Raw genomic sequence first — 72,089 nt, 5'->3', positions numbered from 1 at the left:
TTTTCTCTTGAAGATCCATTTATTCTCGACAGCCTTGCGGCTATCAGGTAAGTCTACCAAAGTCCATACTTTGTTATCATACATGGATCCCATTTCGGATTTCATGGCTTCTTGCCATTTGTTGGAATCAGGGCTCATCATCGCTTCTTCATACGTCGCAGGGTCTTCATCATTTTTGTCCACAATCATGACATTTAGACAAGGATCATACCAATCAGGAGTGGCACGTTCCCTTGTCGATCTACGAGGTTCAGTAGCTATCTCGTTTAAAGTTTCATGATCATTATCATTAGCTTCCTCTGTTGCCGGTGTAGGCGGCACAGGAACATCTTCCGGTATTGTGCTACTCTGATTAACGAGCAAAGATTCTTCAATCTCATCGAGTTCTACTTTTCTTCCAGTCACTTCTTTAGTGATAAATTCTTTCTCAAGAAAGGTTCCGTTCTTAGCAACAAAGATCTTGCCTTCGGATCTGTGATAGAAAGTGTACCCTATAGTTTCCTTAGGGTATCCTATGAAGACGCATTTCTCCGCTTTGGGTTCTAGCTTGTCCGGTTGTAACTTTTTTACATAGGCTTCGCAACCCCAAACTTTAAGAAACGACAGCTTAGGTTTCTTATTAAACCATAATTCATACGGTGTCGTTTCAACGGATTTTGATGGTGCTCTATTTAAAGTGAATGCGGCTGTCTCTAATGCATAACTCCAAAATGATAACGGCAAATCAGTAAGAGACATCATAGAACGAACCATATCTAAGAGAGTTCGATTACGACGTTCGGACACACCGTTTCGTTGTGGTGTTCCCGGCGGTGTCAATTGTGAAAGTATGCCGCATTTCTTTAAATGCATGCCAAACTCATAACTCAGATATTCACCTCCGCGATCAGATCGTAGAAATTTAATCTTCTTGTTACGTTGATTTTCTACTTCACTTTGGAATTCCTTAAACTTCTCAAAAGTTTCGGATTTATGTTTCATTAAATAGATATACCCATATCTACTCAAATCATCTGTGAAGGTTAGAACATAACGATAACCACCGCGCGAGGCTACACTCATTGGTCCGCACACATCGGTATGTATGATTTCCAATAAGTCCGTAGCTTGCTCCATAATACCAGAGAATGGAGTCTTAGTCATTTTTCCCATTAGACATGCTTCACATCTATCAAGTGACTCAAAGTCAAGTGATTCAAGTAATCCATCGGTATGGAGTTTTCTTCATGCGTTTCACTCCAATATGACCAAGACGACAGTGCCACATATAAGTAGAATTATCATTCAATTTAATTCGCTTAGCATCAATGTTATGAATATGTGTATCACTACTATCGATATCTAACAAAAATAAACCATTCTTTTCGAGTGCTCGACCATAAAAGATATTATTCATAAAAATAGAACAACTATTATTCTCGAGACTTGAATGAATAACCGTCTTGCATTAAACAAGATCCGGATATAATGTTCATGCTCAACGCGGGTACAAAATAACAATTATTGAGGTTTAAAACTAATCCCGAAGGTAGATGTAGAGGAAGTGTGCCGACAGCGATCACATCGACTTTGGATCCATTTCCAACGCGCATCGTCACTTCATCCTTGAATAGTCTTCGTTTATTCTTTAGTTCCTGTTTCGAGTTACAAATATGAGCAACCGAACTAGTATCAAATACCCAGGTACTAGTACGAGAACCAGTAAGATAAACATCTATAACATGTATATCAGATATACCTTCTTTCTTATTCTTGACAAGGCCGCTCTTCAGATCCGCCAAATACTTGGAGCAATTACGCTTCCAGTGTCCCTTCTCCTTGCAGTAATAGCACTCAACATCAGGCTTAGGGCCAGCCTTAGGTTTCACAGGAGGCGTGGCAGCTTTCTTGCCACCCTTCTTGTTTTTGCCTTTAGACTTGCCCTGTTTCTTGAAACTGGTGGTCTTGTTGACCATCAACACTTGGTGCTCTTTCTTGATCTCAATCTCAGCAGATTTTAGCATGGCGAAGAGTTCAGGTAACTCTTTTTTCATGTTCTGCATATTGTAGTTCATCACAAAGTTCTTGTAACTAGGTGGCGATGATTGAAGGACACGATTAATCCCCGATCCGTTAGGAATCACTATTCCCAAGTCATCGAGTTTCTTCGCATGCCCGGTCATGGCGAGCATGTGCTCACTTACGGAGCTGCCTTCTTCCATCATGCAACTGAAGAAGTGTTTCGATGCTTCATAGCATTCCACGGCCGCATGAGTTTCAAAGATAGTTTTCAACTCGTTGACCAACTCATGAGGATCGTGGTGCTCAAAACGTTTTTGAAGATCGGCTTCCAGACTGCATAGGATGGCACACTGAACTTGAGAGTACCGAGTTTTCCGAGTCACGTAAACATTCTTTACTTCATCGGTTTCGGTTCGCAGGGAGGGTCACCTAGCGGTGCATCAAGCACATATTGCAGGTTTCCGCCATTGAGGAAGATCCTCACATGATGGAACCAATCGGTGAAGTTGCTACCGTTACTCTTAAGCTTTTCTTTCTCTAGGAACTGGTTAAAATTGATTGGGGACGCCATATCTACAACATATATTTGCAATAGTTTAGACTAAGTTTATGACAAATTGAGTTCAAATTTTAATTTAACAAAATTAAAAACTAGGTGAACTCCCACTCAAAACAATATCCCTCGAATTGTTTTAGTGATCACACGAACCAAATCCACCACACCAAGTCCGATCATCACGAGAAAAGATGTAACTTCAATGGCGAACACTCAAAGTGTTCATCATATCAATCATATGATTCATGCTCTACCTTTCGGTATCACGTGTTCCGAGACCATGTCTGTACATGCTAGGCTCGTCAAGGCCACCTTCGTATCCGCATGTGCAAAGCCGGCTTGCACCCGTTGTATGCACTTGTTGAGTCTATCACACCCGATCATCACGAGATGCTTCGAAACGACAAGTCTTGGCAACGGTGCTACTAAGGATGAACACTTTATTATCTTGATATTTTAGTGAGAGGGATCATCTTATAATGCTACCGTCGCGATCTAAGCAAAATAAGATGCATAAAAGGATTAACATCACATGCAGTTCATATGTGATATGATATGCATGGCCCTTTTGTCTTTGCGCCTTTGATCTTCATCTCCAAAGCACGGACATGATCTTCATCATCAACGGGCATGATCTCCATCATCGTCGGCGTGGCGTCAAGGTCAATGGCGTCGTCTTCATGATTGTTCTCCCATGTAGCAACTATTACAACTTCTTTGAAATACTACTTAACATGAAATTTAAAGACAACCATAAGGCTCCTGCCGGTTGCCACAATACAATAATGATCATCTCATACATAGTCATCATCACATTATGGCCATATCACATCACCAAACCACTGCAAAAACAAGTTAGACGTTCTCTAATTTGGTTTGCATATTTTACGTGGTTTAGGGTTTTTGAGTGAGATCTAATCTACCTACGAACATGAACCACAACGGTGATACTAGTGTTGTCAATAGAAGAGTAAATTGAATCTTCACTATAGTAGGAGAGACAGACACCCGCAAAGCCACTTATGCAATACAAGTTGCATGTCGAGCGTGGAGCAAATCTCATGAACGCGGTCATGTAAAGTTAGCCCGAGCCGCTTCATCCCACTATGCCACAAAGATGCAAAGTACTCAAACTAAAGACAACATAAGCATCAACGCCCACAAAACCATTGTGTTCTACTCGTGCAACCATCTATGCATAGACACGGCTCGATACCACTCGTAGGGATTCGTTGCATAGAAAACAAAAAAATTCCTACCGCGAGAACGCAATCCAAGCCAAGATGCAATCTAGAAGACGGGAGCAACGAGGAGATGATCGAGACTCACCCTTGAAGATTTCCAAAGCCTACAAGATGAGGCTCTTGTTGCTGCGGTAGACGATCACTTGCCGCTTGCAAAAGCGCGTAGAAGATCTTGATCACGGTGCCACGATCGGGCAGCACCTCCGTACTCGGTCACACGTTAGGTGTTGATGAAGACGACGTCCTTCTCCCCGTTCCAGCGGGCAGCGGAAGTAGTAGCTCCTCCTTGAATCCGGCAGCACGACGGCGTGGTGGCGGTGGCGATGGAGATCTCTGGCGGAGCTTTGCTAAGCGTTGCGGGAGAGGTGGAGGAGGTGGGGCGGCTAGGGTTTGGGAGAGGGGGTGGCCGGCCACTTAGGGGGTGCGGCCAAGCTATGGCTTGAGGTGGCCGGCCCCCTCCCCTTGGCCCTCATTATATAGGTGGAACACCCAAGAGTTGGTCTACAAGTCTTCGAATAAGACCCCAACCCAAAACCTTCCATGTGTAGGGAAACCTACCCAAGGTGGGATTTCCACCTCAAGTGGGACTCCCACCTTTCCATGAGGGGGGTGGCCGGCCACCTTGGTGGAGTCCACCTGGGACTCCACCCCTCTAGGGTTGGCCGGCCATGGGTGGTGGAGTCCCTCCGGGACTCCGCCTTCCAAAGTGATTTCTTTCGAACTTTTCTAGAACCTTCCATAAATGCACCGGATCATTTTCAAACTTATAAAATGACTTCCTATATATGAATCTTATTCTCCGGACCATTCCGGAACTCCTCGTGATGTCCGGGATCCCATCCGAGACTTCGAACAAAACTTCGAACTCCATTCCATATTCAAGTTCTACTATTACAACATCAAACCTTAAGTGTGTCACCCTACGGTTCGCGAACTATGTAGACATGGTTGAGAACTCTCTCCGACCAATAACCAATAGCGGGATCTGGAGATCCATAATGGCTCCCACATATTCAACGATGACTTAGTGATCGAATGAACCATTCACATATGATACCAATTCCCTTTGTCACGCGATATTTTACTTGTCCGAGGTTTGATCATCGGTATCACTCTATACCTTGTTCAAGCTCGTCTCTTCACAAGTACTCTATACTCGTACCGTGGTATGTGGTCTCTTATGAACTTATTCATATGCTTGCAAGACATTAGACGACATTCCACCGAGAGGGCCCAGAGTATATCTATCCGTCATCGGAATGGACAAATCCCACTATTGATCCATATGCCTCAACTCATACTTTCCGGATACTTAATCCCACCTTTATAACCACCCATTTACGCGGTGGCGTTTGATGTAATCAAAGTACCTTTCCGAGTATAAGTGATTTACATGATCTCATGGTCATAAGGACTAGGTAACTATGTATCGAAAGCTTATAGCAAATAACTTAATGACGTGATCTTATGCTACGCTTAATTGGGTATGTCCATTACATCATTCATATAATGATATAACCTTGTTATTAATAACATCCAATGTTCATGATTATGAAACTAATCATCTATTACTCAACAAGCTAGTTAAGAGGCTTACTAGGGACTTATTGTTTGTTTACATAACACACATGTATCAATGTTTCGGTTAATACAATTATAGCATGGTATATAAACATTTTATCATAAACAAAAATATATATAATAACCACTTTTATTATTGTCTCTTGGGCATATCTCCAACACTATCTTGAAGCGGTCATGATCAAATTGGGCTTCCATAGGCTCTGGGTGCAAATGTTGATGCGTCTAGTAACAACGGTGTCCTTTGAAGTTTTGTTCAATGGAAGAAGGTTACAGCAGTTTGCACCATCGCGGGGTGTGAGACAGGGTGACCCAATCTCGCTGTATTTGTTTTTGTTGGCAGCAGAGGGCCTTTCGTGCCTGTTAAAACATCATAGTTTATCATCAGAGCTTCATGGACTCATGGTGGCGCCGTCAGCTCCGGCGGTCAGTCACCTCCTTTTTGCGGATGATAGCCTGTTGCTATTCAAAGCCGATACGAAGAGCGCGGGGAAGGTCCAAAGTCTTTTGGATAAATATTGCCTGGCCTCGGGCCAGAGGATTAATCGAGATAAATCATGGATTTTTTCAGCAAGGGATGCCCGAATACTGTGAAGGAGGGAGTCAAAGCTGCTCTTGATGTACACACTGAAACGTTGAGTGAAAAGTACCTGGGAATGCCCTCGGATGTGGGGCGTTCTAAGGGGAATGCTTTCAAATATATCAAGGATCAGATTTGGAAGAAGATTCAAGGATGGATGGAACGACTGTTGTCAGCTGGTGGGAAAGATATTCTGATCAAATCAGTTGCACTGGCGGTCCCAATTTTCTCTATGGCCTGCTGCCGAAGGGATTATGTGATCACATCAATGCAATGATACGCAAGTTCTGGTGGGGTAGTCGGGCGGGAGAGAGGAAGACTTGTTGGGTGTCATGGAGGGACAAGTGTAAACCAAAGGATATGGGAGGACTGGGTTTCCGAGACGTTGAGCTTTTCAATCTTGCAATGTTGGCACGACAAGGGTGGAGGTTGCTCCAGAATCTAGACTCGCTAAGTGCTCGAGTCATGCGCGCGCGATACTGCCCTTCAAAAGAGCTTCTGACTGCAGACCTGGGATCGTCACCATCGCAAGTATGGCGTGCCATCCATGCAGGTGTAGCAACTCTGAAGCAAGATCTTGTCAAGCGCATTGGGAAGGGGGAAGCAACGGATCCGTGGAACGATAACTGGTTGCCACGTGATGGTATGCCGCGTCCATTGGCCTGCTTGGCTGCGGATCCGCCAGCGAGGGTGTCGGACTTGATCAATCCGATTAATAGCTCGTGGCAGGAGGAGAAGCTGCGGCAGTTCTTTTTGCCGATGGGTGTGGAAGTGATCCTAGAGATCCCTCTACCGACTAGAAGACATGACGACTTCTGGGCCTGGCACTATGACCGGGGAGGTATTTTTCAGTTCGGTCGGCATATCGCATGCTCACAGAAACGATAGATAGAAGAGAGGGTTGGTTGGACAGCAGACCATCGGTGTCAGACCAAACTAGAGCGAGGAAAGATTGGTGTAAGCGATGGCGGACGGAGGTGCCCACCAAAGTCCGAGTGTTCTTGTGGAGGTTGGCGAAACAGTCTTTGCCGACAAATGAGCTGCGACATCAGAGGTCTATGGCAACCTCAGATCAATGCGCGTTTTGCGGCGCAGGGATTCCTGGAGGCATGCTCTCATGGACTGTACGATGAGCAGATGTGTTTGGGCTCTGGTAGATGATCACATTACAGAGCATATGCAGGAGACAGAGGAGGGCTGCGCACGGAAGTGGTTGGCCCAGATGATGGAAACATTACCGCATGATGATCACTGTTTTTGTTACTCTGTGGGCGATTTGGCACGCCAGGAGAAAGGCAATTCACGAGCAGATCTTTCAGAGTCCATTATCCGTCCACCATTTTGTGCAGAATTATCTGAAAGACCTGGAGCTTAGCAAGAGAACGGTACAACAGTCTGTTATCACCAGATTTTGGCCAAATCAGGAGATGGGCCGTAAGTGAAGATGGGCTTGAAAGATATACGCGTGGAGCATCTTTGAAGCGGCCTTGCACGAAGAGTTTGGGCTTAATTTCCCATGTATCTGTAGTATAGTAGATCGCATCTTAGTTTAGAATTAAAAGATAGAGTTTAACCCGTGCACGGTTAGGTGCACGCCCGAATTAGAAAGTCCCTTGGACTATAAATATGTATCTAGGGTTATCGAAAAGGAGGACAATCACGTTCACAACAAACACAAATCAGGCGCATCGCCACCCCTTCTTTCGAGGGTTTCTCCCGGGTAAGCATCATGCTGCCTAGATCGCATCTTGCGATCTAGGCAGCACATGTTTATTCGTTTACCTTGTGCTGCTCGTGTTGAAGCGTTGTTGATGGCGAGTAGCACTACTTATCGTAGATGTTTTGGGGCTTGCATAGATGCTTTTCTTATGCATATCTGCTTAGCTATGCCGTCCCTCGATATCTAGCTGCCCTTACACCTATCCAGGTGTAAGGGCAGCGTCTTGCTTATTCGTTGTTTAGTATATCCGATCCGTTATAGTTGCTCCTTGATTCCTCAAGGATTGGTTTAATATCTGTATGGTTAGGCCTTGCAAACGGGTTGAACGATCCGGTAGTGCGTTAGGTATGGTTTGTTAGTCCTAAGAGGGATGTTCCAGGAATTAACTTAATGTTGGTTTTTAGGCCTCTTTTAGGATTAGTTTTCCATTATCTTTCGTGTCTATTAGGCTCAACTACGCGTAGGATGTTCCGATCATACGGTGAAAACCCTAAACTGTCGTAGATTGGTTTAACTCTACATTGATCAGCGAGAGCCCCATGTCATCGTTAACCCGACGCAAACCATGGGGCGATCGGCTCTTTGAGCCGATCCACAGGGCAACCTGAGAGCCGATCGGGCTCGTATTTAATGTTTACGTGTCTGCCATGCAGGAAACTAATCGAAGCAATCCCACACCTTCCTGACCAGGTATAGGTCGGGTGGCACGCCCTTGCAACCGCTAGGACGTGTGCCGAACATTTGCGGGACGACGTCGAGGGACCGGGGCCCCTGCAGTCTTGGAAGCCTCCCGGCTCTTCGTGTTGCTTAACCACCGCTCGCCGGTGGGTTTTGGCAGAGCAACACATTCGCAGCACGCCGGTGGGACAATCGGGACAATCTTCCGTAGCAACCACGTCAACATCTGCATCCGAGATGGCGGAAGAACCGATCAAGTACGAAGATCTGCCTCCTGAGCATAAAAAGAAATATGATGATCTCAAGGCTACCTTCGAAGCCGATCTCATCGGCTCTTTCGAGAAGACCCGTTCGCACGGGATCAAGTTCAAAGGGTTCCAACCTGAAGGCGCGTGATACGTCTCCGACGTATCGATAATTTCTTATGTTCCATGCTACATTATTGATGATATCTACATGTTTTATACACATTATATGTCGTATTTACGCATTTTCCGGCACTAACCTATTAACAAGATGCCGAAGAGCCGATTCTTTGTTTTCGCTGTTTTTGGTTTCGAAATCCTAGTAAGGAAATATTCTCGGAATTGGACGAAATCAACGCCCAGGGTCCTATTTTTGCGCGAAGCTTCCAGAAGACCGAGGGGGAAAGGAAGTGGGGCCACGAGGCGCCGCCACACTAGGGCGGCGCGGCCCAGGCCTTGGCCGCGCCGCCCTAGCGTGTGGGGCCCTCGTGTGGCCCCCCGCGTTGCCCTTCCGCCTACTTAAAGTCTTCGTCGCGAAACCCTCTGTACCGAGAGCCACGATACGGAAAACCTTCCAGAGACGCCGTCGCCGCCAATCCCATCTCGGGGATTCAGGAGATCGCCTCCGGCACCCTGCCGGAGAGGGAATCATCTCCCGGAGGACTCTTCATCGCCATGATCGCCTCCGGAGTGATGAGTGAGTAGTTCACCCCTGGACTATGGGTCCATAGCGGTAGCTAGATGGTCGTCTTCTCCTAATTGTGCTTCATTGTTGGATCTTGTGAGCTGCCTAACATGATCAAGATCATCTATCCGTAATACTATATGTTGTGTTTGTCGGGATCCGATGGATAGAGAATACTATGTTATGGTGATTATCAATCTATTACCTATGTGTTGTTTATGATCTTGCATGCTCTCCGTTATTAGTAGAGGATCTGGCCAAGTTTTTGCTCTTAACTCCAAGAGGGAGTATTTATGCTCGATAGTGGGTTCATGCCTCCATTAAATCTGGGACGAGTGATGTGAAAGTTCTAAGGTTGTGGATGTCTTGTTGCCACTAGGGATAAAACATTGATGCTATGTCTAAGGATGTAGTTGTTGATTACATTACACACCATACTTAATGCAATTGTCCGTTGCTTGCAACTTAATACTTGGAAGGGGTTCGGATGATAACCTGAAGGTGGACTTTTTAGGCATAGATGCATGCTGGATGGCGGTCTATGTACTTTGTCGTAATGCCCTAATTAAATCTCACTATATTTATCATATCATGTATGTGCATTGTTATGCCCTCTCTATTTGTCAATTGCCCGACTGTAATTTGTTCACCCAACATGCTTTAATCTTATGGGAGAGACACCTCTAGTGAACTGTGGACCCCGGTCCTATTCTTTACATCGCATACAATCTACCGCAATTGTTCTTTACTTGTTTTCTTCGCAAACAATCATCTTCCACACAATATGGTTAATCCTTTGTTACAGCAAGCCGGTGAGATTGACAACCTCATCTGTTTCGTTGGGGCAAAGTACTTTGGTTGTGTTGTGCGGGTTCCACGTTGGCGCCGGAATCCCGGTGTTGCGCCGCATCACATTTCGCCACCATCAACCTTCAACGTGCTTCTTGGCTCCTCCTGGTTCGATTAAACCTTGGTTTCTTTCCGAGGGAAAACTTGCCACTGTGCGCATCATACCTTCCTCTTGGGGTTCCCAACGGACGTGTACATCTACGCGCATCAAGCCTGTTTTCTGGCGCCGTTGCCGGGGAGATCAAGACACGCTGCAAGGGGAGTCTCCACTTCCAATCTCTTTACTTTGTTTTTGTCTTGCTCTATTTTATTTACTACTTTGTTTGCTGCACTTAAACAAAACACAAAATAATTAGTTGCTAGTTTTACTTTATTTACTGTCTTGCTCTCTATATCAAAAACACAAAAAAATTAGTTACTTGTCTTTAATTACTTAGTTACTTTTACTACTGTTATCATGAGTAATCCTGAAGTTGAAGTTCGTTCTTTTAAGCAACAAGGGGGAGAAAGTTTTAAAGTTGCTTGGTACAGAATTAGTAATGCTCATCATAGGTGCATTAAGAAACACTCCACCACTATCCTTCTTAGGAACTTTTATGTTGGTTTATCTAGTTGGAATAGGTATGTTCTTGATACTCTTTCGGGAGGTAATTTCCAAGGTACTCCCGCTTTAGAAGCTAGTTGCATCATTGAGAGTCTAGTTGGAATACCACCTGTTAATGAAGTTAAAATTGAAATCTCTCTTGAGGATGTTATGAAAAAATTGGAAACCATAGAGAAAATTTTTCCAAGTATTGAAACTAAATTGGAAATGTTATTGGATAAAACCGATGAACTTGATAAATCCCTAGGAGGAGTTGATGAAAGAATTAATGTCCTAGGAACTTGTGTTGTCCATGATAATCAAACCAACGAGGATTGATGAACTTGAAAAAGCTATGGGAACCTCGGGTTCAACCTTTTCTTCTCTCAAGTATAATGAGAAAGCTTATGTGGGTAAAGAGCAAAAATTCATGTATGCCTCTAAAGTGCCTAAACAAAAGAATTATTATAGGCCTAAAATTGCTAAAACCCCTAGCACCACCATAGAAAATTTAGATAATGGAGCGCCTAAAGTACCCTCTGCAACAAGTTGTGTTTGCAAGAAAAATAATGTTGATGCTTCATCTCTTGATGTTACTTGATTTGCACTTTCTGCGCCTAGCTGAAAGGCGTTAAAGAAAATCACTTCTTGGAAGATAACCCATGTGTTTATTTTACTACAGCAATTTTTGTTTTGTTGAGTCTTGGAAGTTGTTTACTACTGTAGCAACCTCTCCTTATCATGTTTTTGTGCCAAGTAAAGTTTCTATGCTAAAGTTGATGTTATATTTGGGATCGCTGCGCAGAAACAGCATTGCTGTCTGTCACGAATTCTGGCATGAGTCTCTGTAAAAAATTCGAAAAAATCTGCAAATTTACGAGCGTGATCCTCAGATATGTACGCAACTTTCATTAGTTTTGAGTTTTTCCATTTGAGCAAGTCTAGTGCCCCTTTCAGGTTCGTCTTTACGGACTGTTCTGTTTTTGACAGATTCTGCCTTTTATTTCGCATTGCCGTATTTGCTATGTTGGATGAATTCCTTTGATCCGTTAATGTCCAGTAGGTTTGTGCAATGTCCAGAAGTGTTAAAAATGATTTTGTCACCTCTGAATATGTGAATTTTTAATTGTGCACTTACCCTCTAATGAGTTTGCTTGAAGTTTGGTGTGAAGGAAGTTTTCAAGGGTCAAGAGAGGAGTATGATATACTATGATCAAGAGAAGTGAAAGCTCTAAGCTTGGGGATGCCCCCGTGGTTCATCCCTGCATATTTTAAGAAGACTCAAGCGTCTAAGCTTGGGGATGCCCAAGGCATCCCCTTCTTCATCAACAACATCATCAGGTTCCTCCCCTGGAACTATATTTTTATTCAGTCACATCTTATGTACTTTGCTTGGAGCGTCGGTTTGTTTTGTTTTTGTTTTTGTTTGAATAAAATGGATCCTAGCATTCACTGTATGGGAGAGAGACACGCTCCGCTGTTGCATATGGACAAATATGTCCTTAGGCTTTACTCATAATTTTCAAGGCGAAGGTTGAAATTTCTTCGTTAAATTGTTATATGGTTGGAATCGGGATATGCTACATGTAGTAATTCTAAAATGTCTTGGATAATGTGATACTTGGCAATTGTTGTGCTCATGTTTAAGCTCTTGCATCATATACTTTGCACCCATTAATGAAGAAATACATAGAGCTTGCTAAAATTTGGTTTGCATATTTGGTCTCTCTAAGGTCTAGATAATTTCTAGTATTGAGTTTTGAACAACAAGGAAGACGGTGTAGAGTCTTATAATGTTTACAATATGTCTTTTATGTGAGTTTTGCTGCACCGGTTCATCCTTGAGTTTGCTTCAAATAACCTTGCTAGCCTAAACCTTGTATCGAGAGGGAATACTTCTCATGCATCCAAAATCCTTGAGCCAACCACTATGCCATTCGTGTCCACCATACCTACCTACTACATGGTATTTCTCCGCCATTCCAAAGTAAATTGCTTGAGTGCTACCTTTAAAATTCCATCATTCACCTTTGCAATATATAGCTCATGGGACAAATAGCCTTAAAAACTATTGTGGTAATGAATATGTAGTTATGTTTCTTAATTCTTATAAGTTGCTTGTTGAGCGGTAACCATGTTTTCTGGGGACGCCATCAACTTTACCTTTGTTGGATATTATGTGAGATGCTATGCATGTTCGTCTTGTCTCGAAGTAGTGGACTTCACGATCAAATGGTTTGAGTATGCATATGTTAGAGAAGAACATTGGGCCGCTAACTAAAGCCATGTATCATGGTGGAAGTTTCAGTTTGGACATACAACCTCAATCTCTTATGAGAATATTAACTATTGTTGAATGCTTAAGCATGAAAAAGAGGAGTCCATTATCTCGTTGTCTATGTTGTCCCGGTATGGATGTCTAAGTTGAGAATAATCAAAAGCGAGAAATCCAATGCGTGCTTTCTCCTTAGACACCTGTACGAGCGGCATAGAGGTACCCCTTTGTGACACTTGGTTGAAGCATATGTTATGCGATGAGAATCCGTGTTTTCCGAGATAGTAGGACAAGGTGCGAGCACTATTGGTACTCTATGCATGAGGCATGCAACTTGTAGGAAGTATTATGCATAGCACATATGAATTATTACTACCGTTGACAAAATTGTTTCATGTTTTCAAAATAAAAGCTCTAGCACAAATATAGCAATCGATGCTTTCCTCTTTGAAGGACCTTTCTTTTACTTTTATTGTTGAGTCGGTTTACCTATCTCTCTCCACCTCAAGAAGCAAACACTTGTGTGAACTCGTGCATTGATTCCTACATACTTGCATATTGCACTTGTTATATTACTTTACATTGACACTATCCATGAGATATACATGTTATAAGTTGAAAGCAACCGCTGAAACTTAATCTTCCTTTGTGTTGCTTCAATACCTTTACTTTGATTTATTGCTTTATGAGTTAACTCTTATGCAAGACTTATTGATGCTTGTCTTGAAGTACTATTCATGAAAAGTCTTTGCTTTATGATTCATTTGTTTACTCATGTCATTACCATTGTTTTGATCGCTGCATTCATTACATATGCTTACAATAGTATGATCAAGGTTATGATGGCATGTCACTCCGTAAATTATCCTTGTTATCGTTTACTCGCTCGGGACGAGCGTAACTAAGCTTGGGGATGCTGATACGTCTCCGACGTATCGATAATTTCTTATGTTCCATGCTACATTATTGATGATATCTACATGTTTTATACACATTATATGTCGTATTTACGCATTTTCCGGCACTAACCTATTAACAAGATGTCGAAGAGCCGCTGTCTTTGTTCTGCTGTTTTTGGTTTTAGAAATCCTAGTAAGGAAATATTCTCGGAATTGGACGAAATCAACGCCCGTGGTCCTATTTTTGCACGAAGCTTCCAGAAGACTGAGGGGGAAAGAAAGTGGGGCCACGAGGCGCCGCCACACTAGGGCGGCGCGGCCCAGGCCTTGGCCGCGCGGCCCTAGCGTGTGGGGCCCTTGTGTGGCCCCCCGCGTTGCCCTTCCGCCTACTTAAAGTCTTCGTCGCGAAACCCTCTGTACCGAGAGCCACGATACGGAAAACCTTCCAGAGACGCCGCCGCCGCCAATCCCATCTCGGGGGATTCAGGAGATCGCCTCCGGCACCTCCGCCGAGAGGGGGAATCATCTCCCGGAGGACTCTTCATCGCCATGATCGCCTCCGGAGTGATGAGTGAGTAGTTCACCCCTGGACTATGGGTCCATAGCAGTAGCTAGATGGTCGTCTTCTCCTAATTGTGCTTCATTGTTGGATCTTGTGAGCTGCCTAACATGATCAAGATCATCTATCTGTAATACTATATGTTGTGTTTGTCGGGATCCGATGGATAGAGAATACTATGTTATGGTGATTATCAATCTATTACCTATGTGTTGTTTATGATCTTGCATGCTCTCCGTTATTAGTAGAGGCTCGGCCAAGTTTTTGCTCTTAACTCCAAGAGGGAGTATTTATGCTCGATAGTGGGTTCATGCCTCCATTAAATCTGGGACGAGTGACGTAAAGTTCTAAGGTTGTGGATGTGATGTTGCCACTAGGGATAAAACATTGATGCTATGTCTAAGGATGTAGTTGTTGATTACATTACGCACCATACTTAATGCAATTGCCTGTTGCTTGCAACTTAATACTGGAAGGGGTTCGGATGATAACCTGAAGGTGGACTTTTTAGGCATAGATGCATGCTCGGATGGCGGTCTATGTACTTTGTCGTAATGCCCTGATTAAATCTCACTATATTTATCATATCATGTATGTGCATTGTTATGCCCTCTCTATTTGTCAATTGCCCGACTGTAATTTGTTCACCCAACATGCTTTAATCTTATGGGAGAGACACCTCTAGTGAACTGTGGACCTCGGTCATATTCTTTACATCGCATACAATCTACTGCAATTGTTCTTTACTGTTTTCTTCGCAAACAATCATCTTCCACACAATACGGTTAATCCTTTGTTACAAGCAAGCCGGTGAGATTGACAGACCTCACTATTTCGTTGGGGCAAAGTACTTTGGTTGTGTTGTGCGGGTTCCACGTTGGCGCCGGAATCCCTGGTGTTGTGCCGCATCACATTTCGCCACCATCAACCTTCAACGTGCTTCTTGGCTCCTCCTGGTTCGATTAAACCTTGGTTTCTTTCTGAGGGAAAACTTGCCACTGTACGCATCATACCTTCCTCTTGGGGTTCCCAACGGACGTGTACATCTACGCGCATTAGCGCGTTAGAGGGACTAGATCTATCTCTCCCTTCGGAGGAACGTACCAGAGCCCTGCGACAGGAAATTAACTATGCCGTTGCTCATTCACTACATCGGCATTCTGAGAGCCTGGTGAACACTCTGGAGCGTGTCGCGCTCAATGTGGTGCAAGAAATCATGAAGCACAAGTACTCTCCGTCAGGACCTGCTCTAGGAACTCATCAGGGAGAGATACCGCTCTACACCAGGCCACCACTGCCATACGCGATGGCAGCTCCACAGCAACAAGGTTCACCGGCGTACGTCGTCTACAAGGTTGGAGGTGATCCTGGCGACTACCAATTCCTGTATGAGCCACATAAGGAGATTCCACATGGATACGTGTGCACATACGTGTCGGACTGCAACAACTGGATGACCCAGGTTACAGCAGGAAGGACTGCCACGGCAGGGGGGATCGCCGGAACAGGAGTAGTTGCTGGAGCAGGAAGCAGTTCTGGAGCAGATGCTGAGAAACAGGCGTGGCTAACTAAATATGCCACCGGTACAAGTCATGAACGCTCAACTTCTGCAGCTCCTACGGTGGATGAGATCACCGCGATCATGAGAGATTAGTTCGGCATCCTGCCGAAGAAGAGAATGATCTGCTATTCCAAGCCGTATCCCAACGATTATGACCTAATCCCACTACCGCCTAAGTATCGGCTCCCTGACTTCACAAAATTCAGTGGATCAGAGGGAACCAGCTCAATTGAGCACGTGAGCCGATATTTGGCACAGTTGGGCATGGTCTCAGCTTCAGACGAGCTGCGTGTGAGGTTCTTCTCACAATCTCTCACGGGTCCGGCCTTTGGATGGTACACCTCGTTGCCACCAGATTTGGTTCGGACGTGGAAGCAGCTGGAGGAACAATTCCACGTACAATACCATTCAGAAGCTACTGAAGCTGGCATTGCCGATCTGACCCAGGTTCGGCAGAGGCGAGGAGAGACGGTGTCTGAATATATTCAGCGCTTCAGGACCGTCAGGAACCGATGTTACTCGGTTCACCTATCTGAGAAGGAAGTAGTCGAGCTGGCGATAGCAGGATTGTCAGCGCCGCTCAAAGATGTGACCTTCCAAGCTGACTACAATTCATTGGCGCATATGGTACAGAAATTGACATCGTATGAACAACGCCACCCAGAATTGTACCAGGACAAGTTCAAGCGCGTCGCCCTGATCGAGATGGAAGAAGATGAAGATTCTGCAGGAGATCAGGAAGTCGCTGTAGCTGAATGGACTCGGGGGGGGGGGGCAAAGCCCGTGTCTTGCAAGTGGGTGAAACAACCAAGGCCTGCAAAAGGGTTTGACTTTGATTTGAGCAAAACGGAGCAAATTTTTGATTTGCTGCTGAAGGAAAAACAACTGAAGTTACCCGAAGGCCACAAAATCCCCACGTTACAAGAGATGAACGGCAGGCCATACTGCAAATGGCATCACACGTTCACCCATGTCACCAACGACTGCAAAGTCTTGCGCGGACAGATTCAAATGGCGATAGAACAAGGCCGATTACTCTTCGGTCAGTTTGCCATGAGAGTTGACACGCAGCCGTTTCCGGACGTCAACATGGTGGATCTCAGCCACTGCATAAGACGCGAGCCAGGTTTCTCGTTTGATATCAACATGGCAGGGCTTGCAGATCGCCATAGCAAGGATAAGCCAGAGAGCAGTCGCTCCCGTGGCAAAGATAAAGAGGAGGCCGTTCCACGCGACCGGCCCCAGCATGATGACAGACGGTATTTGACCGAGGAAGAGGTGATAAGCGTGCGGTATCAACGACCACTCTCCGCACATCTCCTTAACAAATATGAGCAGCAATACGACCGACGTCGGCGCTACGACGTAGACGATGACAGATATCGTCGGTCTAATGCAGACAACAGGAAATACCGTCGATACGAAGGGTATGAGCGTCACGCCAGAGGGAGGTCAAGAGAGCAAGAGGACATGGATAGGCATTGGAACTGTCCTTTCTTCAAACACTGCTCGGGACTCGAGAATGAGCCGATTGCCTACAATCGAGAACCGCCCACAATGTAGACGAAAGAGGAAGGGAACAAATGAAGTTTCAGTGTTCAAGCGTCTAGGACCTCTCCCACCTCAGAACAAACGAGCTGAGTCATCTCAAGATGAAGACTTCGAGGAGTCAGAAGAAGAAGATAGATATCACCGACCAAGGTGGTGTCCTGATGGACTCAGCCACTCCCAAAAGCGCAGAGTGCAACGGCTACGAAACTTGGAAGAAGCCGAGGCGCAATACCTGTATACGTTGAGGAAAGCACGGCCCGATCTGGCCGTGAAAATTCAGCAAACACTGGAGACAGAGGCTCGCCCACCAAAGAAAGTGTGGCGACCCAAGCAGACAAAAGCCGATGCAGAGGCATCGGCTGATACAAACATGGTGTTCGTTCTCCCGTCAGAGTTTTGTGCTCCAAGAGATGAGGAAGTATCAGTGGCACAGTTCGATTGCGGGCCACGACCAGTTATCTTTGAGAAGCCGCGAGAGAGGAGCTACGAGCATCCGAAAGCCCTATACCCGAAGGGTTATATCAATGGGCAGCCTATCGGCAAGATGCTGGTTGACACGGGAGCAGCAGTCAACATAATGCCGTACTCCATGTTACGACGTTTGGGACGTTCCAATGAAGATCTGATCAAGACCAACGTCACGCTAAGTGATTTCAACGGCCAAGCGTCAGAAGCCAAGGGTGTTCTGAACGTAGACTTAACTGTCGGCCGAAAAACCATCCCTACATCGTTCTTCATCGTTGACAGCAAGAGCACTTATGCTGTTCTGCTAGGAAGGGATTGGATCCATGCTAGCTGCTGCATCCCATCTACAATGCATCAGTGCATCATACAATGGGATGGAGATGAAGTGGAGGTTGTTCATGCAGATGATTCGATCGACATCTCTTTGGCTGCCATGAACATCTGGGAAGCAAACGACCAAGAGCCGCTCTCTGGAATCAACCTGGACGAGCCGTGAGCGCATCGAAGCTACAAAAAATGGGGTGAGGCTGGTCTTATCCACTGGCCTGACAGAGTAGCAAGATCCAAGTCTATGGACGTACGTGGCGAGGCCGATCCCTGTGATCGGCCCCAAAAAAATAAGAAACAAGGATCTCACTTCAAGCATGCCACGTCGTTATAGCAGAGAACCAAGAAGTTCTAAACCCTCGTTAAACATTGCAATGGAAAAGGAGGCCGATTCTAGCAATCGGCCACAAATAGTCTCAACATGCCTTCTGCCTGTGTTCATCATTGATTTAGCAGGTGATGGAAAGCTGGGGTGTGGGTTTACAGCAGCTGATGGACTAGAAGAGATCGAAATTGGTCCTGGGATAAGCCACGGCCAATATTTATCAGCAAATAGTCGGATCGACAACTGCAAGGGAAGCCGATTCCAGCAATCGGCTAAAATTATTCGCACCACACGTGTTCACTGATGTGCTATTTAGCATGGTGAGTTGTGAGACAGGCTTGAATTGGCTGAAAAGCCGATATCTTCAATCACTTGAAGGATTCGGCTCGGGGGGCATACACACAGAGAAGGTTCAAGGCCACGAAGTATGTACCCAGGGGAAGCCGATTCATGGGAAGCCGATTCATGAAATCGATCGGCTAATAAAAAATCGAAAATAGAAAAAATTTAAGCACAGCCGATGCTCGGACATCGACTCAAGAATAAACAGCCGATGCATAGCTATCGACTGTAGAATTACAGAGTTTAAGCTGCCACTTGGTCAGGCCTCACTGAAGGAAAATCTCTAAGGCACAGAGTACACCAGTACGGACGCGATCCACTTCTGCATCCTTGACCTGAAGACAGGCAACGTCACGACTGGCCAGGGCTTCAACTGCAGCGTCATTGGGACGTGGGACTGGATTTCTTCAAGGATGTTCTTCACCTCCTCGGAGTTTTCGACCAGAATTGAGCCAGGAGGAGTTAGAGAGACATTTGAAGCTTCTTGGTTCAAGAAAGGGGTTTGCTGGTCCTTCCGAGCCCTCTTGGTGCATCGAATCCTTGTGCGTAAGCTTTCCTGTCCTGTTTTGATGGGAGTTGGAGGCCGGCCTTTTCTTGGAAGCCGATGGTGGCTCATCTGGCTGGTTTCGCGTAGCAGTATCCTCAGAGGTGCCCGAGCTTGAGTCTCGTCGGCTGGACTGCGTATCCTCTCTGATAGTATCTTCAGTAAAGGTCTACAAGAGCAGGATTAATGAGCTAACATGCTACTGAAGCCTAGAAGGATGTTGCCCTTCAAAGTTCCTGGTGGCCACCTGTCTCCCTGCTGTTCTCGCCTTGACTGAGACTCGGGGGGCAGTGGCCTTGAAGATCCGTGACCAGGTTTCATGATCCTATTTGAAGTAGTCATACCAACTGGGAGGAAGCAGGGACGGATCATGAGTAAAACTGCCAAGTGCTGGCGTCATCGGCAAGGTTGTCTAACCTGAAGGAGACCATATTTTCAAAGTTTTTAGGCTCCTGATAAGGAAAGTTCTGAACCATCCTGATACTTCCTTGGGTTCGGTTTGATACCTGGAAGATTGTGCAAGGTTGCCCTGGTGATTTGGAGTGGTTAAGGATTACCGTTTGAGGATCGGAATTGGGGCAAGGGTTGCAGGTTATTATTTGAGGGGCAACTGAATTAACCTGTCTCGCAATCTATCCAGAAAGACTGATGCGTTGCCATCGTCTCATTAAGGCGTTGACCACCTTTGACAATCAAAAAATGGCAAGATGTGAAATCAGATGATTGGAAAGTGAGTTGGAAGAACATCTTCATCTTCATTGATTAAAAAGGTGATTTCTTACAAAGAGAAGCCGATTGCTCAACAAAAAGGGAACAGATTGCTACTGCTAATCTTATGCTAGTAAGTCCCTACTCTAAGGGTTGTTGTCGTCTTCGCCGTCGCTGGGGTAGCTGCCGTCATTGCTGCTGTCGACGAGTTCCTCGTCGCTGCTACTGTAACCTTCAGCGGGGGCTTCTTCCTCTTCATCATCGTCGTCCTCATCTGACCAAGCCCAGCCACGGATGCGCTTTGGTGGCGGTTCGTCGGAGGAGGTGTCATCCTCCTGTTCTTTCTTCGTGTCGGAGGAGACGTCTTCGTCTTCATCATCCTTTTCTTCTTCTTTGGTGGAGGAGGTGAATTTACCCGGAAGGAAGGGTCGTCGTCGTCGCTCTCCGCCTCCAGCTTCTCCGTCAATCGTGAACCGGAGGTCATCTTCCCCGTCGGTCAAGGGCATGTCGCCATCCGACCGGACGAGGTCCTCGGGTCGGCCCTCCGGCACGAAGTCGAAGTCAAACTCCTGCTCATCCCAATGCTCGGGAGCGCGCCTATTGTACGCTTCCATCTGGTTGTGCTCTGGAATCAACTCGCTTGAGGAAGAGGATTGGAGAGAAACGGAAGAGGAGGAAGAGGAAGACATGGTTCTGAAGGGAGGGGTTTTTTTGGCCGACGGCTAGTTTGGAGCAGGGGGATGAAGAGGTGAACTGTTCGATGCGGTTAAATAAAAGGAGATATAGCGGAGATTTAATGCTCGAACAGTTTCCGAGGATGTGGTGCCAAAACTGTCAAATCGTGCGGAGAAGTTGAGAAGGCAAGGTGTCATGATGAAGAATACTGCGACGGTTCCGCTCCGCCACGACATGACCCTTCGAAGGAAAAAACAGAGTGGTTTTGAAATTATCATTACCAAAACCAGGGGGGCATGTGTTATCACCAGATTTTGGCCAAATCAGGAGATGGGCCGTAAGTGAAGATGGGCTTGAAAGATATACGCGTGGAGCTTGAAGCGGCCTTGCACGAAGAGTTTGGGCTTAATTGCCCATGTATCTGTAATATAGTAGATCGCATCTTAGTTTAGAATTAAAAGATAGAGTTTAACCCGTGCACGGTTAGGTGCACGCCCGAATTAGAAAGTCCCTTGGACTATAAATATGTATATAGGGTTATCGAAAAGGAGGACAATCACGTTCACAACAAACACAAATCAGGCGCATCGCCACCCCTTCTTTCGAGGGTTTCTTCTGGGTAAGCATCATGCTGCCTAGATCGCATCTTGCGATCTAGGCAGCACACGTTTATTCGTTTACCTTGTGCTGCTCGTGCTGAAGCGTTGTTGATGGCGAGTAGCACTACTTATCGTAGATGTTTTGGGGCTTGCATAGATGCTTTTCTTATGCATATCTGCTTAGCTATGCCGTCCCTCGATATCTAGCTGCCCTTACACCTATCCAGGTGTAAGGGCAGCGTCTTGCTTATTCGTTGTTTTGTAGATCCGATCCGTTATAGTTGCTCCTTGATTCCTCAAGGATTGGTTTAATATCTGTATGGTTAGGCCTTGCAAACGGGTTGAACGATCCGGTAGTGCGTTAGGTATGGTTTGTTAGTCCTAAGAGGGATGTTCCGGGAATTAACTTAATGTTGGTTTTTAGGCCTCTTTTAGGGTTAGTTTTCCATTATCTTTCGTGTCTATTAGGCTCAACTACGCGTAGGATGTTCCGATCATACGGTGAAAACCCTAAACTGTCGTAGATTGGTTTAACTCTACATTGATCAAGCAGGAGCCCCATGTCATCGTTAACCCGACGCAAACCATGGGGCGATCGGCTCTTTGAGCCGATCCACAGGGCAACCTGAGAGCCGATCGGGCTCGTATTTAATGTTTACGTGTCTGCCATGCAGGAAACTAATCGAAGTAATCCCACACCTTCCTGACCAGGTATAGGTCAGGTGGCACGCCCTTGCAACCGCTAGGACGTGTGCCGGAATATTTGCGGGACGACGTCGAGGGCAGGGCCCCCTGCAGTCTTGGAAGCCTCCCGGCTCTTCGTGTTGCTTAACCACTGCTCGCCGGTGGGTTTTGGCACGCAACACAGTCTTCTGCTGCTACGGTGACGATCGCACCGAGGTGGATCCTGCCACCGACGGGGATGGTGAAAATCAACGTTGATGCGGCTATTGGGAAGAACCTGAGGAGGGGTTATGTAGCGGCGATCGCAAGGAGCAGCGATGGCGTTTTCCTGGGAGCCTCGGCGCTCATATACACTGGAGTTACCGAAGCTGAAACCTTGGAGGCGCTTGCTTGCAGGGAGGCATGCGATCTCGCAAGGGACATCTACGCATCCAGGGTGCAGGTTGCATCGGACTGCAAGATGGTGGTGCAAAACCTGGAGCAGGGTACTAGAGGGGTTTATTTCCATATTATCACCGAGATCATTGAAGCTCGACAATTTTCTTCCTAGGTCGGCCTGTGATGGTAGAATGGGCGGTTGAGATCGTACGCTAAATGGTTACTACTCCCTCCATTCCAATGAATAAGTTTTTTTTAAAAAAAAATCAAGCTAAGTAAAGTTTGACTAAACTTCTAGAAATAATTTATCAACAAACATGATATTGTATAGATATCATATGACAATATATTTCATGATATATCTAATGATATTGATTTTATATTTTATATTTTGCATGTTAATTTTTTTTTTGTAAAGACTCGAACAAATTTCAGATGATTTGACTTTCCAAAAATAATATAAATCCTATTCATTGGAATGGAGGCGGTACTATTTATGTGTATCATGTTCTACAACCCAACTAGCTTGCTAGGGAATAATAAGTCAAAGAAGTGTCGAGCAAACAAAATACGGATGAATGTTATAACAATACATCATAATATATTACCTCAGTTCCCTAATACAAGACCTTTTAGTACGGAGTAGTTCAAATCATACCACGAAAACGTCTCATATTTTAGAAGGGATGGAGTAATTTTGAACTCTTTTCTTCTTCACCCACGTGGCTGGATCCTTATTTACTGTACACAATGGCTGATAGCGACAAACTCCAGAACTATACTCGCTTAAATGGTCGGGGCCCAGAACTATACACTGTCCATTGTTCTTACTTTGGAATGAAATACTGAACAGCTGCAAAGTGCAAACAACACATCGACCAAAAGTTTCACCCTTATGATCCGTGGCTGCATTCTGTCGCTCGAGGCAAATTCAGCCGGGTTCATGCGTGAAATTTGGTGGAAACGTGCTGGTGACGGCCACCAAAGATGCAACGGCCGAAAGGCTAGGCCATCTTCTTCCATCTTTATGAGACGTCCCTTTTTTTTGCACCGGCCAAGATCAGAAAATAATGATTTGTGACGTGCCTTGGGCCACTGCCGTCGTTGAGACAAGACGTCGAGTTCACGCCGGGGCCACGCGATAGTTCTATGCTCTGACTTCCGATCTGGACTTTGAGATTATCCTTAATTAATTGCACATTTAGTGAATGTTTGAGACTACTACTACCTTTTTTTTGAACAAGAGACTACTACTACTTCAATGACCTCCATTTAGAAACCAATCGATTTTTCGACAAAGTGAATATATTAATATCCTGAAGATACCCGTTACACTTAATATTTGCAACAACGCATTGCTCTAGTAGAGTTATAGTAAAAGAAAAGTCCCGCTACAATGATCATTTCCTAACACTATGAAGACAGCATCAGAAGTCCAGCTTCTCCAAAAGCTAATAGTTCACAAGCACCACCGTCGCCCGATCAAAGATCTTAGGTTTCACTATGGAGAAATTCTCCGGTCACAAAATAATGCCTTCAACAAGGCCATTGTCAGGCACAACTAATTAAGGCTAGACCTTGAATTTTCACCCTGAAAGGTTAGACTTTGAACTTCTCCTGTGTTGTCGCCCTCACTTACTATGTCGCTGCTTCAAGTCACGAATCACCAAGCCAATTCCTCATCTCCAGAAAGACTGGAACCACCGGTGCTAGTCCTCAGATCTCAACTTACATGACATTCGTCTCCGCTAGCTAACTTCATCATGGAACGAGAAAGCGTGCTCCATGATATTGGTAACAGCCAGCAGAGCTTCACAACACTCCCTCTAAAACCGAAGGGTTAGAGAAAAAAAAACACGGATGCGCATGAACGAATCCCACCCGATCCAACAATCTCTAGGCATAAATAGCCCATGGAGTTTGCTGGCGGAGCTTTCCAGAACACAACACTCCAGCAAGATCTTTAGACTGCGAGCAGGGGGTGGGGAAGCGGCCAGTACCCATATCAAGATCTAGGGTTTCAACCCCAGACCCCAACTACCCTCTTTGTCTGTTAACGCGCCCCTGTGGACGACCTCCGCCACCACCCCAGCAAGGGGTGCCGCCCTGACCGCTCCTCAACGACGCGACGGCCTACATCGATCCAACAGATTCGGCGATGACCTTCAGTGACCATCGCCCAGGACACCTTCGGTAGCTGGTCCCATAGCCACGGCGAGGGCTGGTGGCAGCGGCGGTGAGGGGAGACATCGGCGGGAAGGCTCCTGGCGGGGCGCGTGGTTTATGCCCCCGGGGGCCCTATGGAGCGACGGGGGGGGGGGGTATATTTGCTAGAAAAAAATACGCAGGATGTTAGTGGTGGAATGAAAACAATGGATCTTGTTGGCAGCTTATATGCATTGGTAAGCTAGGAACGGTTTATAGGATAAAATGGTGGAGGCACAACATTATTGTCAATACATGTGAAGATCTATAAAATACATTAAGGTATATTTATTTATAACTTGCAAGATATCAGAAAAACTGATGAATATATTTATATATTTATGGTCAAAATAATAATCAGATTTTTTCATTAAAACCACTCACCTGATATAAATTTTAGAATTGTGCACTAACATATATGTACAAAAAGTAATAGTCAAATATGCATGTTAGCGGCCGTGTCAATGTCTTCAAAAGTCATATGTTTCCAAACCGAGGGAATGTATCTTTCAAGTTTGTGACATTTCGGAAAATCGTTTTGCTAATCTATGAAACTTTATTTCAAATGAAGTAACCAACATGTGTACATGAACTTACCATGAATGATGACATGTTCGAAGAATGTGCCATATTTCGATCTCCTCAGTCCTCGGCAACATCTCCACATCCCGTAATGCACCAACCAAGTTGTCGATGGCACTTCCACTTGTGTCATCGATTCAAGAACGTTGTCGTAATCCCTAACCCTAATCCAATCATGATGAGATGTACGCTAGAGTGGGTGTACTTGTGTCAAAACCAAATGTACACCACGATATCTTTTTGAAGGGAACAATTTCACAAATTCAGAAACAACGTTAAAGGAGATGGAGGAGCATTGGAGGGCCGATTTTACAGTTACCATTCATTTTATATTTTCAAAAGTGTCAAATCTGCATCTTGTTAGCCAGATGATGTATACTTTTAATGTCTTTTGCGATAAAGAGAGACAATATTTTTACCATTTTTTTAATGTGACATAGTATCTTTTTAATATGAATGAAGTTATTTCTTTTCTAATTTCAAGCGCATGTCGTGTGATGACTTCGTCAATTTAAAACTTACCGGATTTTTTTTTTGAAAACTCAGTCTCTCGAAAATGCTTATAGAGGTAAAGAGTGTTATCATGCACTCATAGGAGCGTGTGTATGTATGGTGCAAGCCTACTATGTTTTTTTAAGTCAATTTCGCCCATTCGGTGGCACACCGAATTCCGGGACCGGGAGCAGATCACCAATGGGGAAACAGAGGAGCACCGGCCACAGCCGCCGTCCCGGGGTGGCCGTAGCGGTGCCGACTTTTCCCACCAAAAAGGGCGACTCAAACCAGCTCACACCCCGCGACCGCCACCCCACTCCGATCCCTCTCGCCGGCTCCCACCACCTTGTATATTCCTTTTCCCTCCCCTGCTTTCCTTCCTGCTGCCATCGCATCGATCGCCTGCCTTCCCTTTCCAGTTGTTCGCGTGCGCGCATTCGCAACAGCTCCAGCTCCAGCTCGCAAGATCTTCCCGTAGTATTATTAAGTTTGATCCCCTGCTCGCATGAGCAGGAATCCGGCCGCGTCGCGTCGGCGATCGACCTGAGTTCATCATCCGTGGACTAAATCGGTCAAAATGGTCAGCTCGTTTTCTTGCTCTGTTTCTTCTAGCCAGCCAGCCAGCTGGCCTGCCGGGCGATCGTGCCGGTGATCGGTGGCTAGTTGCTGCCGGCCCGTTTCTTGGTCGACCACTCTAGCTGACCTGTTTCTTGTTGGTTCGGGCAGGGGACTCCGGTCAACATCATCGTCGGCTCGCAGGTGTGGCTGGAGGATCCCGACGAGGCCTGGGTCGACGGCGAGGTCACCGGGATCAAGGGCGGCGACGTCACCGTCGCCACCGCCAATGGCAAAACGGTGAGTGAGCCCGCCCGCCCGCCCGCCGCCTGAGCTCTAGCTGTTCGCTTCTGCCACCAATGTTTTGTTGCCAAGGACGCGGATTTCACATCAACCGTGGCGTTCGATCGGAGCCTACCAACTGTTCGTCGAATTGCTTTAGCGGAACTGACACTGCGAGATGCTGTTTCTTTCAATTGCCGATTGATGCGCGTTGCTTAGGCCATGAGTTCTTGGATCATTGGTTTCAGGTTGTGGCCAGCCTCGCGAGCATATACCCCAAAGACACGGAAGCGCCCCCGGCCGGAGTGGACGACATGACGAAGCTAGCGTACCTACATGAACCGGGAGTCTTGCATAACCTTGCTTGCCGGTACGGGCTTAACGAGATATACGTGAGTAATCCTGGACTGTCCATCTTTGATGCTCCCCCAGTAAAAAAAGAACAGTTTTAGTTAATTGTTTGTCTGACATTGGAAAATGATCCGGTAGACGTACACCGGGAACATCTTGATTGCAGTCAATCCTTTCCAGAGGCTGCCGCATCTCTACGATGTGCACATGATGGAGCAGTACAAAGGCGCCACCTTCGGGGAGCTCAGCCCCCACCTCTTCGCGATTGCAGATTCTTGTTACAGGTGCGTGTGTCATCTTCTTCGGGCAGTTGTGGTCTGTGGACACTCGGACAGTTGGGTTGTGTTGTGTCTGATATTCATCATGGTTTTGTTGCTGACAATAATTTTCAGGGCAATGATCAATGAACACGGAAGCCAGTCAATATTGGTGAGTGGTGAGAGTGGTGCTGGTAAGACAGAGACGACGAAGATGCTCATGAGGTACCTTGCATTCATGGGAGGAAGGTCTGGAACTGAGGGACGGACTGTTGAGCAACAAGTTCTAGAGGTAGGAAGACAAGATATTTTTTTTATTCATCTTCTTTCTCACTCTTTCCTTCTAGAATGTCTCGCTAACTTTCTCTGAATTCTTGTACAACACACTCAGTCTAACCCGGTACTGGAAGCATTTGGTAACGCGAAGACAGTGAAGAACAATAACTCCAGGTGGACTCTTGAATTAACAACTACTACTACACTTCTGCAGCAGATCTTTCCCATTTTTTACACTTAACATGTCCGTGGTTTTCAGCCGATTTGGTAAGTTTGTTGAAATCCAATTCGACAAATACGGCAAGATATCTGGTGCCGCTGTTCGCACGTACCTCCTTGAACGGTCACGAGTATGCCAGGTCTCTGATCCTGAACGGAATTACCATTGCTTTTACATGCTATGCTCTGCACCACCCGAGGTAATTCTGAACAACCAGTAAATAGTATTTACCATATCTGCATGGTTAACATCTCCAGATCCAAAGACTAACTTCTTCGTAATGTTTAACTAATTTCAGGATGTAAAAAGGTTTAAGGTGGGAAACCCGCGATCATTTCATTACCTGAACCAAACAAGCTGCTATGAAGTAGCTAATGTGGACGATGCAAGAGAATACCTAGAAACGAGAAATGCAATGGATATAGTTGGCATTTCTCAAGAAGAACAGGTATCTGAAACGATTATGAGACGTCCATGAAATAGTAACGATATCACTGGGGCTAGAACTAATTAATCTCTTTCACTGCTCAAGGATGCAATCTTTAGAGTAGTAGCAGCAATCCTTCATCTAGGAAACATTAATTTCTCCAAAGGGCAAGAAATTGATTCGTCAAGGTTGAGGGATGAGAAATCAATCAATCACCTTAAAACAGTGGCAGAACTGCTAATGTATGTCTAATTTCTTTCAATGGTTTATATTTGGTGATTTGCATCTTTATGGTATTACTTAAGTGCATATTGTATCTTAGGTGTGACGAGAAGTCCCTTGAAGACTCTCTTTGTCAGCGTGTTATTGTAACACCCGATGGAAATATTACAAAACCTCTCGATCCAGATTCTGCTTTACAGAGTCGTGATGCCTTGGCAAAGACAGTGTATTCACGACTTTTTGACTGGTAAGAGTGAAATATTAAATCATCATTGCATCAAATAAGAAAACTATCACCTGTTACTTTTTATTAGTATTCCTAGATCGTCAGATATGTGTACAAACCAACAATGTATTAGTTTGAATGTCATAAGTGCTACTCCCTCCGTTTCTAGATATAAGGTGTATAGTTTTTGAGAAAAAAAATCCAGAATATAAGGTCTATTGCATTGCACAACTTCTCTGGACAACTTTTTAATTATTTGAATATGTTTTATTATCTTCTACAAACTCCTCTATTTTCTCACATCAATTTTCCAGGGAAAATCCCATCTAAACCTGTTGTAATTTTTCCTCAACGTGTGTTCTTTAATTTCCATGCCCAAAACTATACACCTTATATCTAGGAACCGAGGGAGTAATAATTTAGCACCTTGGACTTCTCTCTTCCATCACTACTATACCGTATGCCATTTAATCAGAAAGGTTATTCTTATCTGGGTTAACAGGATAGTGGATAAGATTAATAATTCGATCGGTCAAGATCCTGATGCAATCAGTATAATAGGAGTGCTGGATATATATGGATTTGAGAGTTTCAAAGTCAACAGGTTTGCCGTTAGTACCTTTGTTACATTACATAAGTTCAAGTATGATATAAATTCCAGTTTCTTAATACCTGGAACATGATCCACTTTCTTCCCATTTGACAGTTTTGAGCAACTGTGCATCAACATGACAAACGAGAAGTTGCAGCAGCACTTTAATCAGGTTAGCTAAGGCCTATAGGTACTAACATAAGATGATTGTGAAATATATTTAATATCTCGAGAAATATGTGTGTTCATTTGGCAGCATGTATTCAAGATGGAGCAAGAAGAATATACAAGGGATGAAATTGACTGGAGCTATGTGGAATTTGTGGACAATCAGGATGTGCTGGACCTGATTGAGAAGGTAGTTCCCCTGAGCATATCAGAAATTGTAAAGGAACTTGAACAGATGAATCAAGTATTTACTAATCAATGGCACTTGAATATTTTGTGCAGAAACCTGGAGGAATAATAGCCCTCCTGGACGAGGCATGGTATGGGTAGTGATGTTTTGACCCAAAAAGAATAATGTTCTTACTTTGGAATTATTCTGGATGTAGTTTTCTGTAGAAAATGACACTGCAACAGTGAAAAAAAATCTTTAGCATTTTCCCATTAAAAATAGCATAGGATAGTTTTCCTGGCATGCAAAATGAAGGTAAATGTAAGCATTTGACATATGTTTATCCATGACGCAGCATGTTTCCAAAGTCCACTCATGAGACATTTGCACAAAAGATGTATCAAACATACAAAGCACATAAGCGCTTCAGCAAGCCCAAACTTGCCAGGACTGCCTTCACAATCAACCACTATGCAGGAGATGTAAGAATTAGTTCGGTGATAGTATGATATTTAGATATATGTCATCAAGGACCTTGAACACACTTTTCTACTTGACAGGTCACATATCAAGCCGACTATTTTCTTGACAAGAACAAAGACTATGTGGTCGCTGAACATCAAGCTCTACTAAATTCCTCAAGGTGCTCTTTTGTTGCAAATCTATTTCCTCCATTACCCGAGGAAAGTTCTAAACAGTCCAAATTCTCTTCCATCGGTACTCGCTTTAAGGTGTGTTATATTGGAGCTAAATATCTTCTTTATCCTTGGAATACTCAGTAACTTCTCTATTCCCTAATATGTGTAGCAACAACTACAAGCCTTGATGGAAACATTGAGTACGACAGAACCACACTACATTAGATGTGTGAAGCCTAATACTGTACTGAAACCTGGCATCTTCGAAAACGACAATGTCTTGAATCAGTTGAGATGTGGGGTATGTATGTTTTTATGTCGTTTTTTCATCCATTGAATTCAGTTGAAATTTGCATTCTGCTCATGCATCATGGTGCAGGGTGTTTTGGAAGCAATCCGGATCAGTTGTGCTGGCTATCCAACAAAGAGAACATTTGATGAGTTCATTGATCGGTTTGGAGTTCTTGCACCAGAGCTTGTGGACAGGTATGAATCCTCCAGTTATGCTAACTGATTACGAAATGAAACTCTAGTGTGTAATCAGTTAGATATGCGTCTCTTATGTAATTATTTTGCAGTTGTGACGAGAAGACAGCGTGCGCTGCATTATGTGATAAAATGGGATTAAAGGGATATCAGGTAAACTACAATGGAAGTGGGAAATTGTAAAGCATTACAACTTTATCCACCATATATGTATTTGCAAGTTGGAACTGACTGTGCATACCCTTTTCTTTATCAGATAGGGAAAACAAAGGTGTTTTTAAGAGCTGGTCAGATGGCAGAGCTGGATGCTAGAAGAGCAGAAGTATTGGCCAATGCTGTGCGACTTATCCAGAGGCGTATAAGAACACATCTTATGCGAAAGGACTTCATCAGCTTAAAAAAAGCTTCCATTCAAACTCAGAAGTTCTGGAGAGGTATTTCTTCACTCATTTGCATCCAGTACTTCATGCCTTGGATATAAGTACTTATTTAGCTCTGACTTCACACTGACATATACTTTACTCAAATGGTGCAGCACGACTAGCTAGAAAGCTTTTTGAGCACATGAGAAGAGTCGCAGCTGCAATTACCATACAGAAGCACACACGAACTCGTTCTGCCTGGAAAGCTTATATACAAGTATACAAATCATCAATAACAATACAGACAGGATTACGTGCAATGGCAGCTCGCAAGGAGCACAGGTTCAGAAGAGAGACTAAAGCTGCCATGATCATCCAGGTTTGTATTATTATGTGAATCGTGACACAAAGATAATTTCATAATCAACCACACTGAACTACTTTGTGGATCTCAGACTCGATGGCGCCAACACAAAGCTTATGTTGCTTACAAACAGCAAAAAAGAGCTTCTCTGATTCTCCAGTGCGCTTGGAGGGCACGCGTTGCAAGAAAGGAACTTCGGAAGCTCAAAATGGTTTGTCAGATTTCCAACTGGAAGTCACACAACATTCATGTGTATTTTAATACATCATAACTAAAACATAAGAGTGTGAACAGGAAGCAAGAGACAATGGTGCACTAAAAGAAGCAAAAGACAAGCTGGAAAAGAGAGTTGAGGAACTCACATGGAGATTAGATGTTGAGAAGCATTTGAGGGTAACTCGCTTAGAGGATGATAGTTGTTTATGTAGATCCTAATATGTTGCCTGGACACAAATGAGTTTGCTAAATTATATCTTTCTGGTAGATTGACCTTGAGGCATCCAAGGGTCAAGAAGTTGCGAAGTTACAATCTGCCTTGCAAGAAATGCAAGAAAAGCTTGAAGAAGCCAATGCAGCAATAATAAAGGAGAAAGAAGCTGCAAAGTTAGCAATTGAACAGGCACCACCAAAGATAGTAGAGGTGCCAGTGGTGGACAATGAAAAAGTTGAGTTGTTGACAAGTCAAAATGAGGAACTTGCGGTATAAATGCTTCCACAATTTTACTCAAAGAATGTTTCACAATTTTATTCTACAGAAAAAATCTCATATCCCATGTTTTGATACAGGGAGAACTTGGTACGTTTAGAACAAAGGCTGAAGATCTTGAGAAGAAGCTTTTTGAGATTCAAAAACAGTCTGACGAATTGTCTCAGGAGACACAAGAACGAGCCTCAAAGATTAATCAACTTCAGGAGATGATTACTAGGTACTGATGAATTTATTGCTTTGGAGTTTGGAAAATTTGACTTGTAGAGATTAAATATCATATTCATTCACTGCCTTGTGATATATGGTGCAGGCTTGAAACAAATTTATCCAGCATGGAATCTGAAAACCATGTTCTACGTCAACAATCGTTGCTTGCATCAGCAGATGACGATAAGACAAAACAAATAGAGAGGTAAAAAAACTACAGTGCGCATGCGATGCATTTGCATTCTTAACCACTCCCCTATGTGAAAGCTTCATAACTTATTACAACAAATGATATGTCTAGTCTGGAAAGCAAGATTGCCATCTTGGAGTCGGAGAATCAGTTGCTCCGCAGCAATTCTGCACTAGCTGCTCAAGCAGTAGTCGCTCCTGTAGTGATTCAGCCATCAGCTATGAAGGTAAAATCCCTCAAGGAAAGGTTTAGTGAGATACTGTTTTGGATTTAACTATTAAATAGGAGTACAAACTTCACTAAGTTTTGTTTTAAATCTAACCAGGTTCTAGAGAATGGACAACAGCTTGGAGAACTTAACATCATCAATGTATGTATTATAACCCAGTGTTACCGAACAACATTCCATAATACAGCAGAAAAAATACCCAAGTAGATCCTTTGATTAATGTCGACATATACTGTGCTTTCAGGAGCAGTTGGTTGTTCCTCCGATAAAGAATTTAAGCAAACAGAAGTCGCTCACAGACCGACAACAAGTAAGTTTGGTTATTTTGTACAGTTTGATATCATTGTGGGAAACAAGTTCCTTTTGTTTAATTAACAGATATTGTGTACGCTCAGTAATGTGTTGTTTCAATTGCTCTGCCTCCACTCTTTCACAGGAAAATCATGATGTCCTCATCAAGAGTCTGACTGAAGATAGGAAATATGACAACAGAAGACCAGCTGCAGCATGCATTGTCTACAAATCACTCCTTCACTGGCACTCATTTGAAGCAGAAAAGACTAACATATTTGACCGTATCATCCATACGATTAGGTCATCTATCGAGGTTGTTGCTCCAATAGATTATTATATAATTTTTCCTTTGCAGTGACAAGAAAGTTGGTAAGTTGTTGACAAACTCATTGGCTGAATACATGTACAGAATGCTAAAAGTTCTGGAGAACTAGCTTATTGGTTGTCGACAACATCAACTCTCCTACACCTTCTACAAAATACCCTTAAAACTAGCAGTTCATCGACAAAAGGATCAAACCGCAGCAGGACTGCACCAGGAAACCTGTTCAATAGAATGACACAGGTAAGTTTTTGATCCAGACTTTTGCTCTGCATGAAAAAGAAGTTCTTGATTGAGATCTCAAATTCATTTAGGACCTTTGACCTGTGATAGTAGTTCATCCTCCGTGTTGGAGTTCTGTTTTAACAGCTTACATGTTGGAGTTCTGTTTAAAAGCTGGCATAGGGATAGTAGTCCAGAGGCTGTTGGGCATCTGGACGTGGCTCCTCCTGGTCAATCTTTGTTTTCGTTTTCAACTTCTACTACTATGTCTTTTAAGTTTCATAAAATGCAATGGGGAGTGAAAATCTCCTACATTCAAGGGAAAAAATGAGCTTACTTTCCAAAAAACTGCACTTTCAGAATGCTCGATCATCATCGTCAGGATTAGGTATTTCAAGCGGATACAGTGGAATGATAGGAAGGACAGACACTAAACCAATGGTAGAGGCCAAGTATCCAGCTGTACGTTTCAAGCAACAGTTAACAGCCTACGTCGAGAAGATATATGGCATGATCAGAGATAGCTTGAAGAAGGAAATAAGTGCATTATTGACTATGTGCATACAGGTACATCAGGCATCTCTACGCCCAATCTGTGTATAACGCAATATGATCTTTCTAACAGTTCTCCATGTTCATAGGCTCCAAGAGCTGCTCGTGTGAGACCATCTCGAGGATCATTGAAAAGCATACACTCTAGTGCACTATCAAGGCAAGCATCAAGTGTGCATTGGCAAAACATTGTCAAGTGCCTGAATAATACACTGGAAACTATGAACAATAATTATGTGAGTAGAACCTTACTTGTTTTCAGCTGTCTTCCTTAAGGAAATATAAAATAATTTACAAATTTGTTGAGGATTTTCCTCTTTTATGTTTAGGTACCTCCTATGATAATTAGGAAAACATTCGGTCAAGTATTTGCATATATGAACGTCCAACTCTTTAACAGGTACTGCTAATATTGTACACCTTACCTCAATTTAACTCTTCTTGACTAGACACCGTCATGTGAGATATCATTAGTAAATGCTTCACCAAATGGTTTGAGTCTGAACTATAGCAAAATTATATTTCTTCATTCAGTTTGCTCCTCCGCCGTGAATGCTGCTCCTTTAGCAACGGGGAATTCTTGAAAGCTGGATTACAGGAACTGGAGCAGTGGTGCTCTGCAACAACTGAAGAGGTGAAGTAAAAAAAATTGTGCAAATGTAACAAGAAAAATACTAATGAGCAGAAAATCACCAGACTAATATGTATCTTTTGTAATCCAGTATGCAGGAACATCTTGGGATGAACTGCAACACATAAGACAGGCAGTTGGGTTCCTGGTATGCCTGAGACGATGCTCATATACAATCATAGATTTTCCATATGTCTACGGTGTACCTACTTAATGAAATTAAATTACAGGTTTTGCATCAGAAGTCACACAAAACCTTGGATGAAATCACGGATGATCTTTGTCCCGTAAGTCCTGAACAAGACAAACTTATAAAAAATGTTTGAACTTTGCAAAATGTCAAGTTTCAAATATTTAAATTCCGCAGGTTCTGAGCATCAGCCAAATATATCGCATTGGAACAATGTTCTGGGACGACAAATATGGTGCACAAGGTCTATCTCAAGAGGTAAATGAATGCTTGCTAGAACAGACATGTTTTTATTTTCATGCATTACCATGTCTGGTTCCATGAAAGCATGCAAAAGTAAACAATGCTACAGCATTTCCCCCCTTTTCGTAACAAAAATAATCATGTTTTCAGGTAATTGGAAATATGAGAACAATGGCAACTGATGACTCAATAACTACTCCAAATAGTTCTTTTTTGCTAGATGACGATTCAAGGTATGTACACTACCGCACAAAGATGTACATAAAAATAATAACATCAGTAGCCATTGATCTAACACCCTGATGAATGAAATTGCAGCATTCCAATATCCTTGGATGATATATCAAGACTCATGCTTGACATCAACCCGTCTGATGTGGAGCCACCACCACTACTGAGGCAGAACTCTCAGTTCCACTTTCTTCTACAACAGCTTACAGACTGATTACATTGTGTATACAAAGGAAATAGCAACAGGTGCAGTTTTTTTTTTTTTTGGTGAAGTTCCTGGGTAACAACAGGTGCAGTTTTTTTGGTGAAGTTCCTGGGTACTGAAGATTTTTTTTGTAATACGAGTGTGCATAGTTGAGTTGTTTGGTTTCTTTCTATCTCGAGTTTTCAGTTTGGGTGGAAAGTATAAGAAAGGGAAATATAGAAAAGAGTTATAGATTTTTTTCATTTGTTTTAATTGTGTGTCAGAGGAAACATTGTAATTCTTTTGTAAAAGTGTATGTATGGAAAGTACATATGTTGATTCTCCCAACTGAATTCAATGAAAACATTTTGTGAATGAATTTATCATCTTAGCCAACTGCATTTGTACAGTCTTCATTATCTTGTGATTATAGCTAGGATCCACATTAGGAAAACGAACACACCAATAAACTCCGAAAGAAAAAAATATCTGAAATGCATGTACGCTGGATTTGCTTTTGGGGTTCATCTCTGAGTGCGGCGTTTTGGAGATCGAGCTACGTGTAGCTTTATTTTCAAATACTCAGAATTCGTATTCAAAGTTTCAAAAAAAAGACGAAAACAACTGCAGGTAGTCAATGGTGTATTCTACAATGGTGTAAAATCTCAATGCAAACTGATTCGTATTCTAGGGCTACATGAAATTTTAAAAATTGACAAATTTATAGTCTTGAAATATGCACTATTCACTAGTATAAAATTTGTCAGAATTTATCATTTTTGTGTAGCTTAGAATATGAAGTAGTTTGTATTGACATTCTACACCATTGTATTATACATAATGTATGGAATAGAGGAGGAAGAACTGTAAACAAAAACTTGAAACCCTAAGACTAAGATAAACGAACCAAGCAGCGTAGCACCCGAGGATGAGACCTAGCTGTGTCATCTTGCTTCAAGACCATAGATTTGAATTTTCCATTTGTCGTGAGTCCTCATTGGATCGAGGAGGATCGGGGAGCTTTTGTACAGTTTTGGCTTGTGACTTTGATTTTATAAAGAGAGAACTTTGGACCCGTGATTTTTCTATTGTACCACTCCGAGGGCTATAATATTTACGAAACGGTGTTTCGTGAGTGTTATGCCAACAACTTATACACTACAACATGCAGCAGCGTACACCGCAGGGCGACAACATAGGAGGAAGTCTTATTTTTTAGGGTGAAAAGCCAAGATCTGGCATTAATTGGTTGTGTGTGGCAATGGCCTTGTTGAAGGCGTTGTTTTGAGTGCACGGACTTTCCCAAGGGTGAAAACCTAAGATCTATGATCGAGCGATGATGTGGCTTATACATTGTTTTCTTCTTGGAGGCGTTACTTTTGAAGAAGTTGAACTTCAGATGTTTTCATGATGGTAGATGTGCTGCAACTACACGAAATAAATCACTATAGTAGAGCTTTTCCGTTTTTTCTTCTTGTTGTTTTTTGTGTGGCACCCGTGATGTCTTTAAGATATTCCATTGTTGCAGATATTGGATGTGATCGACCTCTCTGTGTTATTAATATATTCTCTTTATTGAAAGAGTGCACGAGTCTCAATAGGTACTATGTAGGCATTGACAATAGGTTAGGGGCGTCAGATTGGACATAAGAAATCTGTGGGACTTTCAACTTAGCAAAACCATTGTTTTCCATTCGTCTCTGGTCTAGAAGGAGACCGGTGATTGACTGATTGTTGCCTTGCGGTTGCGGGATCATGGGCTTCGAAGCATGGGCCATGAAGTTTTTTTTTTTTTGAGAATTCGCCCATTGGCATTTATTCAATCGACGACATAAAATCTAGCTGAACAACCTCAGCTAGAAATCCAGGGATAGTATCATAAGAGACTACAGAAACATCTAAAGAAAGAGTAGCTCGCGCACACGCATGTGCCACTTTGTTCGCTTCCCTTTTTACAAAACTAATTGAAAAACCCTGGAAGATTGAGAGTAAACACTTCATCTCTCTAACCAACTGGAAGCACGGAGACCAAGCACGGAGACCGTTGCTCCTTTCCACCATTCCACACCTTCACAATTGTTTGATAGTCTGTCTCAATAGCAACTCGAGGCCACCCCTTCGAACGAGCCAGCAGCATTGCATCTCTACAGGCTAGCATTTCTGCTGTAAAAGGATCGGATACATGCGAATACTTATGACCCTCCACCATAACCACCTCCCCAGCTTCATCTCGGACAATTATTCCTGCACCAGCCAATGATTCTAATGCAGAGATAGCTCCATCAGTATATATCTTCAACCATCCAGCTGGTGGTCTTTTCCACCTTGGAATGATGCTATCAGCAATCACTGATCAGTCATAGGAATATCCAACGACTTTACAAATTCATAAACTAGTTCCATAGATTTAAACGGCTGGTATTTCTCCTCTCCATGATTATATTTAGTCCGACTTCCCTAAATTGCCCACATGACAGAAACCACTACAGCTGCATCATACTTCTTGATCAAAGAGGGATCAAGAATATCTCTTGCCCAGGTTGCGGGGTTCAGTTTTGGCAATTTCACTTCAAAGAAATCTTGAGCCGCAATCCAAAAGACTTTTGCATGCTCACATTCCGTAAGAACATGGAACAGAGTCTCATTATCATGTCCACACAGGGACAGTTTCCCACCTCCTTAATATGCCTTCTATGTAATTCTCCTGCAGCTGGGAGCAAGTTTTTAATTACTCTCCACCAGAATATACAAATCTTTGGCATAACCTTCAGTTTCCAGAGATGTTTCCAGGTGTTTGAATCATCAGTTGAGAACCCTGTACCATCATTAGAAATTGTATTGCGCCTAACCAACTCCCGGTACGTTGACCTCACTGAAAACACACCCGAATTATCCCAACCCCAAGCCAAAAGTCTTCCTGGAAGGACCTCGGTCTTGGCATACTCAAAATAGCTGCTGCATCAGCAGGGAAAAAAATGCGCTGCACTTTCTCCTCATCCCATTGATTAGATTCATCATGTAACAAATCTGATACAAGTTGCACCGGATCATCATCACCTCTACCCAAGGGTTTCATTGACGTAATTCCATCAATCCATTGATCATGCCAAATCGCTGTCGTTCGGCTATCTCCAATTCTACGAATTAGACCTTTTTGTAAAACCTCCCTCCCTTTACAATAATCTCTTCCCTTATTTTGCTGCCATTGTGTTTCTTGTTTCCAAGGTTCCTGATACCGCAGAGAAGCATTGTAAGGAAGTTTTCCTTTTTCATCCCGTTCAGCATGTGTTTGGCAAAAAATTCAGAGTGACCTACCCGCCCACACGAGAAGTAGAAATACGGTAGACGCTCATATTGACTAGGGTACCAATCTACCATCTTCCTTTTTTTAGATTCAATCGGAAACCCTCTCATCAGAGGTTCATCCAAATCAATCCACACCCTAGCTCGCAAACTCATGCCCCAGCCGGAACTAGATCCATTGCCACGCAGATCCAAACTGATGAATTCTCCAACCTGTTCCGCAATGGATTTCCCTCTCTCTTTGTTCATCAAGTTGAAAGGCAGATCATCACACCTAAACCAAATCGGCAGTGTTTGAATTTGATCTCCGACGGTTTCATACTCATATCAAAATCATCCAAGACAACAACATGTTTTGAAACTGTCCACGGTGCTCCATCCCATATGCGTTTTCGATCTCTCTCAAAATCCATACTTGAAGATATTGCCGCCCTTAGCACTAAAGGTCAGACCTCTAGGGTTGCCCCATTGTGGACGAAGCGCACTATCAATTGTCTGGATATGGAACTCTTTACCTGACAGTACCTTGCCCACAACAGCAAACTTCAATGGAGTCTCGTCGTCCTCCTTCTCATCCTCCATCACCAAGACTATTTTCTCCTTTGCGGTGAGCCCTAGCTTTGCAAGCTTTTCCGTGACACCAAAGGTCACTTTTCCCCCTCCACCTTCCGCCCCCATCCTTGTACCTTCGTCCTGCTGCTCATCCGCCATTGCAGATCCAACCAACAGAGAAAACTGGTCCAAGGCGTGGTTTTTTTTTCGATATGGGAGCATGCCCCAGCCTCTGCATCAATAGATGCACACGGCTAATTTATTTATTAAAAGTAAAGAGTATAACAATATTTTAAGTTTACGATCCACGGATCGGACAAGGTCGATACAAGAATCAACCAAAGAAAAGCTAGGCACGTAAACAAGCTATCCATTGTCTATCCTATTAATGTGCTGCCACCCAATAGCCTGGAAATAGAAGTCCTGTGCAACCATCGGCAGCCGGTTGCATCCGAGTAACCATATCCTCCCGCTGATCCTCACGGGAGGAGAAAGGCCCATAGTTGGATAAAGTGCGTAGCCGGCAAATAACCCGCAAAAAATTAGTTCCCTTCGTTTGTTAAAAATAATATCATTTCGGCATCTCCAAATAGACCAACATAGAGCTGAAACTCCAATACGAATTCTGGCTTTATGTTCCTTCCGCACCCCATTTAACCAGTTGCCAAACATATTAGTAATATTAGACGGGGGTGGTATGTTGTATGCAAAATAGACCATGCGCCAAACTATTTTAGCAAAAGGACATGCAAGAAACAAATGCTGAATGGTTTCATTAGAGTCACAAAAACAACACTTTTGACATCCATTCCACTTACGCTTAGCCAAATTGTCCTTAGTTAGAAGCACCTTGTTATTTAGAAACCACATAAAAACTTTTATTTTCAAGGGGATTTTCAACTTCCATAGATATTTACGAAGAAACCGTAGTATGTCCATTCATGTAATCCAAATACATAGATTTAACCGAAAACAAACCAGAGTCAGTAAGTTTTCATACAAACTTATCTGGCTCAGTAGTTAAGTTTACATTAATTAATCGTTGACATAAATGTAACCATGTATTCCATTTATGGTCATTCAAACCCCTCCGAAAGCAAATATTAAGCGGAGTTTGCGCTAATACATTTGATACTAAGACATTCTTATGTTGCACGATGTTATAAAGAGAGGGGTACTGCTGCGCCAGGGACATGTCACCCAGCCACACATCCTCCCAAAATCGAACCGTTAACCCGTTTCCTACCTTGAAAAATCCTTTACTGAAAAAGTCTTGTTTAACACGCATTAGACCTTTCCAAAAGGGAGAATCTGAAGGTTTGGCCTCAACTCTGGGCAAGTGTTTTATCTTTAAGATACTTATTATGTAGTATTTCCTGCCACATCCCTTCCTCCGATAGCAGCTTAAACAGCCATTTGCTGAGTAAACACTTGTTTTTCAATTCTAAAACCTCAATGCCGAGCCCCCCTTGATCTTTTGGTCTGCATATAATATTCCATCTTGATAGTCTATACTTCTTCTTATTTTCATCAGACTGCCAAAGGAAATTGGATCTGAAATAATCTAGTCTTTTCCTAACACCTTTCGGGATTTCCATAAAAGAAAGCATGAACATCGGTAAACTAGTTAAAACGGAATTAATAAGAACAAGCCTATCCCCGTAAGAAAGCATTTTACTTCGCCAACATCCAAGTTTCGACGCGAAACGACTCTCAACCAGATTCCACTCCGCATTTCGGAGAGTTCTATGATGGATAGGAATACCCAAATATCTGAATGGTAAAACTCCAGATTCGCATCCAAAAATTTGCCTATATTGATGCTCCATGTCCTTAGCCTTACCGAAACAAAATAACTCACTTTTATGAAAATTAATTTTTAGACCCGAGAGTTGTTCAAATATACAAAGGATTAACTTCATGTTAACCGCCTTACGAACATCATGTTCCATAAATAGTATTGTGTCATCCGCATATTGGAGTATGGAAATACCCCCGTCAACTAGGTGAGGAAGAAGACCCCCAACTTGCCCTGTGTTTTTGCACGTGAAATAATAATAGCCAACATATCAGCTATAATATTAAAAAGAATCGGCGATAAAGGATCACCCTGTCGCAACCCTTTTCTCGTTTGAAAATTATGACCAATGTCATCATTGACCCTAACTCCCACACTGCCACCTGATACGTCTCCAACGTATCGATAATTTCTTATGTTCCATGCTACTTTATTGATGATACCTACATGTTTTATGCACATTATATGTCATATTTATGCATTTTCTGGAACTAACCTATTAACAAGATGCCGAAGAGCCAGCTTTCTGTTTTTCGCTGTTTTTGGTTTCAGAAATCCTAGTAAAGAAATATTCTCGAATTGGACGAAACTTTCGCCCAGGGTCCTATTTTTGCACGAAGCTTCCAGAAGACCGAAGACCTAACGAAGTGGGGCCACGAGGCAGCCAGGGGGGTGGCCGGCGCGGCCTAGGTCTTGGCCGCGCGGCCCTGCCCCCTGGGCCCCTCGTGTGGCCCCTCGCGTTGACCTTCCGCCTACTTAAAGCTCCCGTCGCGAAACCCCCAGTACGGAGAGCCACGATACGGAAAACCTTACAGAGACGCCGCCGCCGCGAATCCCATCTCGGGGGATTCTGGAGATCGCTCTCCGGCACCCCGCCGGAGAGGGATTCATCTCCCGGAGGACTCTTCATCGCCATGATCGCCTCCGGAGTGATGAGTGAGTAGTTCACCCTGGACCATGGGTCCATAGCGATAGCTAGATGGTCGTCTTCTCCTTGTTGTGCTTCATTGTTAGATCTTGTGAGCTGCCTAACATGATCAAGATCATCTATCCGTAATTCTATATGTTGTGTTTGTCGGGATCCGATGGATAGAGAGTACTATGATTATGGTGATTATCAATCTATTGTTCATGTGTTGTTTATGATCTTGCATGCTCTCCGTTATTAGTAGAGGCTCGGCCAAGTTTTTACTCTTAACTCCAAGAGGGAGTAATTATGCTCGATAGTGGGTTCATGCCTTCATTGATACCTGGGACAGTGACAGAAAGTTCTAAGGTTGTGATGTGCTGTTGCCACTAGGGATAAAACATTGATGCTATGTCTAAGGATGTAGTTGTTGATTACATTACGCACAATACTTAATGCAATTGTCTGTTGCTTTGCAACTTAATACTGGAGGGGGTTCGGACGATAACCTGAAGGTGGACTTTTTAGGCATAGATGCAGTTGGATGGCGGTCTATGTACTTTGTCGTAATGCCCAATTAAATCTCACTATATTTACCATGTCATGTATATGCATTATTATGCCTTTCTCTATTTGTCAATTGCCCGATCGTAATTTGTTCACCCAACATGCTTTTATCTTATGGGAGAGACACCTCTAGTGAACTGTGGACCCCGGTCCTATTCTTTCCATAGCATACAATCTACTTGTTTTACTGTTTTCTTTGCAAACATCTTCCACTCGATACGTTTAATCCTTTGTTACAGCAAGCCGGTGAGATTGACAACCTCACTGTTTCGTTGGGGCAAAGTACTTTGGTTGTGTTGTGCAGGTTCCTAGTTGGCGCCGGAATCCCGGTGTTGCGCCGCATCACATTTCGCGACCATCAACCTTCAACGTGCTTCTTGGCTCCTACTGGTTCGATTAAACCTTGGTTTCATACCGAGGGAAACTTGCTTCTATACGCATCATACCTTCCACTTGGGGTTCCCAACGGACGTGTGCATCTACGCGTATCAAGCTAAATTTCTGGCGCCGTTGCCGGGGAGATCAAGACACGCTGCAAGGGGAGTCTCCACTTCTCAATCTCTTTACTTTGTTTTTGTCTTGCTTTATTTTATTTACTACTTTGTTTGCTGCACTAAATCAAAATAAAAAAAAAAATTAGTTGCTAGTTTTACTTTATTTGCTATCTTGTTTGCTATATCAAAAACACAAAAAAATTAGTTACTCGCATTTACTTTATCTAGTTTGCTTTATTTACTGTTGCTAAAATGGCCAACCCTGAAAATACTAAGTTGTGTGACTTCACAAATGCAAATAATAATGATTTCCTATGCACACCTATTGCTCCACTCTGCTACTACAGCGAGAATTCTTTGAAATTAAACTCGCTTTACTAAATCTAGTCATGAGAGAACAATTTTCTGGTGCTAGTTCTGATGATGTCTGCTGCCCATCTCAATAATTTTGTTGAACTTTGTGAAATGCAAAAGTATAAAGATGTAGATGGTGATATTATTAAATTGAAAGTGTTTCCTTTCTCATTAAGAGGAAGAGCTAAAGATTGGTTGCTATCTTTGCCTAAGAATAGTATTGATTCATGGACTAAATGCAAGGATGCTTTTATTAGTAGATATTATCCTCCCGCTAAAATTATTTCTTTGAGAAGTAGCATAATGAATTTTAAACAATTAGATACTGAACATGTTGCTCAAGCATGGGAGAGAATGAAAACTTTAGTAAAGAATTGCCCAACCCATGGACTGACTACTTGGATGATCATCCAAACCTTCTATGCAGGACTAAATTTTTCTTCGCGGAATTTATTGGATTCAGCTGCTGGAGGTACCTTTATGTCCATCACATTGGGGGCGGCTACAAAACTTCTTGATGATATGATGGTGAATTACTCTGAATGGCACACGGAAAGAGCTCCACAAGGTAAGAAGGTAAATTCTGTTGAAGAAACCTCTTCCTTGAGTGATAAGATTGATGTGATTATGTCTATGCTTGTGAATGGTAGATCTAATGTTGATCCAAATAATGTTCCTTTAGCTTCATTGGTTGCTCAAGAAGAAAATGTTGATGTGAATTTCATTAAAAATAATAATTTCAACAACAATGCTTATAGGAACAACTCTGGTAATAACTATAGGCCATATCCTTCTGCTAATGGTAATGGTTATGGTAATTCTTATGGGAATTCTTACAACAATAATAGAAGTGTACCCTCTGGTCTTGAAGCCATGCTTAAAGAATTTATTAGTACACAAACTGCTTTTAACAAATCTGTTGAGGAAAAGCTTGATAAAATTGATACTATCGCTTCTAGAGTTGATAGGCTTGCCTCTGATGTTAATCTTTTAAAGTTGAAAGTTATGCCTAATAATGATCTTGATAATAAGATTACTACTACAGCATCCAAGTTAGAATTAATGAGAATATAAGATTAATGGCTGAGTTGCGTGCTAGGTGGGATAGAGAAGAAAATGAAAAACTAGCTAAAGAGAATAATGTAGCTAAAGTTTGGACTATTACCACCACTAGTAATGCTAATTCCTCACATGTTGCTACACCTCCTACTATCAATGGTAATATAATTGGTGGTGGCAATGTTTCTACTCCTAGTGCAAAGCGTACAAAACTGCCTGAAACTGCTTGTGATAAAACTGCTGAAATTTTTTCCAACCTTGGGAATAATGATCCCATTGCTGTAGCTCATAATGATTTAGATTTTGATGATTGCCACATCTCTGAAGTTATAAAGTTCTTGCAAAAACTTGCTAAAAGTCCTAATGCTAGTGCTATAAATTTAGCCTTTACAAAACATATTACAAATGCTCTCATAAAAGCTAGAGAAGAGAAACTAAAACTTGAAACTTCTGTTCCTAGAAAGTTAGAAGATGGTTGGGAGCCCATCATTAAAATGAAATTCAATGACTTTGAATGTAATGCCTTATGTGATCTTGGTGCAAGTATTTCTGTTATGCCTAAAAAGATTTATGATATGCTTGACTTGCCACCATTAAAGAATTGTTATTTGGATGTTAATCTCGCCGATAATGTTAAAAAGAAACCTTTGGGGAGGATTGATAATGTGCATATTACGGTTAACAATAACCTTGTCCCCGTTGATTTTGTTGTCTTGGATATCGAATGCAATGCATCTTGTCCAATTGTGTTGGGAAGACCTTTTCTTCGAACTGTTGGTGCTGTTATTGATATGAGGGAAGGTAATATTAAATATCAATTTCCTCTCAAGAAAGGTATGGAACACTTCCCTAGAAAGAGAATGAAGTTGCCTTTTGATTCTATTATTAGAACAAGCTATGATGTTGATGCTTCTACTCTCGATGTTACTTGATTTGCACTTTCTGCGCCTAGCTGAAAGGCGTTAAAGAAAAGCGCTTATGGGAGACAACCCATGTTTTTACCTACAGCAATTTTTTGTTTTGTTGAGTCTTGGAAGTTGTTTACTACTGTAGCAACCTCTCCTTATCATGTTTTTGTGCCAAGTAAAGTTTCTATGTCAAAGTTGATGTTATATTTGGGATTGCTGCGCAGAAACAGCATTGCTGTCTGTCACGAATCTGGGCACAATTCCCTGTAAAAAATTCAGAAAAAATCTGCCAATTTACGAGCGTGATCCTCAGATATATACGCAACTTTCATTAGTTTTGAGTTTTTCCATTTGAGTAAGTCTGGTGCCATTTATAAATTCGTCTTTACGGACTGTTCTGTTTTTGACAGATTCTGCCTTTTATTTCGCATTGCCTCTTTTGCTATGTTGGATTTATTTCTTTGATCCATTAATGTTCAGTAGCATTAAGCAATGTCCAGAAGTGAAAAGAATGATTGTGTCACCTCTGAATGTGTGAATTATTAATGATGCACTAACCCTCTAATGAGTTTGCTTGAAGTTTGGTGTGAAGGAAGTTTTCAAGGGTCAAGAGAGGAGAATGATATACTAAGATCAAGAGGAGTGAAAGCTCTAAGCTTGGGGATGCCCCGTGGTTCATCCCTGCATATTTCAAGAAGACTCAAGCGTCTAAGCTTGGGGATGCCCAAGGCATCCCCTTCTTCATCGACAACATCATCGGGTTCCTCCCACGAAACTATATTTTTATTCGATCACATCTGGTGTTCTTTACTTGGAGCGTCGGTTTGTTTTCGTTTTTGTTTTTGTTTGAATAAGATGGATCCTAGCATTCACTTTGTGGGAGAGAGACACGCTCCGCTGTTGCATATGGACACATGTGTCCTTAGGCTTTACTCATAATGTTCAAGGCGAAGTTTCTTCTTCGTTAATTTGTTATATGGTTGGAATTGGAAAATGCTACATGTAGTAATTCTAAAATGTCTTGGATAATGTGATACTTTGCAATTGTTGTGCTCATGTTTAAGCTCTTGCATCATATGCTTTGCACCCATTAATGAAGAAATACATAGAGCTTGCTAAAATTTGATTTGCATATTTGGTTTCTCTAAGGTCTAGATAATATCTAGTATTGAGTTTTGAACAACAAGGAAGACAGTGTAGAGTCTTATAATGTTTACAATATGTCTTTTATGTGAGTCTTGCTGCACTTGTTCATCCTTGAGTTTGCTTCAAATAACCTTGCTAGCCTAAACCTTGTATCGAGAGGGAATACTTCTCATGCATCCAAAATCCTTGAGCCAACCACTATGCCATTTGTGTCCACCATACCTACCTACTACATGGTATTTACCCGCCATTCCAAAGTAAATTGCTTGAGTGCTACCTTTAAAATTCCATCATTCACCTTTGCAATATATAGCTCATGGGACAAAATAGCCTTAAAAACTATCGTAGTATTGAATATGTACTTATGCACTTTATATTTTATTAAGTTGCTTGTTGTGCGATAACCATGTTTACGGGGAACGCCATCAACTATTGTTGAATATCATGTGAGTTGCTATGCATGTCCGTCTTGTCTGAAGGTCTATCATTTTAGTGGTTGGAGCATGTAAAATTGTTAGAGAAGAACATTGGGCCGCTAACTAAAGCCATGAATCATGGTGGAAGTTTCAGTTTTGGACATATATCCTCAATCTCATATGAGAATAATAACTTTGCTACATGCTTATGCATTAAAGAGGAGTCCATTATCTGTTGTCCATGTTGTCCCGGTATGGATGTCTAAGTTGAGAATAATCAAAAGCGAGAAATCCGAAATGCGAGCATTCTCCTTGGACCTTTGTACAGGCGGCATGGAGGTACCCCTTTGTGACACTTGGTTGAAACATGGCATGCAAAGATCCGGTAGTCCAAGTTAAGTAGGACAAGGTGCGGGCACTATTAGTATACTATGCGTGAGGCTTGCAACTTGTAAGATATAATTTACATAACTCATATGCTTTATTACTACCGTTGACAAAATTGTTTCATGTTTTCAAAATAAAAGCTCTAGCACAAATACAGCAATCGATGCTTTCCTCTGCGAAGGACCATTCTTTTACTTTTATTGTTGAGTCAGTTTACCTATCTCCTTCCACCTTAAGAAGCAAACACTTGTGTGAACTGTGCATTGATTCCTACATACCTGCATATTGCACTTGTTATATTACTTTATGTTGACAATATCCATGAGATATACATGTTACAAGTTGAAAGCAACCGCTGAAACTTAATCTTCTTATGTGTTGCTTCAACACCTTTACTTTGATTTATTGCTTTACGAGTTAACTCTTATGCAAGACTTATTGATGCTTGTCTTGAAGTACTATTCATGAAAAGTCTTTGCTATATGATTCAGTTGTTTACTCATGTCATTACCTTTGCTTTGATCGCTGCATTCATTACATATGTTTACAAATAGTATGATCAAGATTATGATGGCATGTCACTTCAGAAATTATCTTTGTTATCGTTTTACCTGCTCGGGACGAGCAGAACTAAGCTTGGGGATGCTGATACGTCTCCAACGTATCGATAATTTCTTATGTTCCATGCTACTTTATTGATGATACCTACATGTTTTATGCACATTATATGTCATATTTATGCATTTTACGGAACTAACCTATTAACAAGATGCCGAAGAGCCGATTCTTTGTTTTCGCTGTTTTTGGTTTCAGAAATCCTAGTAAAGAAATATTCTCGGAATTGGACGAAACTTTCGCCCGGGGTCCTATTTTTGCACGAAGCTTCCGGAAGACCGAAGACCTAACGAAGTGGGGCCACGAGGCAGCCAGGGGGGTGGCCGGCGCGGCCTAGGTCTTGGCCGCGCGGCCCTGCCCCCTGGGCCCCTCGTGTGGCCCCTCGCGTTGACCTTCCGCCTACTTAAAGCTCCCGTCGCGAAACCCCCAGTACCGAGAGCCACGATACGGAAAACCTTACAGAGACGCCGCCGCCGCGAATCCCATCTCGGGGATTCTGGAGATCGCCTCCGGCACCCTCGCCGGAGAGGGGATTCATCTCCCGGAGGACTCTTCATCGCCATGATCGCCTCCGGAGTGATGAGTGAGTAGTTCACCCCTGGACCATGGGTCCATAGCAGTAGCTAGATGGTCGTCTTCTCCTTGTTGTGCTTCATTGTTAGATCTTGTGAGCTGCCTAACATGATCAAGATCATCTATCTGTAATTCTATATGTTGTGTTTGTCGGGATCCGATGGATAGAGAGTACTATGATTATGGTGATTATCAATCTATTGTTCATGTGTTGTTTATGATCTTGCATGCTCTCCGTTATTAGTAGAGGCTCTGGCCAAGTTTTTACTCTTAACTCCAAGAGGGAGTAATTATGCTCGATAGTGGGTTCATGCCTTCATTGATACACGGGACGTGTGACGAAAGTTCTAAGGTTGTGATGTGCTGTTGCCACTAGGGATAAAACATTGATGCTATGTCTAAGGATGTAGTTGTTGATTACATTACGCACAATACTTAATGCAATTGTCTCATTGCTTTGCAACTTAATACTTGGAGGGGTTCGGACGATAACTCTGAAGGTGGACTTTTTAGGCATAGATGCGGTTGGATGGCGGTCTATGTACTTTGTCGTAATGCCCAATTAAATCTCACTATATTTACCATGTCATGTATATGCATTATTATGCCTTTCTCTATTTGTCAATTGCCCGACTGTAATTTGTTCACCCAACATGCTTTTATCTTATGGGAGAGACACCTCTAGTGAACTGTGGACCCCGGTCCTATTCTTTCCATAGCATACAATCTACTTGTTTTACTGTTTTCTTTGCAAACATCTTCCACTCGATACGTTTAATCCTTTGTTACAGCAAGCCGGTGAGATTGACAACCTCACTGTTTCGTTGGGGCAAAGTACTTTGGTTGTGTTGTGCAGGTTCCTAGTTGGCGCCGGAATCCCCGGTGTTGCGCCGCATCACATTTCGCGACCATCAACCTTCAACGTGCTTCTTGGCTCCTACTGGTTCGATTAAACCTTGGTTTCATACTGAGGGAAACTTGCTTCTATACGCATCATACCTTCCACTTGGGGTTCCCAACGGACGTGTGCATCTACGCGTATCACCACCCTCAACATAATGTCTAATTCGGTCACACAAAACAGGATCGAAGCCTTTCATTCGCAAAACCTGTTGTAGAAAGGGCCATTTCACCTTATCATAGGCTTTTTCAAAGTCAATTTTAAAAAGGACACCGTCTAATTTCCTTCTATTTAGCTCATGAATAGTCTCATGTAGCACAACCACACCCTCAAGAATATGTCGGCCTGGCATAAACGCGGTCTGAGTAGGCCTGATCACTTTATGTGCCATCCCAGAGATACGAATAGTTGCGACTTTAGTAAAGATTTTGAAACTAACATTAAGCAAGCAAATGGGTCTATATTGTTGAATTTGGACGGCATTTTCCTTTTTTGGAAGAAGTGTAATAACTCCAAAATTTAATTTAAATAGGGGTAATTCTCCACGTTGGAAACAGGAAAAGAGCCCCATTAAATCATTCTTAATAACTTCCCAGAAGTGTTGATAAAACTCCGCCGGAAACCCATCCGGTCCTGGAGCTTTATTATGTTCCATCTGCGCTATAGCCTCATGAACTTCCTCCATTGAGTAGTCAGCAATCATGAGATCATTTTCAGCCGCTGTTAACTGCGGAATATCCTCAGTTTTGTCCTCCATCATGGTGACAGTACTAGGATCCGGCGGCCCAAACAATTTTTTATAGTATTCAGTAATGTATACTTTAAGGTTATCATCGCCCACAATGGTACCTTGTTCAAGCTGAAATATTTTCTTTTTCCTATGTTTCCCATTAGCAATTAAATGGAAGTATTTTGTATTATTTCCTCCTTCCCGAACATTTTTCACCTTTGCTCGTTGTGCCCATTTGGTCTCTTCATCACGCCTAAGTTTATTCATTTTATCATTTGCCAATTTCAACTCATCTCTCTCAACAGAGGACAGGGGAAATGATTCCGCTTTAATATCCAGGGTATCAATAATTTTTAAGAGGCGTTCCTTCTCCTTTTTATATTTACCACTTAAGTTCTTCGCCCATCCCCTCAGAAAACGGCGAAGGTGTCTTATTCTATTTTGCCAAGTTTCGATTGGTGTCCTCCCAGTTGGGGCAGCGACCCATTCTTTTGCCACCAAATCATAGAAACCTTCCTCATTAAGCCATGATAGTTCAAATGAAAACCGAGGCTTATTTCCTATATGCGCATGATGACCAGAGTCAATCAACAAAGGCGTATGGTCAGAACCTGAACGGGAAAGTGCCCGCACCGAGACCAAAGGAAATTTTTGTTCCCACTCGACACTAGCAAGGACACGGTCAAGCTTCTCGTATGTCGGATTCTCTCTACGGCTTGCCCATGTATATTGACGCCCCGAAAGAGCAATTTCCCTTAAATTAAGATTTTCAATAATAGCATTAAAAATAAACGGCCAACGAGAATTAAAGTTGTCATTACTCTTCTCCTCGGGCTTTCTTAGAATATTAAAATCCCCCGCTAGCATCATGGGCAAAGGTTCATCTTCACACATACGAACTAACTCCGAAAGGAATTCATGCTCAAGAGAATCCTGAGCCGCCCCATACACCGGCACTAGAACCCACTCAAAGCCATCGCGTTTGTTTTTAATAGTCAGTTTGACACAAAAGTCTCCGCTATCAACCTTATTTACTTTTAAAGTATTAGTATTAATACCTACGAGAATTCCACCCGATCGCCCATGTGGCGGTAAACAAAACCAAGCGAAATCCTTGCCAGAAGATAAATCCCTGAGAAAGGGTACCGCGAAATTAGATCGTCCAGTCTCTATTAATGCAATAAAATCTAGCTTATAATCCCTGATGGATTCCTTAACAAAAAGGTGTTTCCCGGGATCTTTAAAACCCTCACTGTTCCAAGTTAAACCACGGAGACCGTCCATTAAGATTTTGTTTTTTTGATTCGGATACGGTTACTTCGCCGCACTTTAGTCTTATCATAAGACTTCTTTCTACGAGCACGCTTTGGCTTTAAAACCCCAGGAGGATTGACAGCCGACTCATCCCCCATCTCACTCTCATCATCATCCAAGTCCTCACACATATTGGACGCACGCGAAACAACTAGACACAGACTATTATTATTATCTCCCAGATTGGTCACATTTTCATTCTTTGCTAACAAAGTTAAATTACGGTGCAGCTCAATGTCTTTTATTAATTTAACAGAAGCAAGGCGATCAGCATGTGAGCATCCTAAAGAAATTCCCAGCGTTTTTGCTTGATCTATAATTTGCTCATCCGAAAAAGAACGTAAAGACGAAATTGAAGGTAAATTCCTACCTTGCCCTGTGACCTCATTGCGCCTCTGAGCATTCATCATTGCCCGCTCCATTTGAGTCGCATCTGCATTAGGCTGGGCACGAAGCCTTCCACTCGACCGTACCCCTCTCGCCGCCTCATCATGAATTCCACCGAAAGCAATAATCTCAACCTGAGAATAGACCTTAGTCGCCGGAGTACACACCTTCGAAGACCCAATCATCCCCTTTGCATTAACACCACATCCCTGGGACAAAAAAGCAAGGTCGATATTCGAATCATTCGAAGAAAACAAGTTACAAGGCGACTCAGTGTGGCTTACCGCAGCGATAGCGGGCGACACGTTCACAGCGGGCGCATGCATAGCGGGCGACATGTTCACAGCGGGCGCATGCATAGCGGCCGGCATGTTCATAGCCGGCGCATGCATAGCGGACGCCTGCATAATGGGCTGTCCGAGTATGTTTTGGCCGCACTGGACCGCCGAGGCTGCGGCGACAGCGGCAGTACCGGCGATCAACGTGCCCTCCCCCTTTGTTGCAAGCCTGGAGGTGCGTACCCCAAGCACACCCTCGGGTGCCGACTCTGCAGCATACACGGCAGATGTGCAAGTAGCCAACACAGGGCTCGCAGCTCGCCCAATTCTTGGCAGCACTGGGCTCGAGCTTCGCCCAACATTTGGCGAAACCATTGGCAAAGTCACAGCCTGCGTCGAAGACACAATCATGGTGTCTCTAGGCGCGATAATGTCATCACCATTAACCACCTCGCTGAAAGAAACATCAAGTACTTTAGGACTAATGCAAGAAACATTGAAAGGTGAAACCATACTATCCACTGGTCACGTACCTAAGTGCCCTCTCCTCCTTTTGAATCATACTTTCGAAGGAGTTTTTGAGCAAACCAGAGCCAACATCAATTGAAGATAAAGTATGAGAATTCCCCTGTATAGCCGGATTTTTCACTTCCCCAGCCTCAGCAGCCTCATCTGCCCCATTAGTAGCATCATTTTTCTTACGCTTAGCATCTCTGTCCTGAACTTCGCCATTAGCATTACTTGGACCATCATGGTCCATGTCATCACCACCAGTGGTATCCTCATTCATTGTGTCATCAGGAATAGATGGGGGCTGTGCACCCTCCACCTCAAAGCGCAGACTATAAAATCCATCCTTAATCTTTAGGTCCAATCTATCAGGAATTAGTGATGGATCAAGACAGGTAATAAGAATCCTCAACACATTGTTAGCTCGAGTAAAGATCATATCAATGTCCTTGGTTTTGCCAAAAACATCACCAAGAGACCACATGGCAAGAAAATCATCGAGAGCTATAGGAGGTAGATCATACACTCGTACCCAGACATCATCAGCAACCCAGGCAGGTTCAACCTCCTTCTTCCAAAAATCGAAGGACATAGATATTTGAGTATTAGGTACATAAAAGCGACCAAAATGCTGCACCCTCACCAAGTCTATCTTGCTTGGAAAATTCACTTTGAACACATTATCCTCCACTTGCTGAACATCCCAGTGGTACATCTCATCAGGAACAATCCACTTCAGCTGTTTAATGACTTCCTCAATTGACAAAGTGCCACCAGAAACAGCCACTCTACCCAATCTAGTATTCTCCACACGTGGCCTCACCGAATCTGAAAGTGGTAATTCCCAAAAAGATAAATCAGCATGTCCAAGGCCATACATCGCCAAACAAGGTCTAGGTGCCCTCAACAGCGGACACGCAGCAGATGCATGGTCGGGACTCTGACAGCAGTCACAAAGCACCGCCTGGCAGTCATTTAAACAGTGACCAGGTTTGCGGCATCGAAAACAATTCGGGCCTTTTTTCTTAGCAGCTGCAGCAGCATCTTCCGAAGTTGCACCAGTTTGCACTTGCGAGGCAGAGAAACCAGCCACCGCCATAAGGGTTGACACCGCCCGTTGCTCAGACCCCTCACTCTGATTAGGCGTCACCATCCCTTGCCCAACACCTGCAGCCGGCCTAGGCAGCCCCGTTTGGCGTACCACTGCCGAAGGAGGGCGAGAGTTCCTGTTTGGGCGTTTGGCCCTAGCACGACGGGAGTTCATATCATAAAATTGTTACATTTGTGCTGAAAATATATAAATTATCACTTTTTAGCTGGCTAGCAAACATTTGCCGCTCTACTGCAGGTTCTTTTTTGCAATATGCACTAATCTCGAATTGAACGCAAGTTAACAATGTTTTTAACTAGTGAGGCCCGCCTACATGGATGACGTGACAGAATGATGTGCAGTTTGTTGAGGTGGACTCGATCCCAGTCCCACATATTATCCCAATAAAAGAAAGTAAATATATCCAAAACTACAAATAAAATAAAAAAGGAAGTTGTGTGCTTACTTCAGCCTGGATGGTAGAGGACATGTTGCCCCCACCGCTGACGTGTGAGCACCGCCGCCCTCCGGCACTGCCCCCTTCTACTCCCGCCCTCCAATTCTGAATGAGCGCGACACTCCGAATCCGCCACGGGGGGGGGGGGGGCTCCTACTCTTTGTACGGTCATATTGGTCACGGATGAGCCGAGGTTACGGGCCAATTAAAGAACTTCTGGACAGTGGGGGGTGAAGGAGGAGATGGGTAGGATGCTTTCCATGAGATTAATCGAACAACGGTGACTCTCGCCATGACCCAGATATCGACGGCGGCAGTTTCGTCCCGTGCGGATCGAGCAGGGTTGTGGTGGCGGCTCCGCCCCAAGGAAGGGGCCATGGCAGCCACATCGCTCGGCTGCAACGGTGCGTCTCCACATGGAGCAGGATGCGTTGGCGGCGGCTCTCGCGGAGGAGATGGACGCCAGGTGGCGACGCTCGAGGGGCTCTAGTCGCAGGAGGGGCTCGGGGCTGGCCATGGTCTCGTAGTGCTCTTGGGTGGGGTCCAGTGGGAAGACGTGGCCCGGCCGCTGGTGGGTGGGACCTGGAGCTGCGGCGGTGGTGGTGGCCAACTGCACGAGACCTAGAGGTGTGACGATGTTGGTGATGGTCGGTTGGGAAGAAAAATGGCAACTATTTTAATATTTAAAATTTTACAACATTTACTTTTATAATTGGGCTGTCAAATGGGAAATATTCTGCCTCAGCATTGCCCTTACGTATGAGTCCCACTATCTGATTCAGTATCAATCCGGATTAATTCGAGTTTTAGTGTGCATAGAAAAAACGTGTTGTAGAGTGGTAGATTTATGCTAGCCAACTAAAAATGATAGATTTTTAATTTTTCAACATAAATGTGGTAAGTTTTATGCTAGTATCAACTGTAGACGCTGACGCCACACACAGCGCGCTGTCTTGTGGAGAGCGTTTTGCACGCGGCACGCACCTACACCGCAGCCGGCACGCGCTGGGGCACCGAGGCACCTGCCAGCCGGCCGGCCCTGTCCCGGCCGCGCGTCTCGTCGGTACACCGCTCGTCTAGAACGGGAGCGGCAGAGAGCCAGCCAAACCACTAGGACCACGCTAGCTCCAGTCATCGTCCGAATAAACAAAAAGTGAAATCAATCAACGCCGGCGTGTTCTTATCCGAAGCCCGCCATGGCCATCCCCACGCTTTTCTTCTCCTTTTTCCTGCCCAATAAAGATCCCGAAATATGCCTGCCATTTCCGTCAAGTTTCATCAAGAACGTACTCCCAGTTAGTATTACCAGTTTCAGGCCAGCAAAAGGTGCATACATGTGTTAACATCTCACAGACTTTTTTGCCAAATTGGTGCAAGAACAGAATCGCGTCCTTCTGCAGCATTCGAGCTCCTCGGCTTGCACGAATATGGAAGGCCGAGCTGAAGCCATGGCCAGAAACAGGTGGAACGGATCAGCTGTCTGGTCACTACGTACTACCTAGGACAAAAGAGGAGAACCAAACATTAGATCTTTCTCCAAGCAACGAGCCGCTTCCAGTTCCAGATATGAACAAAACCGCACCTTTCGGCCGGGCCGTGGGCTGGCCCAAGGTGGGCTAGGGTTTCTGGTTGCTTCCCGCTGAAGTTATTTAAAGGGGATATCGCTACGGCCACCAAGGCTGCCTATCACTGGCAGACCTGGGAATTTACCACTGAAAAAAAAGATGTGCATTTCAGTAAAAATATTTATTTATGATCTCGTAAATTACTTTCTTGCTCTTCGATTGGATTGGATGTGCTGCTCCACCATAGTTTTAATTAGAGAGGGATTTGAAAGTAGTGATTTTCATTGTTTTCTTGTTTGAGGCAGGTTTTTCGTTCAACTATGCCTTTTTATTCTACTGTTTAGTGACGTCAGTTTTAGAAAAATAGTGGATTTCGCAAAAGATCAAAAATATATCAAACGTTCAGATCCAGTTGAAAAGCATACGCTTGTGTACTCTAATAGCGGCGACTTTACTTGTGACAATATTTTGTACGGATGTATTCGAAGATTGGAATATACATGAGTTGTGCATATGCCCAATGAACCATATACATCATCATGTATGTTTCCACACCTAGTTGCACGTTCAACTTTTAGCCTATGAACGGTGTTTTAGTCATTCTCCTTAGAAAAAAATTGCAAGTGTCAAACGATTCAAAATTTGAATGACTCCAAAAATTCATTTGCACGGAGTTTCTTAATGCGTTCTTTTCTAACATGACCTAAACAGCAACTCCACAAATAAGTGAAATTCAAATCGTTTGCCTATGGTATTTCAGCATTAGTGTTATGCATGTGTATTTCACCATTAAGATTTATGATAACTTATCCATTATATATGGAGTACGGTCATAATTTAAACAACGCATTGCTTTCATTAGACGGGAATCAAATAAAAATTATTAAGTTCTTAGGATAAATGTCAAGGCTAGGTACAACGCCAAGGACGAACATAATAACACTTTGTTTCGTTCCAGACGTGCATTATTACCATATTTCTTGCTAGTCACTTAGGGCATTGTATTCTTGTATTGCGTTGTATTGTATGACATCTCATACCAGCCAATATAATACAAATACCCAAGAATTACATTGGATGATCAACAAAGAATACATTCATAACATGTATATCATCTATATACATCTGAGCTAGACTTTCTAGTCTTTTCTTTCTTCCAGCCAAAATATTTTGTAGTTTCTCTTTCGGTTTTCCTCTTGTTTCGGAAAAACACTCAACACCGACAATTTTCACCAGTCTAAACTTCTAGGCATGTTAGTCAATTACCAACACCCTTGAGTTTCACACTTTGAAATTGCTCATCACGTGATAAGTGTTCCGGATTTCACTATTAGTAATATATTAATGTGATGAACAATTTCACTTACATTTTTATCCATCCCATCATGACAACTTCATGATGAAGCCACTATGGCTCATATGGAGATATGCGAGTAATGTTAGTAACCAACTAGTTGGAGGATTAGGATGCCTAACGTCTTGAACCTTCGTACATTCCCATAAAACTTATGAGTTTATGTAGTCTCACTAAATTATACTCTATCATCTTGTAACGAAGTCTTAGATATCGCAGATATCTCACACCTCGCTTATTTCCGAAAACAAATTTTCCAGCTCCTTACTTCTCAAATGGATTTGAAAATCAAGGTTCATGGAGACGAGATGATTTTAGGTACTAATTGAAACAATTGATCTTTTAGATTTTAAATTGCGTGGAGCAATTTTAGGGCTACCGAAAGTTTGCAATAGGACTTGATTATTTCTTGATTCTTTAACAATACGACACCAATCCATAAAGTTACAGGGAGTTTCTCGGAAGCTCACATCCGTCTCTCCTTTCCTATCCCGTTGAGAGTCCACCGTCACGCCCCAACGCTCCCTTCTCCCTTCTCCGGCGGTGTTACTTCTTGGAGCAAGGAAGGATGGAGTGGCTGGCTTGTACATAGTAGATTTAGTTATAGGTTTCTTGGCTTTTTGCTGGTAGTGGGCGCTATGCCTATAGACTGGAGAGTTGCATCGGGTTTCTTCGGCCAGACCGATGCTGCTGGTGGCTGGTCGTCCTCGCCGTGGTGCTCCATCGGCCGGAGCCGAAGGCGACGCAGACCTCCAACATCGGGGACTTCTTCAATAAGGTCGACGTCTATGCTGGTGGTGCTGCTCTGGATTGGTCTGGCGACGTGGTTTTTTTTTCTTCTCCCTAGTCGGCGTGGTGGCGATTTGGTGAGGAAGACAACATGCGTTGAGGTAGACAGATCTGGGCAGTGATGGGGAGTTTGTGGTACTGCAGCTATGTGTTGTTCATCCTCGGTGGTCCGAGCTCGACCGCCGACTCAGTTGGCCGAAGGGCGGCTCCAAGTGATGCCGACGTTGAAGGCCAGGTCTTGTTCAACCTCCATGTGAAGGACGTGAGGCGACACTCTTCTTTCCCTCTGGACCAAGTGGTCTAGTCCCCCGCGTCGGGGAGGAAGGTCGTCGACGTAGTCCTCAGAATTTCGGCGGTGCTAATGGACCCGATTGCTTTTTCTGTAATCTTTGTAGGGTCTTTTCTGTAAGAAGTGAGGTCTGTGTTGTAGTTGAATTTTCCTTTAGGGACCTTGATGTAATTGTAACTGTACCGCTTTAATGACTGGCAGTATCCAGGCCCTTCGGGGCCTATCGCTGTTAAAAAAAAAATCTGTAAAGTTACTTGTAAGATTTAACAGTTTTTCAATCTCAATTACAAGCCTAGCGCAAGGTAGATAACGGATGTCAATTCTTTAAAGATTAATAATTAGACTCTGTTCAAGATAATTAGTTCAATTTTAATCAAATTACTAATGAACTCCAACTGAATTCAACATCCCTCATCGTTGTTTAGTGGTACATGATCCAAATTCACTACACCAAGTCCGATCATTACGTGAGATGATGTAGTTTCAATGGTCAACATCAACATGTTGAACATATCATTCATATGACTCGTGTTCAACCGTTCGGTTTCTTGTGTTTCGAGACCATGTACGTATATGCTAGGCTCGTTAATCAAACCCAAGTATATTTTCGCGTGTGCAACATGGCTTACACCAGTTGTACGTAAAAGAGTCTATCATATCCGATCATCACGAGATGCTTCAAAACGACGAACTTTTGCAACAGTGCATATGAGGGGAGAACACTTTCTTATCTTGATATTAGTGTGAGAGATCATCTTATAATACTACCGTCACAATCTAAGCAAAATGAGATGCATAAAGGATGAACATCACATGCATGGATAATGTGATGTGATATGGTCTTTTCTTCTTGTGTCTTTGATCTGCATCTCCAAAGAACATGAGCATGATCTCCATCATCACCAGCATGGCGTCAAGGTCCATGGCGCCGCTTCATGGTTGCCCACCATCTATAGCAACTATTACAACTACTAACTCATAGTAATGAAATAAAGCTATTACATCGTGATTGGCACGCAGGTCACAAAACAATAAAGACAACCATTATGACCATGCCGGTTGCCATATTACAATAAGGATCATCTCATACATCGGAGACATCATAATTACGTATTGACCATACCACATCACATGCCCCTGCAAAAACAAGTTAGACGCCTCTAATTTATTTTGCATGTTTTACGTGGCTTGAGGTTTTCGAATAAGAACCGTTCTTACCTACGAACATGAACCACAACGCTAATACTTAAGTTGTCAAGCCACCAATTGCATATTAGAACTTAAATATAGTGGGAGAGACAGACACCCGCAAAGCCACTTGTGCAATACAAGTTGCACGTCAAGCGTGGAGCAAGTCTCATATGCAAGGACATGTAAAGTTAGGCCGGGCCACTTCATCCCACTATCCCGCAAGATGTAAAGTACACGACAGAGAGGCAACAATAAGAATATCAACACCAACAAATTAATGTGTTCTACTCATGCGAAACATCTAGCATAGATCTAGCTCTGATACCACTGATGGGATTCGTAACATAGAAAACAAAATTCCTACGAGATGCGAATGAATTCGAGATCCAATCGAGAAAAATCCAGGATACAAGATCCAATCAATGAAGATGCAAACAACAAGAAAGATATCTAGATCTACATACCCTTGTAGATCGTAAAGCGGAAGCGCACATTGCGCGGTCGATGTAGTCGTACTCCTCGCGATCCAATCTGATCAACGCCGCAACGAACGACGCCCCCCGAGTTATGCACACGTGCAACACAACAACGTCTCCTCCTTCTTGATCCAACAAGTATGGTGGAGAGGTATATGATATCTAGATGCCAACAACGCGACGGTTGTGGTGGCTATGGTGTAGAACTTCGGCAGGGCTTCGCCAAGCTGTTGTGGAGGAGGAGATGGTAGAGGAAAGGGGGCGGCGGCTGGGGATTGGTTATGGCCAGCCCCCTGCATCTCCTCAATTTATATAAGGGAGGGTCGGCCAAGGTGGCCCCCAACTCATTAGGGCCGCGTGCCAAAAAGGAACTTGGACTTACCAAAATGGAACTTAATTTTAAGGATTTGTCCTTAAACCTTAGGGGGACACATGGACCATGATGGGCTGAAATCCTAGCCCGTGTGGGACTGGTGCTCCACCCTTTTAACCCATGTGGTCCCTTCGGGATAGGTCGGCCCCATCGTGGACCCCGGAACCTTCTAGAAGATTCTCGGTATGATAGCGGAAAAATCCTGAACTTTTTCGAAACCCTAAAATCAACTTTCCTTATATGAATCTTCATCTCCGAACCATTCCGAAGCTCCTAGTGATGTCCTGGATCCCATCCGAGAATCCGAACAAACCTTCATAGCGATGTTGAGCATTAAGTGTGTAATCCTACATGTTCGAGAATCTGCAGACATGACCGAGACACCTCTACGATCAATAATCAATTGCAGGATCCGGATATCCATAATGATTCTCACACATTCAGCAAATATCTTTATCGGTTGAACCATGATGTCGAGGATTCAAACAATCCAATATTCCATTCCATTTGTCTCGTGATATTTTACTTGCCCGAAATTCGATCGCCGGTATCACCATACCTAGTTCAATCTTGTTACTAGCAAGCACTCTTTACTCCTATCATAACACATCATTCACTTGTGTCTAACTCGTTAATCACATTTTCGCAAGCGATATAGAATGCACGTTACCTGAGCGAGCCCTGAGTATATCTATCTGTTCCCGGATGAACAAATCCCATTATTGATACATACCACCTAACAAGTACTTTCTGTGATATCCAAATTAAGACACATTTATGATCACCTACTTATGAAGTGATGTTTGATGTCCTCAAAGCATTCTTCCGGTACATGGGAGTAGCATATCTCATGGTCTAAGGATTGGTAAATTTGACATTGGAAAGCTACATCAATTAGGAATTGGCACGATCATATTCCTTTTCTTAGTTAGGTCTTTTCCATCATATCATTCTCCTAATGACATGATCCCGTTATCAATAACATCCAATGTTTATGATCAAGAAACCTTGATCATCAATTGATCAACAAGCTAGTTTAAACTAGAGACTTACTAAGGATTCTAGTTGTTTATAAAACATACATGTACTAATGTTTCCGCTTATACAATTCTAGCATGTAGTATATCATGAACAAGGAGATATTATAATAACTAAACTATTACTTCCTCTAGGGCAATATTGCCAACACTATGACCCTTCTTCAACTACAGCATAAAATGATTGATATAGTTCACAAATAGAAACTGAGTCGAACACAACCATCACACATAGCAGTAAAGCCCTTTTATTTTTATACCACGAAAGGCTCCTTTTGAAGCATATTCAATATATGAGTTAAAGTAGGTTACCCTAAAGCAGTTTTAGGGCAACAAAAAAATTCTAAGTACCAAAAAATGTATAACAGGGCACTAAAAAGATTTTAGATGATGTAAATAGGGCATCGACACATTAAAACTTCGATCTCGACACACAATACTACATAGTTCGACAATTCAAACTTGACTACAACAAACACTACATAATTTGATAAATAGAACTCGAGTCCGACACACTAGTCCTCGGCATCCGAAAACAACTCATACCAGGCTACACCGTTGGACTCCTCCGACTCCATCTTGATTACCGTGGAGAGCCAACCTAGGATGTCTTCTTCTTCGCCTGTGCGACCGTCGCAACGAAGAATTCGTACTCTGCTTGCACGAGCTCCGTATGTGCCTAGGTGAACCTAGCCATGGGCATCAAACATGGGTGTGAAGTTGTTGTGTGGTGCAACGGTGTTCCTCCTCTATGTGCGTCCCACATTTCGGGAGCGAGGCACTCCGTCTCGTGCAAGCTCTGCATGTCGGGACAGTTTAGCTTGCTCTTCGGCTAGCTGAACCTCCACGCCACTACGTCGTACCCGTGTGGGGCCACCTCCGCGACTCTAAGGTGTCAAGGCACACCTGCTGTCCTTCGCACAAGATCTATTCAGTGTAGTGGTCGAAGACGAACACCACAAAATCTGATGTTGCTCTTGATGCGGCGGCGCGGCGATACCCTGTGCTCGATGCGGTGGTGGTGACTCAGATCGTGTGACACGATGCGACCAGGAGTCGGGGGGGGAAGACGGGATGTGGCTTCTGCAGGCGGATTTGGCAGGGGCGGCTTGTTACCACCCGATTTTTGCCAAATCAGGAGATGGGCCGTAAGTGAAGATGGGCTTGAAGGACGTGCACATGGAGCATCTTCGGAGCGGCCTGGCGCTAAGAGTTTGGGCTAAGTGGCCCATGTATCTGTAAAATAGTAGATCGTATCGTATTTAGATTAAAAAGATAGAGTCTGGCCCGTGCACGGTTAGGTGCACGCCTCAATTAGAAAGTCCCTTGGACTATAAATATGTATCTAGGGTTATCGGAAAAGGAGGACAATCATCGTTCAACCAACACAAATCAGGCGCATCGCCACCCCTTTCTTCGAGGGTTTCTCCCGGGTAAGCACCATGTTGCCTAGATCGCATCTAGCGATCTAGAGCGATATACGTTTATTCGTCTACCTTGTACTTGCTCGTCGTTGAAGCGTTGTTGATGGCGAGCAGTACTATTTATCCTTAGGTGTTTAGGGGCTTGCATTGATGCTTTCTCGTGCATATCCGCGTGGCGATGCCGTCCCTCGACACCTAGCTGCCCTTACACCTATCCAGGTGTAAGGGCAGCATCTTGCTTGTTCGTTACTTAGTAGATCCGATCCGTTATAGTTGCTCCTTGCCCCGCAAGGATTAGTTTAATATCTGCATAGTTAGGCCTTATGCTGGGGTCGAACGATCCGGTAGTGCGTTAGGTGTTGTTCACCGTCCCTGCAAGGGATGTTCCGGGAATCAACGTTATGTTGGTTTTTAGGCCTCTCGTAGGGGTAGTTTGCATCATCTTCCGTAGCTGCTAGGCCCGATCACACGTAGGACGTTCGGTTATGCGGTGAAAACCCTAAGCCGTCGTGGATCGCTTTAGCTTTGTTTTGATCAAGCGGGATCCCCATGTCATTGTAAATCCAACGTGAACCATGGGGCGATTGGCTCCTTGAGCCGATCCACGGGGAAACACGAGAGCCGATAGGGCTCGTATTTAATGTTTACGTGTCTACCATGCGGGAACAATCGAAGCACTCTAACACCTTCCTGATCGGGTCTAGGTCGGGTGGCACGCCCTAGCAACCGCCGGGACGTGGGCTGGAAGATTTGCGGGACGACGCGAGGTGCCGGGGGTCCACTAAGCGGCCTTGGGAGCCTCCCGGCTCTTCGTGTTGCTTAGCCATTGCCCGTCGGTGGGTTTTGGAGGGTAACACATTCTGGCACGCCCGGTGGGACGTCTTCTGCAACATCCACGTCAACACCGACATCCGAGATGGCAGAAGAACAGATCACATACGAGGATCTCCCTCCTGATCATAAGAAGAAGTACGATGAGCTGAAGGCCATCGTTGAAGCCGAACTCATCGGCTCCTTTGAGAAGACCCGTTCGCACGGCATCAGGTTCAAAGGATTCACGCCACAAGGCGTCCTTGAAGGGGTGGATCTGTCTCTCCTTCGGATGAACGTACGAGAGCCTGCACGACGGGAAATCAACTACGTGGTGGCTCACTCGCTACATCGGCATTCGAGAGCCTGGTGAATTCTTTGGAGCGCGTTGCGCTCCGGGTGGTCCAAGAAGTCATGGAGCGTCGGTACTCCCCTTCGGGACCTGTTCTAGGGACTCACCAAGGAGAGGTGCAACTCCACACCGAGGCCACCATTGCCGTACGCGATGGCAGCTCCACGGCAACAAGGTTCACCGGCATACGTTGTCTACAAGGTTGGAGGTGATCCGGGCGACTATCGGTTCTTGTATGAGCCGCCCAAGGAGATCCCACACGGATACGTGTGCACGTTTGTGCCGGGACCGCAACAAGCTGGACGCGGGACGATCCGGGCTCCAACGGGAGGGATTGCCGGAGCGGGAGCCATTGTTCCGGCGGGAGGAACGGCTAGCAGCGGCGGGGGTTTGGGAGCGAGAGGCTGAGAAACAGGGCGTGGCTAGCCAAGTATGCCACTTGCACCAGTCCAGGAAAGCTCAAGCTGCCACTACCTCCACCGCGGATCAGATCGGTGCGGTCTCGAGAGATCAGTTCGGCATCTTGCCGAAGAAGAAGATAATCGGCTATTCCAAGCCGTACCCCAATGAGTTCGACCTGATCCCACTACCACCTAAGTCCCGGCTTCCGGACTTCAACAAATTCAGTGGGTCAGAAGGATCTAGCTCCATCGAGCACGTGAGCCGATACTTGGCCCAGCTGGGCATGGTTTCGGCATCGGATCAGCTACGGGTGAGGTTCTTCTCGCAATCCCTCACCGGTCCAGCTTTTGGATGGTACACCTCGTTGCAGCCAAATTCAGTGCGATCATGGAAGCAGCTAGAGGAACGAGTTTCACACCCAATATCATTCGAAGCTCTCGAAGGCTGGTATTGCCGAACTAGCACGGAGTTCGGCGAGGCGAGGAGAGACGGTGTACGAGTACATTCAGCGTTTCAGAGCTGTCAAGAACCGATGCTATTCGGTTCATTTAGCCGAGAAAGAAGCGATCGAGCTGGCCGTGGCAGAGCCTCCGGCGTCATTCAAAGATCCGACGTTCCAAGTGGAGTACAACTCGTTGGCGCACTCTGGTCAATAGGCCGACCTTATATGAACAGCGCCATCCGAGCTGATACCGGGACAAGTTCAAGCGCGCGATAACCACTGGTCAATGCTGATGAGGATGAAGATTCACGGAAGATCGGGAAGTCGCGATAGCAGAGTGGACTCGGACGCCGATGCACTGTGGCCTGCAAATGGGTGAACCCGCCGGGGCCTCCAAGAGGGTTGGACTTTGATGTGAGCAAAGCTGAACAGATCTTCGATCCGCTGCGAAAGAGAAACGAGTTGAAGCTCCCCGAAGGCCACAAGATCCCTACGGCACAAGAGATGAACAAAAGGCCATACTGCAAATGGCATCATACGTTCACGCACGCCACCAACGACTGCAAAGTATTACGCGCACAAATTTAGATGGCGATAGAATCAGGCCGATTAACTTTCGGACAGTTTGCCATGAAGGTAGACATGCGTCCGTTTCCGGACGTCAACATGGTGGACCTAAGCCACTCCATAAGGGAGCCTGGGTTCTCTTTTGATGTCAATATGGCAGGGTTCGTGATCCGCCATGGCAAAGATAAAGCAGAGAGCAGCCACTCTCGTGACAAAGATAAAGAGGAGGCCGTTCCACGCGACCGGCCCCAAGATGAGGATAGACGGTACCTAACCGAGGAGGAGGTGAGAAGCATACGGTATCAGCGCCCACTCTCCGTGCATCTCCTCAACAAATATGAGCAGCAGTACGACCGACGTCGGCGCTACGACGAAGACGATGAAAGATATCGTCGGTCTGATGCAGAAAACAGGAGGTATCGTCAGCACGACATGAACAACGACGAGTACGAACGTCGCGCTAGAGGGAGGCCAAGGGAGCAAGACGACGTGGATAAGCACTGGGACTGTCCCTTCTTCAAACATTGCTGGGACTCAGGAATGAGCCGATTGCCAACAATCGAGAATTGCCCAGAATGCAAACAGCAAAGGAGAAGGACAAACGAAGTTTCAGTGTTCGAGCGTCTAGGACCTCTCCCACCTCATAACAAGCGAGCTGAGTCATCTCAAGAAGAAGACTTCGAGGAGTCAGATGGAGAAGAAGATAGGTATCACCGACCAAGGTGGTGCCCTGATGGACTCAGCCATTCTCAGAAGCGTAGAGTGCAGCGGCTGCGAAACCTGGAAGAAGCCGAGGCACAGTACCTTGATACGCGTAGATGCACACGTCCGTTGGGAACCCCAAGTGGAAGGTATGATGCGTATAGAAGCAAGTTTCCCTCAGTATGAAACCAAGGTTTAATCGAACCAGTAGGAGCCAAGAAGCACGTTGAAGGTTGTTGGTGGCGAAATGTGATGCGGCGCAACAACGAGGATTCCGGCGCCAACGTGGAATCCGCACAACAAAACCAAAGTACTTTGCCCCAACGAAACGAGTGAGGTTGTCAATCTCACCGGCTTGTCGTAACAAAGGATTAAACGTATCGAGTGGAAGATGATTGTTTGCAAGAAAATAGTAAAACACAATTGCGTAGATTGTATGCTATGTAAAGAATAGGACCGGGGTCCACAGTTCACTAGAGGTGTCTCTCCCATAAGATAAAAGCATGTTGGGTGAACAAATTACAGTCGGGCAATTGACAAATAGAGAAGGGCATAACAATGCATGTACATGATATGATAAATATAGTGAGATTTAATTGGGCATTACGACAAAGTACATAGACCGCCATCCAACTGCATCTATGCCTAAAAAGTCCACCTTCGAGGTTATCATCCGAACCCCATTCGGTATTAAGTTGCTAAGCAACAGACAATTGCATTAAGTATGGTGCGTAATGTAATCGACAACTACATCCTTAGACATAGAATCAATGTTTTATCCCTAGTGGCAACAGACACATCACAACCTTAGAACTTTCTGTCATCGTCCCGAGTGTCAATGAAGGCATGAACCCACTATCGAGCATAAATACTCCCTCTTGGAGTTAAGAGTACAAACTTGGCCAGAGCCTCTACTAATAACGGAGAGCATGCAAGATCATAAACAACACATAAACAATAGATTGATAATCACCATAACATAGTATTCTCTATCCATCGGATCCCGACAAACACAACATATAGTATTACATATAGATGATCTTGATCATGTTAGGAAGCTCACAAGATCCAACAATGAAGCACAACAAGGAGAAGACGACCATCTAGCTACTGCTATGGACCCATAGTCCAGGGGTGAACTACTCACTCATCACTCCGGAGGCGATCATGGCGATGAAGAGTCCTCCGGGAGATGAATCCCCTCTCCGGCGGCGGCGTCTCTGGAAGGTTTTCCGTATCGTGGCTCTCGATGCGGGGGTTTCGCGACGGAGGCTTTAAGTAGGCGGAAGGGTAGGTCGGGAGGGCGGCGCGAGGGGCCCACACCACAGGCCGGCACGGCCGGGGCACTGGGCCGCGCCGCCCTATGGTGTGGCCACCTCGTGGCCCCACTTCCTTCCCTCTTCGGTCTTCACGGAAGCTCCGTGCAAAAATAGGACCACGGGCGGTGATTTCGTCCAATTCCGAGAATATTTCCTTACTAGGATTTCCGAAACCAAAAACAGCGAGAAAACAACAAGCTGGCTCTTCGGCATCTTGTTAATAGGTTAGTTCCAGAAAATGCATAAATATGACATATAATGTGCATAAAACATGTAGGTATCATCAATAAAGTAGCATGGAACATAATAAATTATCGATACGTTGGAGACGTATCAGCATCCCCAAACTTAGTTCTGCTCGTCCCGAGCAGGTAAAACGATAACAAAGATAATTTCTGAAGTGACATGCCATCATAATCTTGATCATACTATTTGTAAACATATGTAATGAATGCAGCGATCAAAACAATGGTAATGACATGAGTAAACAACTGAATCATATAGCAAAGACTTTTCATGAATAGTACTTCAAGACAAGCATCAATAAGTCTTGCATCAGAGTTAACTCATAAAGCAATAAATCAAAGTAAAGGTATTGAAGCAACACAAAGGAAGATTAAGTTTCAGCGGTTGCTTTCAACTTATAACATGTATATCTCATGGATATTGTCAACATAAAGTAATATAACAAGTGCAATATGCAAGTATGTAGGAATCAATGCACAGTTCACACAAGTGTTTGCTTCTTAAGGTGGAGGGAGATAGGTAAACTGACTCAACAATAAAAGTAAAAGAATGGTCCTTCAAAGAGGAAAGCATCGATTGCTGTATTTGTGCTAGAGCTTTTATTTTGAAAACATGAAACAATTTTGTCAACGGTAGTAATAAAGCATATGAGTTATGTAAATTATATCTTACAAGTTGCAAGCCTCATGCATAGTATACTAATAGTGCCCGCACCTCGTCCTACTTAGCTTGGACTACCGGATTTTTGCATGCCATGTTTCAACCAAGTGTCACAAAGGGGTACCTCCATGCCGCATGTACAAAGGTCTAAGGAGAATGCTCGCATTTTGGATTTCTCGCTTTTGATTATTCTCAACTTAGACATCCATACCGGGACAACATGGACAACAGATAATGGACTCCTCTTAAATGCATAAGCATGTAGCAACAATTATTATTCTCATATGAGATTGAGGATATATGTCCAAAACTGAAACTTCAACCATGATTCATGGCTTTAGTTAGCGGCCCAATGTTCTTCTCTAACAATTTTGCATGCTCCAACCACTAAGGTGATAGATCTTTCAGACAAGACGGACATGGATAGCAACTCACATGATATTCAACAATAGTTGATGGTGTTCCCCAGAAGCATGGTTATCGCACAACAAGCAACTTAATAAAAGATAAAGTGCATAAGTACATATTCAATACTACGATAGTTTTTAAGGCTATTTTATCCCATGAGCTATATATTGCAAAGGTGAATGATGAAATTTTAAAGGTAGCACTCAAGCAATTTACTTTGGAATGGCGGAGAAATACCATGTAGTAGGTAGGTATGGTGGACACGAATGGCATAGTAGTTGGCTCAAGGATTTTGGATGCATGAGAAGTATTCCCTCTCGATACAAGGTTTAGGCTAGCAAGGTTATTCGAAGCAAACTCAAGGATGAACCGGTGCAGCAAAACTCACATAAAAGACATATTGTAAACATTATAAGACTCTACACCGTCTTCCTTGTTGTTCAAAACTCAATACTAGATATTATCTAGACCTTAGAGAGACCAAATATGCAAATCAAATTTTAGCAAGCTCTATGTATTTCTTCATTAATGGGTGCAAAGCATATGATGCAAGAGCTTAAACATGAGCACAACAATTGCCAAGTATCACATTATCCAAGACATTTTAGAATTACTACATGTAGCATTTTCCAATTCCAATCATATAACAATTTAACGAAGAAAAACTTCGCCTAGAACATTATGAGTAAAGCCTAAGGACATATTTGTCCATATGCAACAGCGGAGCGTGTCTCTCTCCCACAAAGTGAATGCTAGGATCCATTTTATTCAAACAAAAATAAAAACAAAAACAAACCGACGCTCCAAGTAAAGAACACAAGATGTGATTGAATAAAAATATAGTTTCAGGGGAGGAACCTGATGATGTTGTCGATGAAGAAGGGGATGCCTTGGGCATCCCCAAGCTTAGACGCTTGAGTCTTCTTAGAATATGCAGGGGTGAACCACGGGGGCATCCCCAAGCTTAGAGCTTTCACTCCTCCTGATCATAGTATATCATACTCCTCTCTTGACCCTTGAAAACTTCCTTCACACCAAACTTCAAGCAAACTCATTAGAGGGTTAGTGCACAATTAATAATTCACACATTCAGAGGTGACACAATCATTCTTTACACTTCTGGACATTGCATAAAGCTACTGGACATTAATGGATCAAAGAAATGAATCCAACATAGCAAAAGAGGCAATGCGAAATAAAAGGCAGAATCTATCAAAAACAGAACAGTTCGTAAAGACGAATTTAAAGATGGTACCAGACTTGCTCAAATGGAAAAACTCAAAACTAATGAAAGTTGCGTACATATCTGAGGATCACGCTCGTAAATTGGCAGATTTTTTCGAATTTTCTACAGAGAACTGTGCCCAGATTCGTGACAGACAACAATGCTGTTTCTGCGCAGCGATCCCAAATATAACATCAACTTTGACATAGAAACTTTACTTGGCACAAAAACATGATAAGGAGAGGTTGCCACAGTAGTAAACAACTTCCAAGACTCAACAAAACAAAAAAATTGCTGTAGTAAAAACATGGGTTGTCTCCCATAAGCGCTTTTCTTTAACGCCTTTCAGCTAGGCGGAGAAAGTGCAAATCAAGTAACATCGAGAGTAGAAGCATCAACATTATTATTTTTCATGCAAACACAACTTGTTGCAGAGGGTACTTTAGGTGCTCCATTATCTAAATTCTCTATGGTGGTGCTAGGGGTTTTAGAAATTTTAGGCCTATAATAATTCTTTTGTTTAGGCACTTTAGAGGCGTACATGAATTTTTGCTCTTTACCCACATAAGCTTTCTCATTATACTTGAGAGAAGAAAAGGTTGAACCCTAGGTTCCCATAGATTTTTCAAGTTCATCAATCCTATTGGTTTGATTATCATGGACAACACAAGTTCCTAGGACACTAATTCTTTCATCAATTCCTCCTAAGGATTTATCAAGTTCATAAGTTTTGTCAAATAACATTCCCAATTTACTTTCAACACTTGAAATTTTTTTCTCTATGGTTTCCAATTTTTTCATAACATCTTCAAGAGAGATTTCAATTTTAACTTCATTAACAGAGTGGTATTCCAACTAGACTCTCAATGATGCAACTAGCTTCTAAAGCGGGAGTACCTAGGAAATTGCCTCCCGAAAGAGTATCAAGAACATACCTATTCCAACTAGATAAACCAACATAAAAGTTCCTAAGAAGGATAGTGGTGGAGTGTTTCTTAATGCACCTTTGATGAGCATTACTAATTCTATACCAAGCATCTTTAAAACTTTCTCCACCTTGTTGCTTAAAAGAACGAACTTCAACTTCAGGATTACTCATTTTAGTAGCAATAAAATAAACTAAGCAAAGACAAGTGACTAATTTTTTTGTGTTTTTGATATAGAGAGCAAGACAGTAAATAAAGTAAAACTAGCAACTAATTTTTTTGTGTTTTGTTTAGGTGCAGCAAACAAAGTAGTAAATAAAATAAAGCAAGACAAAAACAAAGTAAAGAGATTGAGAAGTGGAGACTCCCCTTGCGCCGTGTCTTGATCTCCCCGCAACGGCGCTCAAAATTTAGCTTGATACGCGTAGATGCACACGTCCGTTGGGAACCCCAAGTGGAAGGTATGATGCGTATAGAAGCAAGTTTCCTCAGTATGAAACCAAGGTTTAATCGAACCAGTAGGAGCCAAGAAGCACGTTGAAGGTTGTTGGTGGCGAAATGTGATGCGGCGCAACAACAGGGATTCCGGCGCCAACGTGGAATCTCGCACAACAAAACCAAAGTACTTTGCCCCAACGAAACGAGTGAGGTTGTCAATCTCACCGGCTTGCCGTAACAAAGGATTAAACGTATCGAGTGGAAGATGATTGTTTGCAAGAAAATAGTAAAACACAATTGCGATAGATTGTATGCTATGTAAAGAATAGGACCGGGGTCCACAGCTCACTAGAGGTGTCTCTCCCATAAGATAAAAGCATGTTGGGTGAACAAATTACAGTCGGGCAATTGACAAATAGAGAAGGGCATAACAATGCATGTACATGATATGATAAATATAGTGAGATTTAATTGGGCATTACGACAAAGTACATAGACCGCCATCCAACCGCATCTATGCCTAAAAAGTCCACCTTCAGAGTTATCATCCGAACCCCATTCAGTATTAAGTTGCTAAGCAACGTGACAATTGCATTAAGTATGGTGCGTAATGTAATCGACAACTACATCCTTAGACATAGAATCAATGTTTT

General features: G+C 43.6%; 1 protein-coding gene across 1 annotated transcript; it reads left to right on the top strand.

The window, feature by feature from the left end:
• The first annotated feature begins 26,272 nt into the window (after positions 1-26,272).
• Positions 26,273-36,091, top strand: LOC124704309 (myosin-12). The gene is made up of 40 exons (XM_047236559.1): positions 26,273-26,476; positions 26,623-26,751; positions 26,982-27,125; positions 27,223-27,368; positions 27,477-27,633; positions 27,733-27,791; positions 27,877-28,036; positions 28,136-28,285; positions 28,370-28,506; positions 28,587-28,733; positions 29,215-29,316; positions 29,419-29,476; positions 29,561-29,662; positions 29,755-29,792; positions 29,997-30,123; positions 30,202-30,372; positions 30,449-30,580; positions 30,659-30,765; positions 30,858-30,918; positions 31,022-31,199; positions 31,301-31,506; positions 31,583-31,702; positions 31,786-31,884; positions 31,976-32,191; positions 32,278-32,417; positions 32,511-32,612; positions 32,709-32,823; positions 32,923-32,967; positions 33,071-33,136; positions 33,263-33,433; positions 33,530-33,685; positions 34,025-34,231; positions 34,306-34,452; positions 34,546-34,616; positions 34,751-34,850; positions 34,939-34,995; positions 35,078-35,134; positions 35,215-35,295; positions 35,431-35,513; positions 35,599-36,091. Exons 1-40 carry the CDS (start codon positions 26,474-26,476, stop codon positions 35,723-35,725), a joined length of 4,674 nt encoding a protein of 1,557 aa, XP_047092515.1. The 5' UTR covers positions 26,273-26,473; the 3' UTR covers positions 35,726-36,091.
• Positions 36,092-72,089: the final 35,998 nt, after the last annotated feature.

The sequence above is a fragment of the Lolium rigidum genome, chromosome 3, assembly GCF_022539505.1.
Source record: "Lolium rigidum isolate FL_2022 chromosome 3, APGP_CSIRO_Lrig_0.1, whole genome shotgun sequence".
NCBI classification, from domain to species: domain Eukaryota; kingdom Viridiplantae; phylum Streptophyta; class Magnoliopsida; order Poales; family Poaceae; genus Lolium; species Lolium rigidum.
This window is presented reverse-complemented; position numbering and strand designations above follow the sequence as displayed.

Coding starts and splice junctions, on each gene's coding strand:
- LOC124704309 (XM_047236559.1), top strand. Junction 30,124..30,201: donor TCAACCACTATGCAGGAGAT/GTAAGAATTAGT, acceptor TCTACTTGACAG/GTCACATATCAAGCCGACTA. Junction 35,135..35,214: donor TCACGGATGATCTTTGTCCC/GTAAGTCCTGAA, acceptor TAAATTCCGCAG/GTTCTGAGCATCAGCCAAAT.